This window comes from Diadema antillarum, unplaced genomic scaffold (assembly GCF_040938485.1).
Source record: "Diadema antillarum isolate AM-2024a unplaced genomic scaffold, OU_Dant_1.0 seq00000754_RagTag, whole genome shotgun sequence".
NCBI lineage: Eukaryota > Metazoa > Echinodermata > Echinoidea > Diadematoida > Diadematidae > Diadema > Diadema antillarum.
The window spans coordinates 575968-648056 of record NW_027271647.1 but is presented as its reverse complement, the minus strand read 5'-3'; the positions used below and the strand labels follow the sequence as shown (position 1 = coordinate 648056).

Below are 72089 nucleotides of genomic sequence, written 5' to 3'. Positions count from 1 at the left end.
GGGGTGTTGTAGCGTAACATACAAGTTGTCGTTTTCCCTTTGTGCACTCGAATATTCACATAGGATTACGGAGTCATAGAATGTTAATGCTTTCGCATTTTGATTTCTTAACATTTGGGTTTTAATGCTACAACGCTATCATCGCTTTTACTTTAAACAATAACTTCCATGAGAATAGACACATAAAACATAAACAGGTCCGGTGAATCGTTTCATGAAAAAATAGGGTATATTATAGGAGACGGTTCATATTAGCCTTCCGAACTTTAACCTTTTTTATTTGAAAGCATATCAAGACTTTACCAAGAGAATGGTGTGTCACAGAAATATTTTTGACATACTTTTGTCGACCTTAGTTGATCTCTGTCAAATTACGTATCTATATATTTTATATGAAGCAATAAAATTGGTAAAGCATTCCGAAAAAAACACACGAACGGGCGGTTTCGGCGGTTCAATTACTAATGGGTTTTAAAAAATGATGCTAGCATGCACGGGAGCAGCACAAGTCATATTTGTGAAAGTCCGCCTTCATCCTTTCTCAGCCTCCTGTATCTCCGTCAATTTCAATTGTGAGGGTTTTTTTTTATTATATCGTTATTCAGAACGTTCGTTAATCCAAGGATGCGTTATTTCGGATGATGTCCTTTATTCCGAATGTCCTACACGAAAATGAAATAAGATTTGTTATTACGAAGGTTTGCTATTCCAAAACAAACAAATAGCAAACAAACACACAAGTTAATCCGAAAATAGGATATAGGATACGTTATTCCGAAGGTTCGAATGTCCGAAAATAAGGTACTTTATTCGAAAATGAAAAAAAAAAAACCACGTACTAACGACCCTTCGAAACTGCGAACCTTCGCAACAACGAACCTTTGGAATAATGAACTTTAACGGTTATTCCCAAGGTTCGTCACTCCTGATGTCTGCTGTTCAGGAGGCTCAGTTTGTTGTCAAAAAAAAAAATGGATAGGGGTTCGTCTGTCAAAAAATGACAAAGAGTTTCATAATCGAGAAATTAATTGGGGCTCGTTAAACCGAAATCAAAACAGGCTTTGTTAATCCAAAAATGAAATAAGGGTCACTTAGAGCGACGCTCCATTTGAGATATATGCTCTTCAATGTACAATGTATTTTGATGTGTATATGTTTGTTTGTATGTTTTTGTTCTGGGCATAACACCCACATGTGACTGTTTTTACCTTTGAGTAACTCTTTCATCTTTCTAATAATATGGTCCATCCTGATAATGATGATGAAAAAGAGGATGAAGATGCAGCTGAGGAACTTTAACAGAACTGGAAGACAGGGGAAGAGGAAATGAGGAGGAGGAGAAGGAGGAGGAAAGAGAAACATACGAGGGAGGAGGATTAAAAGAAAATGCTTCTATTGATTTTATCAATAGTCCAATTAAGGAGACAGCGCAATAACTTCAGGGTGTTTTTTTTTTTCGACTAATTCATAGCTTACAAGCTAGAATCCAGACAAAATGAGGAAAATACCAACAAAACAAATTGTTTTTGTTTCGAAGCGAAAAACACATTTTAGAATGAGTTATCATTTTGAATCGACATTGATTTGTATTACGAGTATAACATGCTTTGCTGCTTATCACAGTATAATGATTTATATATATATATATATATAGAGAGAGAGAGTAGCAAAACATGTAAAAAAGCTCAACGTTTCTGCAATACGGCATAGCATCGTCTTGGTATAATTATGAGCATTGCTCATCTACTAGTATCAGTCAGAAGTTAAAAGTATGGTGAACGAGAAAAAAAAGGACGATATTCATAAACAAGGTGATTTATATATTTCTGGAAAGCTTAATGCCATTATCATTATACACATTTTCCACTTACAGATACCATTTGCACACCTTGGGGGCAGGGGACTAACACACTGTGTAAAGCACCTTGACAACGTTTACACTAAAGCTCGGGCCGCGTCGAGCCTGGCCCATGTTTGGTGTAACCGGTAACACGAGGCCGAGCGGCGTCCTAATTTAGGACCACTTCTGGAGGTAAAGTCTTAACTGCTGCGGCTATATAGGCCCAGAAATTCACGTTCAAACTTTTCTATCGGTATATCACAAACGCATCCGAATCTGAAATGAAGCGAGGATGATCAACCATCCCCATTAATGTATCCTTTGGCACTTTTAGGTGGAATAGTTTGAAGCTTTCCGAATTACCTGGCGTTTTTAAGTTTACGTTTACTGTTCTTTTTATCGCAGCGTATTTCCCTTTCACTATAAATGCTAGTTCAGTCCCTTCGAACTTTTGTATTGGTGTAAGCACAAACTTTCATCTTGTCGCTTCGAAGTTCAGAGCGAATCGTGCTAATCGTTTTGTTTACATGTAGCGCGCCACGACGGCGGTATCGAGAAAGTCCAACTTGGCCCTCTGCCCGTTTCTCCATGTAAACACATCGGCATTTTCTCCTGCGACAAGGATTGCTCCCATGGAATATCTGCACGCTTAGTCAAACATAAATTCTGCCCACATACGTAACCCTAAACCAAATCCTAATCTTCACATCAAATTAAAGGGGTGATAGAGTAATAGTTGAGACGAGGATTCAGCTTTAAACTTTCTTAGGTTTTCGAAGCTTATTTGATTAATATCGGTTTTGAAATGGCTTAGATGTCCAAAAGCAAAGTAAAACAAAAAGGTGGGTAGGTCCAACGGAATTCCAAAGTAATGTATGTTCTCTTAAAAATAGTGAAATTAGAAGCAACCACCTTGATATTATGATGTGGGCCTGCATTTGGATGGGAAAGTGTGATGATGACACCTCAACAGTTTCTCACTGACTCGCCTTCGCACTATTTTTCATTGAATTTCCTACAGAAAATTCTACGAAGATATTGACGGGTATTTCAAATACTGGTGTTGCAGTATCCTAGCAATGAATTTAAAGAGGGAAAGTGAGTGTATTTGCTATGTTATATGGATGAAAAACATCATTTTGTCATAATTGAATGCTCAAAGTGAAATGGTTTTGAGTTTATGACGTCATAATCCTGTCACCTAATTTGCATCAGAATCTGCGGTTGAGGCAAATATCACAATTCCGTAAAAATACATGAAACTTTAAAACTCCATGCATATCATTCTCATTTGGACTTCAACCTGATGAAACTTCTATATTCCGATAAACTCTGTCTGACTTAACTTCAGTAATTTTAGTACTATCGAGCTGACATTGACGTTGCACATTGTAAGTTGAAGGGGTGCTGTAGCGTGGGTTTTCCCTTTTTGTACTCAAATATTCATACCTAATGCTTTCGTATTTTGATTTCTAGATAGGAAGTTCACATTTTGGTTTACCGTTGTCATCGCTGCATTTTACTTTAAACAATAGCACATATAAAGACATATAAGATATAAACAAGTCCGATATGAATTGTTTTGTTAAAAGTAGGGTATAATTATTCGGTGACGATTAGCCTTCCGAACTTTAACAAAAAAAAAAAAAATGATGCTAGTATACACGGGAGCAGCACAAGTCAGATTTGTGAAAATCAGTTTTCGTCTTTTCCCTGCCTCCTGCGTCACCTTCAGTTTCAAATGTGACCTAATTATAGACGATTACAGCTCGTTATTCAGAACCCTCGGTTATTCATGTTATTCAGACATGTTGTTAATCCAAGGGTTCGTTATTCCGAGTGATGCTCGTTATTCCGAAGGTTCGTAAATCCGAAAATGAAATAAGATTCGTTACTACGAAGGTTCGTTATTCCGAAACAAACAAAAATAGCAAACAAGCACACAAGTGAAACGAAATATAGGGTTCGTTATTCCGAAGATGCGATTGTCCTAAAAAGAAATAAGGTACGTTGATTTGTTTATCAGAAAATAAAAAATAAAGTGAGCAACGATTTTTAACGATTATTCTCAAGGTTCGTCACTCCTGTCGTCTGCTGTACAGGACGTTCAATTGTCAAAAAAAAAAAGAGAAAAAGAAAAAGAAAACTCTAAGTTAGGAGAGAAGTCCTGTGGCGGATGCGATGTTGTGAAGGGACCCTACACTGTCCCTAAAGAAGCGGCGCACGATGTCAGAACTGCTTTGTGATGTTACAATAATTATTCTTTTGTTCGAAATTATTTCATTTGACAAAGTGACGGTAAGAAGCAGAGCGCAATGTCAAAATTGCTTTGTGACGTCACAATTATTGTTTTGATAGAAATTGTTACATTTCACAGAAACACTGCGCAATGTAAAAACTGCTTTGTGGCGTCACAATTGTTTTGATAGAAATTGTTACGTTGCAAGTGATTGTAAAGAGTGCGTTACGCCAAAATTGCTTTGTGACTTCACAATTGTTTTGTTAGAAATTGTTGCATTTCACAGAGTGACGGTGCGGAGCAGTGCGCAATGTCAGAACTGCTTTGTGACGTCACAATTGTTTTGATAGCAATTGTTACATTTGGCAAAGTGACTGTAAAATTTTTACAGTGACGGTGCGCAATGTCAGAACTGCTTTGTGACATCACTATTGTTTTGATAGAAATATTGTTACATTTAATGATGTGACTGCAAGAAGCAGCGCGCAATGTCAGAACTCCTTTGTGACGTCACAATTGTTTTGCAAGAAGTTGTTACATTTCACAGAGTGACAATACGAAGCAGTGCGCAATGCCAGAACTGCTTTGTGACGTCACAATTGTAAAGTGACTGTAAGAAGCAGTGCGCAATGTCAGAAATTCTTTGTGATGTCACAATTGTTTTGTTAGATATTGTTACATTTCACAGAGTGACGGTACGAAGCAATGCGCAATGTCAAACTGCTTTGTGATGTCACAAAGCAGTGCGCAATGTCAAACTGCTTTGTGATGTCACAATTGTTTTGATGGAAATTGTTACATTTGACAAATGACTGTAAGAAGGAGTGCGTGATGTCATAATTGCTTTGTGACGTCACAATTGTTTTGTTAGAAATTGTTGCATTTCACTGCCTTATGTCAAAATTGCTTTGTGACGTCACAATTGTTTCGATAGAAATAATTGTTACATTTGATAAAGTGACTGTACGAAGCAGTGCGCAATTCGTCAAAATTGCTTTGTGACGTCACAATTGTTTTGTTAGAAATCGTTACATTTTACAAAGTGACTGTAAGAAGCATTGCACAATGTCAAAATTGCTTTGTGGCGTCACAATTGGTTTGTCAGAAATTGTTACATTTCACAGAGTGACGGTACGACGCATGCGCGATGTAAGAATTGCTTTGTGATGCCGCAATTGTTTTGTATAAAATTGTTACATTTCACAGAGTGACAGTACAACGCTGCGCACAACTTCAGAATTGCTTAGTGCAAACATTCTGACAAAGCTGAAAATACATATAATCACGTGAAGCTCTTTCAACCAATGACTAGAGCATGATTGTTTTCTCCAAAATATGATGATAATTATATCTACAATAGTAATGATAGTAATATGAATAACGGTCTTCTTTATCCATGGTAGTGTAATAGCCTCTGCAGTGTTGCCACTGCTCTACCGGAGGGCCCTGCCATCATTATTACCCTAGCATTCGCAGGCACACATTTATGCACCTGGGTTAAGAGGGACATGGTCAGATGGTGGGTAAAAATCATCCTGTCCAAGGACGTGGGTAATTGATGGGATTCGAACTCGCAACCTGTAATTTAAAGTCAAGAGTCTTGTCACTATGCCACTATACGTAGTGTGCCTACTTGCTTTTCTTCATAGTACCCAATTTGCAACAAATTATTTCTTCAACGATGAAGTATCCGTGAAATGATAATTAAAAAGAAAATGAACAAAGTGAAAATTATATTTCATAATGATGACAAACTTGAAAAATACGATAATTCTGAATCTTAGTGCTGTAAGTCTGACCAGGAAATGATCAGGAGCCATAATCCGTTTGTTTATGGCATACCGGCATACGGTATAATGCAAACAGTGGCAGTCACATTCATCAATCAGTGCGCAATCAAGCCATAGTGCGATTTACACAGCAAACAATAGCTGATATGAGCATGCATGGTCCAAACACCAACTTGCAAGTTTGCTGTAGGGAACGCCGTAGAGATTTTGAAAACAGGACACCTCTTCAGTAAAATATATCTGAATGGGACACACGTACTACACCTATACACACGCACACATACACACACGCACACGCACACGCGCACACACACATTCACTTATCTAACTGCATGTTGCAAACCTACGAGTGAGCAGACAGGTCTCACCATAGCACATCATAGTCCATCCTGCTGTGTAGCTCTTTGAAGTCCTAGCTCTATTCCTATAGAATGACAAGATAGTAAAAATAGGCACCATGGATGGACGTATGGCACAACTCATGACTCCTCCATATCTTTGCAGTGCATTTACAAGCCTGCAATATATACCTCCTGCTGATGACAAGTATAGCTGTTAAAAAAGTGCATCCTTTAGAATCCGACGGTATTCCAGTGCTAAAGATCCATACAATTTTACAACACGGTAATAGCCACATAGCAGACTGGTCGCGGAATTTCGGTTTTCGCACACCACACCGCCTCGAGGTCTTAAGAAATACGATGACGCCGCAACGACGAAGTCGTATGAGAACATTTCTGAGGTAAAATGAGAACCCTCGAAGCTCTTGGGGTAGTGGACGCTTTTGGCGTAGTGGAAGTCTTGGGCAACTATACACCTCCAGAATTCGCCGAAGAAGAACCATGCACGGCGGAAAGCATGCTGATGGAGCTGCTGTTCTGTAGAATGAAGAGTATATAGAATACAAGACAAGCAAGTCATCTTCGGCAGCTTGGAGAGGCGCGTATTTTCGTGTGTCCCGTAACATCGAGGGATGGATTAGAAATGGTAGGAGCTGGACCCTGGTTTGAAGTGACACGTCTTTCTTTCTTTCTCTCTCCCTCTCGTTCTCACCTCCTTCAAAGTAGTAATAGCCTCCAGTTTTAATATAAACACTGTAATGTAGATCTCCTCTTGTAGTGTATGAAAATCCTGTACAAATCTAACACACACACACACACACACACATCCAAACCCTAGGCCCAAGACTCGGCCTGTCTCTGTTGCCATAGCGATGCATTTGCGTCAATCGAAGAGGTACGATGAGGCCAGGGACGCTTTTTCGTTTATAGCTTCTTCCTTTTTCCCCTCTCCCTCGTACCCCGGGAAAGACTCCAAAGGATGCTATTAAGGGACGGGGCAGTTTAATTTAGACTGCATATATGTAGAAGGCTCTACATCCCATGTACATTAAAAAGCTGGTGCAATTATTTCATTGTATAGGGGAATGATGGTGTACTATATACCTTATTCGATACTCTTGAAAGGCACATGTACGCAAACGCACACACACACACAACATATAAATGAAATATACCTCGCTACAGCTATGTGACATTTTTGTCACATAGCTGTAGCGATAGCTACAGCAATATCGTTACAGCATTGTCGTTACCACATTTACAGTACACAATACCAGAAGAATTCAAACATAATTGCATAAAAAGTACAGAATCATTGACAGCTAAGTCTCTAAGACCTGAGCTTGTTTTTGTCTCATCCTTCTGGAACACGACATATCCGGAGTGTCTCCTTTTACGGTCTTGCTCGAAATCTCAGACTGTAGCACGACATGATAGCATCTTCCGAAAGTCTCTGCTGGCATCTAAGGTTCTTGCTGGAATGGTCCCACTAACGCTTGCAAATTGATCCCAGGTATCGATACGTATTTGGTAAGAACAGGTGAATCGAATGGCTCGTAAACACGTTCACAACGTCTAGAGGATAATGCAAAAACATACATTGCCAATCGAATGGGTCGTTACGTGATGGCCTAAGGGAGAGGGTTGGGGGAGGAACCCGTCACTTTACGGAACCTCGATGTCTATGCGACATGAAGTTATTAGATTAGTCCATGCTGCATCCGCTTGATCCTACACTCTCCATCTTCCACTCCTAGCTATGGCTTTGAACCATCTTAAGCACTTCAGAAGATCATTTGCCCATAGTTGCCTTCACTATTGAGCCTGGACGGCTCTAGCTACCAGTTTGAGAGGTAGGAAAGCGGACCACATCTTTACGTGAAGGGATGCCTCGTATAGACTTACTGAAGTCGAGGAATCAGTTTTTGGAGAGGAAGACTTTTACTCAAGCATGTCAAGTGAAAATCCTAGAGACCCTCGAGTCGTACCCAAGTATCTGGTGTTACCCACCCCCAGCCTTGTGGAGTCAGCTAACCAGGCGGGATCATGCTACTAGCTCGACATCCACGAGTCATACAGTTCACGAGTTCGACACTGAAAAAAAGTTCCATGAGTCACACAGTCCACGAGTCATGAGCTCGAAGCAAGGCAGAAAATACACCAGCTCGACACGAGACAAATAAGATCCATACGATCCACACTATAGGCAAATAAGGCCCACGAGCTCAATACTAGGCAAAAAGAGCCCACGAGACTGACACTGCGTACATTAAGCTCCGTGATGTAATATCGGTTTGGGGGGCCTTATTTGCCTAGTGTCAAGCTGGTGGACCGTATAGCTCGTGGGCCTATTTTACATGATATCGAGCTCATGGGCCTTGTGCACTTAGTGTCTAGATCGTGGGCTGAATTACTCATGGACTGTATAACTCGTGAGCTGTATAACTCGGGGCTGCATGTATGACTCGTGGATGCCGAGCTCGTGACGTGCACCCAGCAAGGCTACGTTGAATTCCAGTGCTGTAGGCTCTTGCAGCTAAATTGGAATCGTGTGGGAAGCCTCATATGGGTCTGACCTCCTAAAATACGGAGGCATAGAATGTTTGATGGCATAATTGTAGCAACAGCAGGTTCTTCTCGTTCTTAGACTGAGCGAAGAAATCCAAAGTTGGAGACATGTCTCATAATTACGCTAGTAAATTTGATGCTCTGCAGTGTGACTACAGCATAATGCTAACGATGATAATGACGATGATGACGATGATGATGATGACGATGATGATAATGATGATAATGATATGGATCATGTCGAGATACACTCTAGCTATGAAGAGTTCAATCCACGTGTTCTTATTCACAGAGGACAGCCTCACCAGCGTCAGCACTGCTCCTGCTGTGAGAGAGCAAGACGTTCATCATTCAGGTGGAGAAATTAACTTCACCGATCCCCAAACCTTGCAGGTATATCCATTTTGCACGCATTGCTTTAGAAGAGCACAGGCCCATCCATGCAAATTACCAATATTATAGTTGAAGTTATCTCTCTATATATATACACACACACACGCACACTCACAAACAGACCCAGCCACAGCAAGCACACACACCCTTACACACAGACTATGTATATGTAGATTGGTAATGAGTTTGTCGTAAGACAAGTACATTAATTTGTTCTAATGATAATATATGTAATAATGATTACATGGTCTTCTTCATCCAGGGTGGCCTCTTCAGTGTTGCCATTGTTTTACCAGAGGACCCTATCATTAATGTTAGCCTAGCGTTACCAGGTACCCATTTGTGCGCCAGAGTCGAAAAGGATATGATGTGAAATCTTGTTCAAAGCCCTGATGGGATTCCAATTCGGAACCTTCAATTGGAAGTCAGCCAGAGCTTATATGCCACAGTGCTCCTGTTCCGTATCCATAGACCTAGATCGCTTGTATGTTCATTATTACACACTTTTATGTAACTGATATGGTAGACACGGACAGTGTATCATTGACTTTGGTATGACTCTTGAATAAGCGTGAGGGCAAAAATAGACTATGCCTACTCGTAAGCATGATATGTTTGAATACGTTCTGTAGTTTCCGTCACGCAAAAGGATTCCTTTTTTTTTTTCCTACGACAAGGGCGTTAAGTTAGCTCAGTCGGTAGCGCATGCCTCACGATCCAAAGGACCCGGGTTCGATTCCCGAGTCCCATTGAGCGATGTTGTGTGTAATCATCTAGTAAGAGGCAAAACACTCTGTCCCTCGGATAGAACATAAAATGGAGGTCCTGTGTGTGAGAGAGTCACAACTCGTGCAAGTATACGATATCGCTTCATTTATTAATTGCAGAGAGCAGGGTGTTTAACCCAGTGAAGTGGTTCCGCCTCATATCCAACTGACCCCATGGAAGACCAGCTATTGCAGCTGATGAATATGGGCTATCCAGCCATCTTCTCAGATGGCAATGAAACAAAAACAAACGAGGAAACAAACAAACAAACACACACACAAACTTTTTGAAGCCATACGGGTGAGTCGTGCAAACACCAAAATATTGAAGCCTTATCATTGCTACTTCAAAGTTGTATCGAAAAAAATCAAGAATCTAACAAAGGTGTCTCACGTCCCTGATTGCGTTTCAGTTGTGAGGCTTCCATGAACATTATAAAAACATCAAGAGGGAAAAGCTTAGAGTTGATTTTCCTGGATACCAAATATCAGTAACCTGTATTTGCGTGTTTATTGATATTGTTTATCTTATCTTAAATTCTTTCAAAACTTTTATTTCGACATTCGCGATCACGAGAATTCTTTAACAGATGAAAAGCCTGCAGTTGTAGTCATGGCAACGTTAATATGACCTCGACTATGACCCACTGTAAATCTTCGTTCGTGGTGGGCATTCATGCACATTATTCAAATCTCCTTCCATTCAATCAGAGCAAGATCTTTCCGGAGGCTCGCTCAACATGGCAACAAACAGTAATGACAAAGTTAGCAGGAATCGTAGTATATGTATTGTACTGACAGCCACATAAACTGAACCAGCTGTTGCTATAGGTCCGCACGGATAGACGAACTATTAATACAACTACGAATGAATATTCATTTGAACACATTAAACTCAATGCAAATAATCTTCTCAAACTTCATCAATATCCTTTCAAAATAATTTGACTGTCTTGAGGTTCTCTCAAAACACAATGTTCGCCTTTATACCGACAATAAAACCGTTGTCAGCAAATCTATTCTTTTGACTTCCTAATTGAGTACCCTGCTTTTCTTTTTTTAAAGCAATTTCAAAATTTCATTCAAACACTGTTAAGGATAGTTGTCAGTCATTTTGCTAATAGTCAGTGCTAACATTGAACAGAATACTATTGGGTATCTCAGGTTGTATATCATCATCGCCACTTTTGTTAATATCAATATGATTATCATTATTATCATAAATATAGCCACTTTATGTTGCATTATCATTATCATTGTTACTGTCATTTGTTTATAGCAATTTTAAGAAAATATATCACAAGTCACTATCAATCAGCGTCCACTGCTTTGGAAGTTTAGTGAGATCATGATTAAAACGAAGAAGTTTAAGTTTCAAGTTTCAAGTTGTTTTATTTCATCTCCAACAAAATGATTATACAATGAAATGTTTGGATGTACAAACAATGTCACGAAATCAGTACAACAATGTTATGAACATAATAACATGTAACAAATATAAATGAATGCTATATGTATCTTCATGGTAAACTCTGAAACAAAGACTGTTGGAAATGGAGGGGACTGCTAAAAAGCAGAGCTTGTGATATTCAGTTCCCTCATAAAAAAGGAAAAAAATCACATTGTAAAACTAAGTTAGCTCTCCTCCTGGCAGAGTTCCTTTATACACTGTTATATGTGTCAGGTGAGCAACCAGAAGTGCGATAGGAGGCGTGTCTGGTGACTAGAGACAATAACCATGGCGACCATCACCAAGAAACGCTCCTCATTCTATAGTATACTCTCTTTGGTATATGACAGTGATTTCGAAACTCGCGATCTCATAACAGGGCTGCCCCTCCTTATTCAATCATAATCGAGCTATACCAGAAAAAAAATATCGATGCTGTCGTGTTTTTGTTTTTGATCTTACCGTATCAATGGATTCTCTAAACAAGTACAAATTCCATCCATTTTGCGCTGTTCTTTCTTATCTATATGAAGAATTGTTCTTACTGCTGTTGGGTGGATTAAGATACACCATAAGAGTCATCCTCTTCACCTCTTCAAAGATGGCTTCCTCTTGTGGTCGAAGATTTTGTGGCTATTGATCTAAGACGGACAAAAAAGAAGAAACAAATATTTGGGATGATTTTGAACCAACTATGGCTTCCGCGTGGTAACACCTTCACTTACGTCAAGAAGACGTACGTCAATGGGTAAATTAATTCGGGGAACCTAAATAATATGGCTTCCCAGTTGTGCATATAAGCGTGACGAAGCCGTATGGGAAACATTATATTCATGTATATCATTGGTTTTTCCTGCCCAGTTTCACCAGAAATGTATTCAAATTCACGAAATGCATGAAATTGGAAACTTTGTAAACTTTGTAAACTTTCTACAGTTCTCACTGTTAGTTTTCACTCTTCGAGTATACAATTTTGTTTAATATCGTTCCTTTTAAATTGCATTGTCATTCAATCTAGACAGGTGTTAAAGAGAAATTCATTCAATTCAACGACGCGAAGATGTCATACAATATTTCGCGCCGGCAGGATAGACGTTCAATTTCGTCTCAAATACCAATTTCTGTTTCATTATTTTATACAGGCACACACTTTTGCATTTTGAACGTTCGACTTCATTTCCCATAAATAAGTTCTGTAGATGTATTTGTAATTCTTACAGCATGGATTTCTTCAGGTCATATTCACCATTTTCACTGTTTTTTTTTATTATCATTATAGTTGCCGTTTCACTTTCGAGGTTTCATTATCAGAGTTTATTTTAAACATTTTTATAAATTTCTCGTTCTACTTAAGCTTTCCTCTCAGTTTCCTTTCATTCCCTAACAGTATAAGGTCACAAAACGGTTGTAACTCATAATTCTATGCAAGTCCACATCCATTTTCACACTTTAGGCTCCACCCCTGGGTAGATTTTGAACTCTCCCCTTGTCCACGTTATACGTCACCGCAATCGCCCCAGTCGGAGACCTCTGTTCTTTATAAGTCTTGCTGGTTATCAAATGTTTCGGCCAACCTAGATTGGTCCGTATTATTTTGATATATTCGTGTACTTTTCTCGAGCTGTCGCCATAATCGTGTATGAATTGTAATGATGTATGAAAGTGGAGTTACATACGAACTGTTACTTCCATGGCGGTTTCTCATAAAGAGTATATACACGGATATCTCCTAAACTTACAGAGCTGGCTTAGCTGAAGAGTGATACATGATTCAAATGAAACTTTGACAATTGAATTTAAAGTACATGATTACATAATTTAAAAGAATAAAAAAGATAAATATGATGTAAAAAAAAAGCTGTAGGAATTACACACACCTACGAAAGTTGTTCATGTTAATCGAATTCGAACGTTCAATTTGAGTGTGAAGGGGTGTGCCTGTATAGGTGACGTTGTAATTGGTGTAGCTATGTGGAAGGAAATTGAACATCTTTCCAGCTGGAGCGATATTGAAAGACTTTGCATCATTAAATCAAATGAATTCCTTCTTTAATCGAATGATCTGCAATTCAAAAGGAATGCTATAAAGCGAAATTGAATGATTAAGACGGATCACAAACACAAGTCATGTAGTATCACCAAATAAAAAGTTATTAATTATTGTTTGGTTGGTTTTTTAAAGTCAGTCGTTTTCAGCAATATTCTCTTTACGCAAGCCTTCCAGTGTCCAGCATGTTTATGATTTACCGAGCTTCCTTCAACACGAGAGCGTAAGTTGTTATTTCGATGAAGTTACCACTGGTATATGTATGGCTTCTGAAGTCATATGACGTTTCATTAAGAGCTACTGGGTCTTAATTAATCGCTTACCCACGGAAACTGCAATGCGAAGCTCAGTAGTAAATCGCATTTCTTGGACAGCTCACTTTATTCGAGGAGAGTCCACGCACTCAGACACCCTCACAAGAAAGACAAAGTGCTCAGGTTTGAACATTTGACATGAATGCAGTTACACTAAGTACGAGAGCGATCACATGAATCGCGCTGACACATACAGAGCGAATTTTAAAGGATGAGACCGTCAGAACGGACGTTAAAGGACAAGTTCACCTTCAGAAACATAAGGATTGAGAGAATGTAGCAATATTAGTAGAACACATCAGTGAAAGTTTGAGGAAAATTGGACAATCGATGCAAAAGTTATGAATTTTTAAAATTTTTGTGTTGGAACCGCTGGATGAGGAGACTACTAAGGCTGGTGATGTCATATGAGTACAACAATATAAAGAAAATGTAAAGAAAATTCAACATATTTTCACTTTTTTTCGCATAATAAAAGAGCACTTCACTTGCCTCTTTCTAAAGTCAATGGGAATAATATTACCCATAACATATGTCAGTAACGAGTCAAGGGAATGTGTACTTTTTTCAAAAGATGAAATTTTGTGAAATTCTCCTTATATTTTTCTTATGTTGTTGTACGCATGTTACATCATACACGGCAGTAGTCCTCTCATCCAGCGGTGACTGCGCAAAAACTTCAAAAATTCATAACTTTTGAACGGATTGTCCGATTCTCCTCAAACTTTCAATGATGTGTTCTACTAATATTGCTACATTCTCTCAATCCTTATGTTAATGAAGGTGAACTTGTCCTTTAATGTCTTCATTAGGTGATCTCGATTTCTTTTGATGATTTCTTGCCATTGCAATATAAATCTGAATTGTATGCTGGCCAATATGATAGGACGAAGCAATATCTGGCAACCATTGAGAAGCAGACAAGAATATTCGAGTTAAACTCAATTACATCATAAGTATTATGATATGTTCTTATTTATCTGTTGAAGTCTTTTTTGTGTGTTATCACTCCTGTTTCAGATGGTCCAGTGGGCATTGTCAGGTATAGAGCCTACCTATTTTTACACCTGGGTGGAGAGTTATGTTACTTCGAAGGTTCGTTAATCGGAAAAAAAAGAAATAAAGTTCTTCATTCTGATGATTCGTTAATCTTAAAATTGAATAAAATGTTCTTTTTTGAAGGTTATCTAAACCGAAAATGAAACAATGTACATAATTCAGAAGGTTCGTCATAGTCCTCAACTTCTTTTCATTTATCAATAACGAACCTTATTGTATTTGCGAACCTTATATTGTATTTAACGAACCTTAATATATTTACGGAATAACGAACCTTATTGTATTTACCAAAAAAAGAACCTTATTTTATTTACCAAAAAACGAACCTTGTTGTATTTACGGAATAACGAATCTTCGGAAAAAAAAGAACACCACCAGCGAGACACAGCGCACGTGGCGGGATTCGTATGGGAACCTGTTTGAAAGACAGGAGTCCGGTTGAGCAGGATCACACTGGCGAGAAAGCTTTAATCTTTAGGGAAGTAGGCCTACCAAACAACATAGAACGACACGTAACTGTTTGGTCCATCGTGAATATCAATGAGGTCAGTTAGGCAACTCAGCGTTTCATAAGTGCAACCAACCAAAGAATCGTTGTGATATTTGTTGTGCAAGTCCATTATCACCGTTGCATGTTAACTACGTAAGACTTTATCCCTTGCTCTGGGCCCCCAAGATCTCACTCAAACCAGCATTACTTGTGCTCTTTAACCATGTCAACACGCAACTGTTCTCCATTTCGCTTTCCTGCCTCCGGTTGCCATTTTTTGTCGCCCCCATCCCCCCCGCCTGTCTTTCGTTCTTCTACTTAACCTGCGTCTTTGCCCCCTCCTTTTTTTGCTCCATTTCTTCTCTATACATTTACTAAATCCCTTACTTTTTTCTGTGTTATTTCTCTTATTTTTTTAAACTTCTTTATTTTCCATTTTTTATATTTATCTATTTATTATAATTATTTTTTTTACCGAAGAAGACATTAAGATTCTCCACGATTCTCTCTTCTTTGGACTGCTTTTAGCATAAGCCAAAGAGCAATTTACGTGAGCAAAGGAATCCCATTTTACATCCTGTTTACTAGACAGTTGTTTATTAACCATGTCAAATTACACTCCACACGACTTCTAAAATTTCAGACCAACAGCAAACAACACCAATAACACCAAAACAAGGAAAGTGACTGCTTAAGTGACGTCAGAAATCTATCTGTATGGCTTCTGACATGATAACAAAAATATAAAAGACGACTGTACGCTTTGCTTGAGAAGCCAAACAAAACACCAACAAGGATTCGTGCGGACACTTAACATGTGCTAACCTCGGGTTAATACGTCACGATTCACATTGGTTTAAATTGGTTTAAATTGAATATCATGTCTGGATTCAATACAATTGCCCGGTGTAAAATGGCCTCCCGCTAATTTCGTGCTTAATCAAGGGCGTGAGTTATACATCCCCGACTCATCTTATCTTCTGAAGCAAGTGAACACAACAGTTCTCCATAGCGTTGATCTGGCCACGCTGATTGGAAGCTTCGCTGACCAATCAGCTGGCACGATACACCACTGGTCTAGCCAATCAGGGCATTACGGTTTTCCCTGCGTGCCATGTTACCCTCTTCTGTACACAGTAATACTTTCGAAACTACAAAGTTTATTGCTTAGAACATCTATGTTAAAGGGATAAATATAGTTATATATATACTTTCGAAACTACAAAGTTTATTGCTTAGAACAGCTATGTTAAAGGGATAAATATAGTTTTTGGTTGAGATGGGGAATCAGATTTTAACTTCATGCAAGATAATCAGAAACCTATTAAGTGGAAAATCAAAGAACATACAGTTTTAATTCTAAGAGCAATAAAAAGTTTATTTGATGAAAATCAGTTTTGAAATGGCTGGGATTTCCAAAGCAAAGTAAAACAAAGTGGTCCTAATAAAAGATGGGTCTCACTTTTTAGTAGGATCCTTTTTTTGTTGTTGTTGAAAACTATACTATCCCTTTGAGAGAAATTAACAAGCAAGTGGCGAAAACTAAATTGTTCTAAAGAATTTACTTGAAGCTGACGTAGGTGCCACATGATCAATATTTGATTAAAAAGAAAAAAAAACACACACATACATAACGATATACACTGGCACTGTCTATCATTATTTTGTATGTGTGCACAATAGTCATGATTTACAATGCTCGTACGTGACGTGAAGATTCTGTGTACGTGCGTTTGAGTGTTTCTGATTGTTTTATTTTTTTCACGTTCTTTCTCTGGCTAGTAACTCCTTTCTCTTTCTTTTTCTCTTTCCCTGAGAGAGAGAGACATCATTGACTTTTCAGTGAGTTCCTCCCACTATTCACCTTGTCCTAATCTCAACGAGTTAATTTAGATTGTTGGACCAACAACGCGAATGGCTTTGAACCAACAACACCAAAACATTCCTGACGTGAAATAAACGTCATTAGTCTGTCTGTATGGCTTCTTAAATCAACAACAACAACAACAACAAAGAAAGAAAAAAAACTCGAATGCCAAACACAAAACAAACAAGGACATGCAAACACTTATCACGTGCTAACTTCTCATTAACACTTCATGATCTACAGTGGTATTGTTTATTAAGTGGATATCACTGATGATCATCTGGATTTACTACAATGGCCTTTTGCCTTGTGGATAAAGCGGTATATGCAGCCGTGACTTTTTTTTCTTCCAGCGTCTCCTAAAGCATGCAAACACACGTCCAGCTCTACGCAGAATTTATTTGACCTGCCAACGCTGATTGGATACTTCAGCGGCCAACCAGGGAGCGTGATACACGACTGGATTGGCCAATCAGAACATTGGAAATGGCAATATGGTTTCCTCTATACTTACCACGTACTTTTTACTGACCAGTTTGTATACACGCATGCTTTGAAACCCTCTGATCGTCTGTCGCACGCAACCAAGTTTCACTTAAAAACAAACAAAGAAACAAACTTTGGAAAAATGAACGAAAGTATTTTTTTCCTGATTTTTGATTGAATGCTTAACAATGTATCTGACAATCTTATGGACCCAACTCTTGTTACCCAAGAATATCCTTGAAGCGGTTTTGAAACGAAGGAAATTTCTATGTGAGTGACGCTGGGAGTGACGTCAGCAATCTGTCTGTATGGCTTCCGAAATTAACCAAAAAATAAGAGGAAAACAGGACTCTATACTTGACTCTTTTACTTGAGAAGCCAAACAAAAAACCAACAATTAGCGGTACACGAGAACATTACCACCCGCTAACCTCTCATTAACATGTAACGATTCACATTGGTATTGGTCTTAAAGTAGATATCACTAATGGTCATCTGGATTGACCACTACGACCTCCTGAATAATTTTGTGCATGAACCGGCACGAGGCCTAAATACCCATCAGAGTCCATGTCTTTTTCTCCCAGGCAAGAGAACACACCAGCTCTTCATAGAGTTCGGTCCGCCAAAGCTGATTGGGTACTTAATTGGCCAATCAGCCTCCAAGTAGAGACCTACCCGACTAGACTAGCCAATCAGAACATTGGAATTCGCAATGTGGTTTTCTCTGTTTGCCTCGTAGTTTCACTAACCAGTTTTTACGAACTTGCTTTTGAAACTCGATCAGATCGTACGTCTCGCGTTAACCAATTTCCGCTAAAGATAATCTATAGAGAAATAAACGGACTAGTGACGAAGATTTCAAAGTTATCTTGTCGTTATGGAACTCTTAGCAATCTATCTTACAATCTTAAAGAGAAACGTCTTGTTATTCAAGTGCATGATAGAAGCGGGCGCAGTTTTGTTATGACTGCCTCAAGAGTAACATATGAAAAATTACAACAGCAACAGCCACAACAACAACAAAACAACAACATCAGCAACAACAGCACCACCACCACCAACAACAACAACAAACGCACCTGACGATGTACAAAGTAAAATCAGCATAACATGCAGGACGTTTCCGTGTATACTATCTATCATATCTATATAAGTTCATGTATACAATATCATGTAACATGTTCATGCATGTGCTCCAATGCCTATGTACGTACGTTTGAGTGTTTTTGTGTTGTATTGTCTCATGTTTCTCACTGTTAACCTCCCATTTCTACCCCAGGTACCTAGTCTGCACATAATTATACTTATTGGTTTCCCTCTAAGTTCCTACGATCACTACTCCCCTTGACAAAATCTCCACACGCCTTCTAAATTTCGGACCAACAACGCATGCAAACTGCTTTGCAGCAATAACAACGACACATTACCTACGTGAATGACGTCAGCAATCTGTCTGTGGCTTCTCAAATCAACAACAACAACAACAAACAAATGAAAAGAAAATAAAGAGAAGCCAAACAAAAATCCAACAATTAAGGCTTCATGCGAACACTTATCACGCGCTAGCTCTCATTAACACGACAAATCCTCATTAGTATTGTTTCAGTATAGACATCACTGCTGATCAGTTACTTCAATGGTCTCCGACTTAATTTCATGCATGAACCGCCATTGTGCATCTACGACTTTCATTCCCATCGTCTTTTGTAAAGCAAGTGAACACACCGGGACCCCGTTTCATAAAAGAATGTTTTATACACTATGATATAAGAACTCGTGCTGAAATGGCAATTGTCATAATGACAACAAGAATCAGCTTCATGATTGGCCGTTGTTCTCGAAAGTTGCCATTCTAACAAGAGCTGGGATCTTTCATAACATGTTTTATGAAATGAGAACCTGCTCTCCATGGAGTTTGGATTACTCAGTCTGATTGGATACTTCATTAGCCAATCAGGGGGCAATGTACACGTCTGGACCATCCAAACAGGACTACAAAAGTGGCATTATGGTTTCAGCTGCCTGCAGCCTCCTGCCTAGTAATGTTAACTGACCAGTATGTACTCACGTGCTTTCGAAACCTTTCGAAACTTTTACTCCAAAAGAAGATCTTTAGAAAAAAAATTAACGAAGACTTTAAATATTCTGTTGAATCATTAACAATCTATTTCAAAATTTTATCGAGAAAAATCTTGGTACCCAGGCAGGACTATACTTGAAATGGGCGTGGCAAGTATTGTGACGACTACGTCATGAATAAGATTTGAAAATAGGAACACCATCATACCACCACTAACAACCAATGCATTGTTCAAGCATGATGTGCTACTTATCATTTTTATCACGGCTCTACTTGTCCAAATGAAATCATTATGACAAATCAAAAACATTCTCATCAAAATAATTATGAATGTATAATCTTTGTATATCTGTGTAATTCGACTTTCAGTCGCCCACTCAGATTTTTTTAAATAAAGACCTTTTAATCAATCAATCAATCAATCAATCAATCAATCAATCAATCAATCAATCAATCAATCAATCAATTAATCAATCAATCAATCAATCAATCAATCAATATTAATTAGAGTACTTAAAGGGAATACAATTGATTATGTGTGTATTATGTATATACATGAACATACATTTTCATCGTATCTTAAAGGACAAGTCCACCTTCATATACATGTGGATTGAGTGAATGCAGCAATATTAGTAGAACATATCGGTGAAAGTTTGAGGAAAACCCGACAATCCGTTCAAAAGTTATGAATCTTTAAAGTATCTGCGTAGTCACTACTGGATGAGAAGACTACTATAGTGTATGATGTCATATGCGTACAACCATATAAAGAAAATAAAAAGAGAATTTCACAAAACTTTTCTTTTTGAATTAAGTGAACATTTCTTCGACTTGTTACTGAAATATGTTAAGGGTAATATTATTCCCCCTGCCTTCTGAAAGAGAGAAGTCAAGTGTTCTTTTGTTATGCGAGAAAAGTGAGAATATGTTGAATTTTCTTTATTCTTTCTTTATATCGTTGTACTCATATGACATCACAAGCTATAGTAGTCTTCTCATCCAGCCTTGAGTGAGCAGAAACTTCAAAAATTCATAACTTTTAAATGGATTGTCCGATTTTCCTCAAACTCTCAATGATGTGCTCTACTAATATTGCTGCATTCACTCAACCCACATGTCTATGAAGGTGAACTTGTCCTTTAAGCTACAGGTGCATGCAGAAACCGTGACCAGTAAGCAGTTTGTTTGAGTGCGATAACAATGATATGTAATATTCTTATATACACATAATTCATAAAATTTCCTTTAAGAACTCAAATTAATATCTTAATGAGAACGTTGTTGCTTTGTCACAATGATATCATTTGTTCAAGTGGAAAAATAAAAACAACTGAAACTGATCACTGAAACTAAAACAATGATATAGTAGAACATAACGATCAAACTCACGTACACAATATAGGAGCACATGTATGAACAAAGAATTATGATAATGATAACTAAGATTCAAAATGCTTACTTTTGCATTATTTCGGGCTACTACATAACTTTTACCGGACCACCAAAATTTTAGAATTGAAGATTTAAGTGGCCCGAACGTGCCACCAGAAGAAAAGGTTAGTGTCGAGCCCTGGGCAATGTGATTTGTGATAAGAAAGTGATTCAGTATAAGCTATATTCCTGATTTGAGTGATATATCGCGAGAAGAACTATTGAGTAGTATTGAAGAGATGTATGGATAATAATGTTTGAAATAAACGCATACTTCAGCGTGACAGGGAGCTGCTTACGAGTATATTTATAAGTGAATATTGCGGTTTGCCATGTGTGTATATCTCTGATTTTAAAAGTTTTTAAGCCACGAAACAATAATTCAGTATGTGCTAAGAAACGAGAATCATCCAAAGAATAGTCTCACGACACGTTTCTGTATCAAGTGACAACAGAGAATCTATGTTGCTATCACCGTAGTTTCCCTCGTACATTTGGTGAAGTGAGATATCAATTATTATGAGTGCATTATGTTCTATCTATCTACCTCCTATTTCTCTCTCTTCCCTTTCTCCCAGGACCTATCCTTCACAACCTTGTTAGCTTCTGAGACTTTCTCCTACTTCTCACCTTGTCTTAATCTTCACACACAAACAAAATTTCAGACCAAAGTAAACGAAAACAACAACAAAACTTTAGAAATTGCTATGTGAATGACGTCAGCAAATATGTGTGGCTTCTGAAATCAAGAACATTTTATGTAAAAGCCGACTGGGGGCGTTACTTGAGAAGCCAAACAAAACCAACGTTGCTTCACATGCTAACCTCTCATTAACACGTTGATTCCCTTGTTTTTGTTTGTTTCTCGTGTAGATTTACGTCACTTTTATGTGGATTCACCACAGTGACACCCTTTCTATTTTTTTTCCTTGATTATTTGCAGGCATGACTTCTCTCCTATAGTAGCGTCTTTTAGAGCCAATGAACACACCACCTCTCCATGAAGCTTGGCTTGCAGCCGCTGATTGGATACTTCATTGACCAATCAGCCTGCAAGATACACGACTAGATCAGCCAATCAATAAAATGAAATTTACATTATGGTATACACTGAATGCCTGCATATCAAAGTAGATTTTACTGACCAGTCTGTACGCACATGTTTAGACCGTTTGTCCAGCGTGAACGAATTTTCACGTAAAAAAAGAAAGACTTTCGAGAAATTAACAGAGTTTTGAATTTTTGCTGAATGCTTCATCTCACAATCTTTATATAAAAAAGTCTTGTTATCGAAGAATACACGTGAAAAGGGCGCACATTGTGAATAAGATTGAAAAAAAAAAAACGCGAACAGCAATAACAAGAAGCGCCTACGACGATGTACACAGACATACAGACGAGATAGATGAATGGTGCTTCCGTGTATATATAGTATGTACAATCTTTGTGTGTACATAAATACTTTCTTCGTGCATGTGCTCCAATGTACGTGCGTTTGATATGTTTCTTATAGTCCATGGGCCAGGCCAGATATTGGTACCATCTGAGGTGGCAAAACCTTTTTGGTGTCAGGCTTAGTCATAGTAAATGAATTTTTAACCAATTTGGTCTCGTTGTTATATCCCTATACTTCTGAATCGAAACTAACCGCTATACAAAGAAGAGCACTGTCTTCTGTATGTTCCATAGAGCTGTAAAATGCAGCTCTATGGTATGTTCACAGGTGTTCTGTTGTAAACGCGGTGCGCTTTGTCTTTATTTAAGGCAGCGAAGGGAATATCCAAAGGTTATGGTGTCCACAGCGCTTAGTCTTTATTCTAGACGGCGAAGGGAATATCCAAAGCGTATGATACAGTGTGTATCCTTTTATCTAAAAACAACAACAACAAAAGCAATTCCTCGTGAATTTTACCGCATCTTTCAATTATTCATCATTTTCCGGCGAAAACGTTACGGTGAAAACGCTTATACCACACCAATGTCGCTTTATTTCCCTCCAACAATATAAGATAATGCAAAAACAATGTACCGGTACACTACGATACATTATAATGAATGATATTGTAAATGAACAGAGTGATTTTTGTTTAAATCTGATGTATTTGTTGATAGGGTAGTATAAAAACAGTATAGACAATCCCTTTTATGAGAAACTTTAGATATGATAACGGTACATTGGTCTAGATAAAGACTAAGCGCACCGCGTGACAGCTGTGGACATCATAACCCTTTGGATATTCCCTTCGCTACCTTGAATAAAGACTAAGCGCACCGCGTTTACAACAGAACACCTGTGGACATACAGAAGGCAGTGCTCTTCTTTGTATAGTGATTTAATTTCGATTCAGAAGTGTAGGGATATAAAAACGAGACCAAATTGGTTAAAAATTCATTTATTATGACTAAGCTACTCATTTGGAAATGCTATCATAGCTTGATAAGCATATCTATGCCCGACAAACAAACTGACACCAAAAAGGTTGTGCCACCTCAGATGGTACCAACAACCCATTTTTCCGGTCTTGGCCCATGGACTATTAGTTCTTCCTTGCCCATTTTCGATCTCAGTTTCTAGCTTCAGTTTGTGTTATTTATCCACTTGTGCAAACGAAATCATGAAAAAAAAAATCACCAACGTTCTCATCGGAATATTAACAAGAATACTTAAAGAGTATAGACTTAATGAAAGGAAATGTGATTTAATATGCGTATGAATACAAGAACATACAGGGATCGTGTAGTTTTGGTTGAGACCTAATTTCATGTTTCCAACATTTTTTTTTTTTTTTTTGCCCTGGTGAGATAATGAGAAACCTCTTATGAAATATGAAAGAGCATGTAATTCTATGAGGAATTCAACGTTTATTTGATGAAAATTGGTTTTGAAATGGCTGAGATATCCAAAAAAGAGCGATTCTAATAAAGTGTGGGACCAACACTTTATTACAATCGCTTTGTTTTACTTTGTTTTTGAATGTTTCAGTCATTCCAAACCCGATTTTCATCAAATAAACTTTAAATTCCTCTTAAAATGGTATGCTCTGTACTATATCATAAGTGTTTTCTTGGTATCTCGCAAAAAGTTAATAAGCCCAATTCTCATCTCCACCGATACTGTACCATCCCTTTAAGGTGCAGGGTGAGGAAACAGCCATCAGTAAACTTGACTTGGATAACTGACCCTGGGCAATGTGGGAGGACTATCCTTTAATTCTCTTTCTAGATAGTATAAGTACAGGTACATAGGTATACAATATTGGTACAGGTATGATTTGTGACATGAGAATGAATCAATAAGCTATATTGCTGATTTGAGTGATACATTGCGAGAAGAAATTTTTTATAAGACAAATATTGAAGAGAAGGACTGAGTGTCAGATCATCAGACAATGAGTTTCAAACGTCAGGTCTATGGTGTCCTACATTTTTCTCCCTGTGATAAGTCTAGGATTTTCTAACTGACAGTCACTTGCGTAACGTGTTGGATATAATTATAGATGGACACTCAAGTTTTAAATGAACGTATCTTTCAAAAAGTATTTTATACGTGAATATTGAGGCTTGCCATGTGTTTTTATTTGGGATTCTGAAAGTCTTTAAGTCATAAAACAAGCATTCAGTGTGTGCTAAGAAATGAGAACCATGCAAAGATAAGTCTTAGGACAGTTTCTATAATGACAATATAAAATTAATTTTGCTAATACCGCAGTTTCCCCATACAATGGTACAGTAGGTGATATTAGGTTATAATTATCATGAGTGCATTATGTATCTGTAAACCTCCTATCCCCCTCTCTCTCCCGAGGTACTTATTCTATACAAACTTGTTTATCTTTTTAAACAGGCCCTCCCACTTCATCACGTCTTGTTTTAATCTCCACACGCGGAAATAAAATTTCGGATCAAAAACATAAAACAACAACAGAAACAAGAGAACAAAACAAAAACAGGGGAGAATGCTACGTGAATGACGTCAGCAATTTATCTGCATGGTTTCTGAAATCAACAACATTTTATATTTAAAAAAATGAAGAAAAACTGGACGCTTTGCCTAAGAAGCCAAACAAGAACCAACAAGGTTTCATGGGCTTACCTCTGATTAACACGTCACGAGTCACCCTGCTTTTTTTTTCTTGTTTATCACGTATAGATATCACTCACTATCATGTGGATTCACTACAATGACATCCCTCCTAATTTCTTGCCTGATTACCTAAAGGCATTACTTCTCTCCAATGTGTTCTAAGGCCAGTGAACACACCTTTCCGTGAAGTTTGGCTTGCAGCCGCTGATTGGATACCTCATTGACCAATCAGCACGAAAGATACACGCCTAGGCCAGCCAATCAGGACAATGAAATTGGAATTATGGTTTCCGCTGCTTGCCTACTAGGCCCCTATTTGACCTGATCAGTTTTGAAAACTTTTCAGACCGTCTGGTCCACGTCAACCAATTTTCACTTACACAGTTCGTGACGTCAGGTATATAGTGCGATATAAAGAAAATATAAAGAGAATACCACAAAATGTCCTTAAAAAAAAGAAAGGTGCACATTCCCTTGACTTGTTATCGGCGTAGGTAGAGGGTGTTACGGATATTTTCCCCTATCTGAAAGAGGTAAGTCCAGTGTTCTTTAGTATACTAGAAAAGTGAAAATGTGTTTTTTTTTGTTTTCTTTGTATATCGTTCATATAAGACGTCACAATTTGTTGGAGTCTTCTTATCGAGCGATTGCTACGACAAAACTTAAACAAATAATAACTTTTGTCAGACTTTCCACAAACTTTGCTCATGAGTTCTACTAATATTGCTGCATTCCCATGTATATTTCAATTCTCCTTTAAACAATCTTTCGGGAAAGTAACGACGATTTTATATAATCTCAAATTTTTGTTGAATGTTCAACAATGTGTCCTATATTTTACCGAGAAAGTCTTCAATAAGGCTAAATACATTATCCATTGGGAACAGTACAACGCTTACAAATAATTCCGTCTGTCTCACAGTCGTTGGTCAACTAGGAATTGCTATTCTGTCAGAACGTGTAGAATGGCGATGAATGGAAGTGACTTTCAGGGAACATTACTTACAATAAATAGTTAAGATGGTTAACCCTTGGTTAAAAAGGCCAATCTATAATCTATATCAAAATAATGTGGATTAGTGAATCGGACCGCAGATCCTGGTTTAAGTCCACTAGCAGCTGCAATGGTTGTGCCCCAAAAGGCAAGGTACACTCGTCTACATTGTCCGGTCCGTTTGTGGGGACTTAAAACCATCATGGCTGGCTATCATACGCTGACCGAAAAAAAAAATGAAATTATATCTTTTTAACAAAAGAAAAATATACCCCCCCCCCAAAAAAAAAAAAAAAAAAACAACAACAACAACAACAACAAAAAAAAACAACAACAACAACAACCCAAAACCGAACAAACATCAAAGATGTTTATGGAATAGATGATTTTAACCAATCGACCAAGATTTCGAAGATGTCATACCAATTAGAACGTAGAGAGAAAATGTTATGTGATTGCGCATGATACCGTTACTCCATCATTCAAATTCGTTTTTGGAGCGTTCTTTCTTGGGCCAACCGATCAAAATTCGCGACTGAAGGGAGAAATTTTTCATATCATATATCTTATGACTATGATTAACAAGTACAACATCTAAACAAGAGTTTAGATGCAAACGGCGATATATCTATTTCTAACAACTTGAGATATTTGAGATTGAAGCTGCTGAAAAGCAAATTGAATAATCAGAATATATTACGTGATAATTTTAACATCTTCAAAATATTTCTTGTTATGTAACGAGTGCAATCTTATCAAAATGCTTTGATTTTACTCTATTCAATGATGACCTTACTTAAAAAGAAATGAAAAATTGCATATATCTGTTCTTGCACTCAAATTCTTCAAGTGCATTTTATTTCATTTTGCTGCTTATAGGATACTCTGTATACATGTTTTTCGAGCAGTCATACTTGCAAAGATATCAATAAACTGTCAATTTGCATCTCTAAATTTCGAGGAATATCCATCAAGTTTGGAAAATTGAGATACAATGTAGCGAGTTATACAGATATCTTTCGCATTACCGTTATAATTCCCGCGTTCAAACTCGTTCCGGAGCATTCACGTTTGCATTCGCATGACTGCGGGCTTTGTTATATCATGCATAATTGCCGTCACCAAGTATCTGCTTCGCTTTCATAATTTGTACCAGCCGCTCGGATGCGAATATATTTCTCGTTTTTCTTTTACTTGCCCACAGGTAAATATTTCTGTATATCGTATCAGCATAGTGTATTCTTCGATTTTTCATAATCTCCTTCTTATGTAACGCTTGAACTATCCGCGTGTCTCCTTGAGGATAACATGGCGCAAATGTGAATGATATCTGGATATGCATGTACCGATAGCGAACCGAACAGTGTTGCAATGGAGGAGGAATGGTGTGTCTATAGTCAAATCGCATACTTCTCAAGATGTCTTCAGAACAAAGGTCTTGTATCAGTCATAACTTCGTAGTGTAAACTTTGAATGACTAAAAATATGTTTCCACATCTGTAACTTTAATCATCCTGTTTTCAGTGGGTCAATGCGAATTAAATGAACTAATTACGAACTCGAATGCTCGCGTACAACTTAAAATGCTTAAGCAGACACTCTCCATAAATTCTACGACTTGGACGCTTTTGGCGACTATTCAGTTTGAATGATATCAAGCTTAAATTCCTTGACAGAAACGAAAAACGAAGTGCCCAGCTTGAACATGTTGAAAACGCTATCTTATTCCTACCAATTTGAATGACCAAGATATCAATTTTACGAAAACTTACCAAAATGACAGCGAAAACCCCTTTGAGAATTTTGTCTTTTTAGACATATTGTCATATTCCATTCCAGTCTACTTGTATAAATCTTTGTAAGGAAAGTTGTGAGTTTATCAAAATGTTCTTTGATTTTCAAACATTTCCTCTAATCTAATGTTTATTTTCACATCTATCTTATGGCGGTGGTAAACACACGAACATACTATTCAAATGATACGAAAGTGAATGAAATGAATACGAATTCAAATACCACGAGCTAATTCCAAAGCCTGCAAAAGCTACTTTACAAGAATTTTCCGAATTTTGACTGCCATCGACAGAGTTGGCAACTGAAATGTAAATTGAATTCAACATTGAATGAATAGGCTCATGTTATAGGACTAAAAACTTTTGCGAATCTGAATGACTGTCTTATCAGTTCAACGTCATGACCACCAAAACATGTTTCTATCAGTCTATCTATCTATCTATCTATCTATCTATCTATCTATCTGTCTATCTATCTATCTAAATCAATAATTACGCAGTAGGCCTATAGTATATCTTATTAAGCAATAGAACCATCATCGTTCCCTTCCAAAGCTGATTGGCAAATGGACTAAGCTGTGATGTGGATTTTGACTGTACCACGTCTGAAATAGATTACACGAATGATGGAATATTAAAAGCGTTCACCTTGAAGCATACGAATAGAAGTGCCGAATATGGCAAGATCTAAAACAGTAAGTCATTGTGATCAGAAATTATTATACATACTACCACTAGAATTATAGATAAGCGGCGAGAATAAATCTTTATTTCTCTCTTCGGAATTGGTATCATATTCTATATCAGCAGTAGATCGGAAACTATCTTACAAAAATAACGATCATACTAATGGGTCGGAAGCGTGCAGATACCGGAATTCAGGATAGAAGAATATTTGTAAAGTTTAAAAATGGAGCAATATTTCAGAGATTATTCGTGGGACAGTTTATAGCACCGAAGCTGTAAAACGTTAGGACTATATTTGGAATGTTCTCACGGGCACACAACTTCGCAGCAGGTTTTGTCAAATCCTGTCGTCGAAATAAAATCTCCAACCACGAAAAATCCTTAAAATATCCTTTGCTATAGCAACGAGATATTTCTGTGGATCTAATCGGGCAGTGACGTTTGTACGCGCGTGTGCGCACGGGAAAAAGAAGGTAGGATATCCAACTCAAGACCAGCTGCATTTGGGTGGGGTACGATTGCTTTGCCTTTTTATCCTCTCTCTCCCTCTCTTTCTGTCTTTCTTTCTCTCTCTCTCTGCGTAGACCCTGGGAGTTTACTTTCGTTGATTCTTGTATGCCTATAGTTGCCCCAATGCTGTGTAGCCACAGAATCCGAGCTCGGGTGGATAAGCTATATCAGGCTCTTGCGCATACGGGCCCACGAGCGGCAGAGCTTGTAATCTTGCCTTCCCCCCATCAATTACAGCCCCTTCCTTAGTGCGTCAATGCGAACCGCTCCTCCATATTCAGCACACGCAGATGATTATAAAACGGGATATTCGTGATACATCATACCCCTCTGCTTCCATGGCGACCGTGTCCTCTTGGGAACACGTGAGAGCTTTCCCCCCTCGCTCGGGCAAATCTCTCACCGCAAGAGAGGGAGAGAAGCTCGATCTCGGCGAGTATCGGCGAAAGCCGGCCAGGCGCTTACGACTCATTAATATGTGAATGTAGTTTGTGGCAGCGCGTGCGTTAGCATGGGGCTTATCACCGCGAAACGGGCCGTCCGATATTAGATTTGCTGACGTCAGTTGATGACGCGTTAGGCCCTAGGATACGGTAATATCGGGGTGAGGCTATCAACTACTGACGTAGTCACTGACGCACACATGGTCGCTTCGACATCAGCATTTGTCGCAAGTAGAGTCTGGCTCACGTCAGTACGCCGCATCGCGGACAACGCTTACACCCGTTTACGACCGTCTCCCGTAACCGTACGTTTGCTCTATATCCGGTCAGCTATCTTTTTACGGGGGGTAGATATATATGAAAAATTATTCGTAAACAAGCTTTTTGTTAAAATAAAGCAATATCACAAAGGGTCGCGGCTAGATCCCGCCCCCTTTACGACGCTATAGTAACTTTTTGATGTTGCCACCATTTACTCTCCAAACCGGCACAATGGTAGGACAGGGTTGTATTCAACGTGGTTCACCTGCACTTAAACGTGTGCCTTCGCTGCCCATCGGCACCAAAGGACTTAAATCAGTCATCAGCTCCTCCCGAAGAAGACCACAATGTGAAAAGGTAAGCTGAAAAAACACCCATGTCCTTTCTCTCTCCTGCATGGTGAATGGCGATATCTGAGTGTTTGACTGGCTTTACCTAACTACGGGCTCTAGCGTCCATTCTCGATCTCTGTACAGGTTTTGGTGTTTGTGTGTTTGTGTGTGATATTGTTGTTGTTATCATTCTTGTTGTGCTGCTGGTGTATAGCAGGACACGTTTACGTGTATGTAGTGTGTTGTTTTTTTCACGGACGCTGTTGTTTACGCGACATGTGGTAGTAAGGCCACATGGCTTCCTTTGTGAAGCGCGAAACGATATCTAGCGATCGCGAGCCAGACAAAAGGGCGCGAAAAAAGACGACTCGAGCTTCATTCAAATGGTACACTGTCAGGCGTTGAACCAGGCAGCACTGGGGCGATATTTCCTCAATACAAGCGCGATGCCTTTAAAAACCACGGTCAACCCAGATGCAGATGTTAATACGTCGATATACCCAGCTGAATGTATTCGATTTTTCACCTCCCTCTTATTGTACGTAAGAATCCTCAGTTTTCCGAGATTGAAGCTCCATGGGAGAGCTTAACAATATGAATCCAATGAGGTTTGTGGGACCACGAGCAAGAGAAGTCTGAAGTTATGAATATTAAGAGAGAAGGATTAATGTAAACTATCATATCAGGCCAAAGTTGACATATCAAACAAGATCACAATGAAGATACGCATTGGAACAAGACGTACTAGGTGAGGTACCTCCTTGCTTGGGCGATGTATCTTCTAGCATGTTAATCTTACGCTTCGTAGTACTTAAACCTCACACATTCAAACGGACACGACAATTTGACACTGAAACAAGGAATGAGCATGACTGGTGAACTGTGTTTGTAAACTTTAACTCTCTGTAAAGGTTTAAAAAGCAGTATTGTCTCTAAAACCTATCATTTCTTGACACACCCTGGTTCCCTGTAAAGATTAACTGTGTTTCGTGAAGCTCTGAGTAACGGTTTCTCAGGAGAGGGTCGGCCGAACACAAATTTTTGTACTTTGGTAAAGGTACCATGGGCGGATTCGCTTAGATGGTATTTGCATCAACATTGCTGGAATACCAGCCCAGTGCTTTGAGAACATCCAGACATTTTTCTCCTTCTGCTCTCTCTCCCTCTCTCTCTTCTCTTTCGTTCTCTCTTTCTTTTTCCCTCTCTCGCTCTCCCGTGCATTTTTTATTTCTGACCATCTGTCGAGATGTTCGTGGTCAAAGGAGAAAGACAAACATTACGAGTGAGTGAGATGTTCAGACTTAAAAAAAGAAAGCATCGTAAAAACAGCAACAAAGAACACCAAGGGGTTGCAACATGACGTAGGATACGTTATCATAAAACACACACACACTCACACAAACAATGAAAACAGGGCATGCGATCCCGCTACTTCACTGCATTATACATCTTAAGAAGATAGCACGCCGCCCGTGCGGTCAGTGACGTCACGGCCATTGTCCGCGTGCCCTCCAAATTCAAGTAGAGACAATAGCCTCATTGATGCAACGTGTTATAACCTCAGATGTATATATTTTCTATGTTTCTCTATCGCTGTCTTCACATTCTTCTCTCTTTCTCTCTCTCTTTCTGTCTCATTTTTCCTTTCACAGCGGCACTCCTGCAAATGCTTGCACTGCAGTGAAATAGTGTGATTATCCATAGTTGTTGGGAGCTTGACGAGTTTACTTTACATTGTATCTTTATCTTGTTCCCGTATTGCATCACAGACGCCGCTGAGTCAGCGTCTAATCGTGTGTACCAAAGGTAAGGACCATCATGCGTAGGGTATACTATTACAATACCAACGCATCAAATGTCGATTGTGCCAGTCACTCATTAATCAAGCAAAGCCATGCTATACTCAAGCTCACGAACACAGACACTGGCACATGACTAATCAGTAACAGTTTGCAGTCATGCGATACAATCATTTCGTACAAATTTCACACATTTTACTTCACTGCGTTTTATAACAAAATAAAATGGAGATCTTTGAATTACTGGAATTGCGAGGCGCTGCACGATTAGACAAAAACAGAACGACTATCGGCATCGATGGCCTTCGCACGTTAGTGTGTAAACAAGCAGTATCAGTAGGCCTACATGATGACGCAAGACTGTGACGTCGTACATTTCGTCATGGGAACACATGTGGGGCTTCTTGCATCTCGGTTAGATCTTAGAAACAGATCTTCAACGCTCACTTGCGCCCAGCTTTCGTTGCATCAGACTGGGTAGATTTTATTTTTCTCATGTGGTACCGGAGAAGTTGTTGTACTGTAACTGGGGAAACAAACCATACAGCTAGCTATGTCAATATGATGTCGTGTTAAAATCCAACTTAATTCTATCAACAACACCAAGAAAAATCAAAATCACATTAGGTTAGTGATATGCCATCTTCATCGTCGACATAACTTAAGCTGACTTTGAGTTCTATTCTCCATGGGGCAGTATAGAATGTAATTATTATGGCGCAGATTTAGCATCATTTACATACAATATTCCACGATATTATGAGAAAGTCAAAAAGTTAAAGAGAGCAAACAAATGCAGTGTTGTCGATTCTTTAAGGCCGTCAAAAAGGCTGATTAGTTGAAAATGAGGTCATTATGTAAAAAAAAAAAAACGAGCGTCCAGAGAGTGCATCCATACGAGGGCAAGCATGTCAAAGTGAGAACCTACCACGATGACGTCTGTTGATAGGTTTCCTTTACTAGGTCGGAAGGGAAGACATACAACCGTGAAGTTGGGATGTCATTCCAAGCAATACTTACGACCTAGATCTTGAGTTTGGTCAGACTCATAAAGAGAACTTTAAAAGTCACTCCATCTGAGAGGGTGTGGTCTGTTCAAGAGAGAGAAGAGATTTTGGTATAAAGGAAAGCGGGACCTTTCCCAGGCGTTTCACAGTGGCCTAGGACTGCCATACTCGTAACATCATCCCGTAGGTCGGTGGTGTAGACGGCATCATTAACGTCGGCAACTTGCTCTCATACAAAGTCAGTGATATTCTGTTAGATGGCGATCTAGAGATGGGGTTAACGTTACATTTATTTTGTAATGGATCCACTTTCGTTCTCTCTTTTCTTCTTCTTCTTCTTCCTTCTTGGCGCGGTTTCGTAACATATCTGTCTATATCACTCTAATGGTGATTAGTTGACCTTTTCTTGAGTCTCTGACATTTCGCCATTTTTATGTGGGAGCAAAGCTTTAATAGCTTATCTAAAGGCACTTTCGCTTGATCAAACAGACGAGGACCCAGAATGCCCTGGAGATTTTTTAGTCAATAGCCAAAGCTTGTAAAATGTGGTGTTTATTAATCTCGTATCGATTGTCTGATGAGAGTTGTTACAGTTCGGTTTAATGAACAGGGGCCAATGCAACGCCGATCGTCTGCGATTGAGGACTCGAGCACAATGCCGCATTGTACAGGGAGACATTTAGCGCGGCTCTCGTTTGAATTGTTAGCTCTTGCTCTTGCTGACACATTATCAACGTGGTCTAGCAGTCAGCGAGAGTTCACAGTATGTTGACATTCTGTCTAATGCCATGCACCGTTGTCTTCCACCTGCTAAATTCCTAAACGTCCCTGGCGGGAAGTTGCAATTAGACCGAGGTAAAGTGGGGAAGTCGTCATGGGGGAAAAAGTACGCTTAAAACAATTCGACAGAGACACAGGTCCACAGTGTCACTGATTGTAACTGAGAGGGAAGTCGGCTGATTGGCAACGTATCGGGAGGTGATGGGTACGAAAACACTGATGCTCTTTCGAAAATGTCACAAAAGATCGCACTGCTGGCTTCTGGCATTTACCCCGATCTCCACTCTTAGCAAACATTCCTCGCTGCGACGGCATTTTGGTGGTGACATTATAGACGCTATACCCAGCAGACTGGGACCCTGTCTTCGTGGAGTGGAAATGTCACGGTTAATGCATGTGGCCCCGTGTCATCGTTGGACTGGTATTAGCTGGAGGGAGAGGAGAAGGGGTTTGGGCGGCAGTCTGACGAGATAACCCCCTCTGCTCTAACCCTGGTGGCATTTTGGCGGAGCGTCGAGCAGCACTTTCAGATCGCGGCTTCGGGGCAAAGAAAATAGACAACTGCGTTGGTTTGGCCTGCCTCAGCCCTCAAAAGCAGACTTTTGGTGGATTCGGTCGAGAGGGATTTTTGGGGCCACGGAGAAGACATAAAGTACTTGCGGAGTGAAAACGGGCACAAGTTCGCCCGGTTTGTGTCGCCTTACATTCGCTGGAGCAGACAGACGCAAAAACGAAGCTTGCAGATGCTGTTGAGAACAATTTCATGCTAAGATGTGCTTTGGAATCGTGAAAATGCATTTTTGGGGGGTTGGAAGTGTGATGTAAGCAGACTGCCGAATTGTGAGTGTGCCAAACCACATGCGGATGGCAATCACGACATTCAGTGTGTTATGTTTGTGAGACCATCACAAACACGTGTCATACGTGCTGTAGAGAATGTGTGGTGATGTTGAAGGTGCTGGATCTTTTCAGAAACGTATTATTTGTATTATCGCCACATGATCACCTGATTTTTGTACATCAGATAAACCAAGTCAGCCTGAAGAATTGTCATCTTTCGTAAGGTTATTTATTTGTAATACTAACAACACCTATTTCTGTTCCCATTGCATGCACTAACAAAATCCATGCTGACGATACTGGTGTTCATTCAACATCTGCTATGAAACATGTTTTTCACCTGTACTGTTTCCTTTTTGACAGGTACACATGTGGAATATAATGACCCATATCGAAATGGAATACTTTGGAGCTTACGATGACCATGGATGACCTTTATTCAAAGGTGGTGCTGAACCAGAGTATGTTGAAAGCGGTGGAGGTTCCCGCATTTCTGTGAGCACAAATGTCTCGACGTGGTGCAAAGATAAGTGGGATGTGTGCTGGACTACAACTAAAAGGAGAAATACGTCAAGAAAAACCAGGATTTATGCAATTAAGCTCGGTTGGATGCACATTCTTCGCGGCTAATGAATGAACTTACACTGGATATGATGGATAATGGTGTTTGAGGAACAGATGATAACCCCTAACGTTAAGGATGAGACAACTGCATCAACTGTAAATAGCGCGACTGTGTTTGAACGTAAACATTGAGCACAGTGTCAGTTGAAGTGGCTTTCTGACTTCACACCCCTGGCTTAAAGAAATATGGAATATATATTGTATAGATCTATAGCCGCCTTTTCTCATATTCCTTTTCGCAAACCACAGTCATGGCCATGAAAGACACATTCAAGTATTTTCAAACCCTGGATGAGATGGAGAGGAAAAGAGAAAGAGGGTTTTTTCCCCCTTCATCATCTGTCGTTTGCCATGGTGGATAAATAAGACATACTGGAGCACACTGCCATGAATGAATGAAGCAATACGGAGTAGTCGTAGAATGACGTCATAAAAAAAGACAGACTTGCTGTAAGCCAACCCAGGCACATGGCTTGCAACCCTGGGCGCGTGATGTGGGCGTTCCTCTAGCAGCGACTATGGTAAGCCACAATACAATCAATTTTTCCTTTTCTATACCTTTATCCCTTATTTCATCGTCTTCGCGCATGTCGTAACATTCACGTTGTATGCCATCACACCATGCTCTGATCTCATGTGTAATGCTGTAAGCTGCCATATTTGTGAATTACGTGCCAGTGTATCTTATAGTGGTCGCTTTCAATTTTTTTTTTTCCTTGAGGGACTGAAGACGTAGAAATCAGTATTAGTATCAATCACATTCATTGTTAAAACTGCATGTTTCATCTGCACGTGTATGTGGATTGCGCACTATAGTTGCAGTTATGGCGTTTTCTTTTCTTCCTAATCAAAGGCATTAAAGGTCTTTTAAAAGAACCCATCTTAAAGTTCTGGTTGAGATAGGCTTCAGGTTTCCAGCTTTTTTGTGAGATAATGGGAAAACCTTTATAACACCTTTCATCACCTTTCATGAAATATGAAAGAGAATACAATTCTCAGGGGAATTCAAAATTTACTTGATAAAGATTGGTTTTGAAATGGCTGAGAAATCCAAAAAACAAAGAGGTCCTAATAAAAGGTGGGACTCACCTTTCATTAGAACTACTTTGATTTGCTTTGTGTTTGGATATCAGCCATTTTAGGGCCGATTTTTTTTTCCAATAAACTTTGAATTCTTCTTATAAAATTGTGTGCTTTTGATATTTCATAAGTGTTTTTTAATTGTCAAAGTAAAAATCTGAATCCCCCATCTCAACCAAAACTATACCATCCCTTTAATACTGCTCATAAAAATATTTAGGCACTCTGTCGGGGAAAGGGGATGAGAGATGTGCATCAACATGGTAAGTGGAGATTGTTATATAATAGCCACACCTAGCTAGCTGCTGAAGGATCTGGTAAACTTGAATGAAAACTTTCTGTGACATTTCAACATTGAATCAAATAAAAAAGCATACGGAGGAGAAAAGAGAGGTAGCAAAAGAGAGAAGATAGCTAGATAGATAAATAGATAGAAAGAGAGAGGGAGAGGGAGAGAGAGAGAGAGAGAGAGAACAGGCGCTTTTAGCAATTCTAGCTTTCAATTACTCGTAGACTGCATGAAACTTATCATTAGGGAAAAGAGATGTAAAAATATTGATTGAAACTGACCTTGAAAGTTCGAAGGTGTGCGATAATGGACTATGAACGAAAGTTCAGGTGACACTATAATTTCATGATACATATAAACAAACACACACACACGCACACACACACACACACACATATATATATATATATATATATATATATATATATATATATATGTGTGTGTGTGTGTGTGTGTGTGTGTACGAGAGGCTACTGCATGGGGGATAAGATGATGTATTAGACACAAGCAGTCTTTATAGGGGTTAACATGTTTCATCTCAAAATCCAAAATTCAAGCTCTCTATATTGCATGTGTTTCTTACTAAGTACCTATATACATACTGATTATGATATGATATAATTTAACATATATCTCTCCTTTTTTCAACTAATACTCCCAACAGCTCCGTCGGTGTTGTGTATATGTCAAGTGTTATGTGTAGGTTGAAGAATGTATATTTTGAAATTCGAGATCTACCTGTTGCTTCTGTATCGTATATTAAACGTATTATATGTATATATATATTTATGTGCGTGTGTGTGTACGTATATAGGCCCCTATCCATATATAAGATTACATATCATACTTTGCTATGTTAAACCAATCACATGTAATTACAGTAAAAGCCAAGAACAAAATAAGCAAACGACCAAACAAACAAAAAACCCAAACTATCTTGCTGGCATTACGAAAAGCACCCCAATTGTTATTTTCTCCCATTCTTTTTTCATTTTTGTCTTCTGCTCCCATACGCTAGTTGATAATAAAGGTAGTATCTCCAAAATAATGATGATGGAAAAATACATCTGTCACCAGAGTTTAGTGATTGGAAGGCAAGCTCTCGAATAAGGTTTCGAGGTGGGAGATATAAGCGGAGGAGGTACACCAGCTTCTGTGAAGACGATGGGTCTGAGGTCGGCGACATCGAAAATGATGCCGTCGAGGAGTCAAACCTGCACACCTCTCTAATATCACCTTTTGTCCCTCCCACCCCAAAGTTTCATCACTATGACATTTAGAAGATAACAAAGGAGAAAATCTCTGTCCATATAATGACCGTTAAGGGGTTGGCGAATTACCAAAGTTTATGCACTCGAAGTAGAGTGATATGGCATTACAATTCTCGAGGTTTTTTCTTTCTTTTTTCTTTCTTTTCACATCAGTATGAATTCTCGCTCGAACCGCTAATGTCAGTAGACCAACTTTGTGTGTCATTGTCCCCAATATATGAATTGAAGAATAGAAATGTGAAGGTTCGTTCACAAAACCAGCAAATGGCGTCGAAGTTTCTACCTAGTTCTGCTCTTGTTTTCTTACTCGTCATTCTTTTCGAAGTCTCGTGGACATTATTTACGTAATATCGGCGTGTGTTTTGCGCAATCAGGGACCTGTTTTGATCCCTTTCAAATGTTTTCTCTGTTCATTCTGCTCAGGCACTTGTTCTAACATCGCGTCTCGCTTTATTTTCACTGTAGAAAACGCAACACTCTGGGAGGGAGCTAGTTAATCTATAAAATTGTAATCAGAGACCATTTCATTATTGAGTAATGCGAGTGCTTGTGCGTGTGTTTGCGTCCGCACCGCCAGATGCATACGTACGTATCGAATTAGCATAACAACGTCTACGTCACTGCCCCCAATCATGTCTTCGCGCGCTATTAATAGAGCGCTGCACACGACACACCGCTCTGGCTTGCCGCTGGCGAGAGCTATCATCAGCTCTCACCCATACGACGCACGGAGATGGGTTATGACGTCATGGAATCGATACACACGCAGAGCATTAAGAAGCGCGCTCGCCACGACGATGATAAGAATACATCACAGGGGCATGCAGATGGGTGGTGCACGCCAGCCGCTTCACTCGTCTTTGTTTAGAAGTTCAAAAATAGTAGAATAGAAAGATTATGAATAGAAGTACAGGGCTTCAGTAGAAATGATAGCTGATTCACCAAGCCCTGGTCCCCGGGCGTTCACGGCGAAGAGATATGATGCGTTCTAAATGCTTGCTGCCCTAGATAATGTCAATGTCACTGTTTTGCTATGCGCTATTACATAATTTGACTTTGTTGAATGATTCTGAGAATTTCTGTGTAATGTCTTCGTGCTCACTGGCACGGATTAAATAGGCAACATTTACGAAAAAATACCTGCTAACTTCTTACGTTATCTGATAATATTTAAAAAGAAGACCGAATCAAAATGAGATCTGATCTTGCCCTTAATAAGGTGAATGAGATCTTACGTAATCCCTTTAATCATGTTCCCAACTCTCCTATGTTTTGTTTTGTATTTCTGTCGGCGCTGAATAACTTATGAATTGCAGGATACATTTCGGTTGACTTGGAGCAATTCTAAATGTTTCTTCTGAGAGAATAGATAGACGAAAACGAATCAGTAAGTCACTGGTGATGATAAAATAAGTTACACAGCAGGTTGATTCACCAAGGTATGTGCCCAACCTCTGTGATATTCAAACACCCCCAAAATCAATAGAGCAGAAAGAGAGGAGAATAAATACAGAAGGTTAAGAAAGTGAGGGAGGGTTATCTTTTACAATTCAACAAAAGATTAGAGTTGTAACCAATTGACTACTCATGGTCACCAGTCGAATACTATATACTATATGACCCCCTCATCCACAGGGGGAGAAAACGTGGCTGATCTACACGTGTAACTGGCCGAACTGACGCCAAAATGCTTTTATGTACCGACGCAGCCGTTAAACAGGAGAGGTTTGATATCATACCTGCATGTAGGTCACTTACGACATCTCGTGCCAAGGCGTTTTGGCGCGCTCAGCCCGGCCTTCATTATGACATCGAATGGGCAAATTATCAGCTTGACATTTCGTAGGACCGCAGATACAAGGTCGTTTCTACAGGTAGTAAAAATACATAAATTTATGAAGAATGATGTTCGTAAACAGCTTTTATTCTGAGTTGGGAGAAGATGACCTCTCTCCCTTTCTTTCTTTCTCTCTCTATCTCTCTCTCTCTCGCTCCTTCTGACTTTTAGAGACCACATGCCGCGAAATATTCGCTCGCGCTCGATGCCACGAGTGCACGAGAGAATACAGAGTTTAAAAAGGGAGCGAAAGAACCAAACATTACATAAAGCAACAGATGTATAAAGCGCAAGAAATACTATCCATACCTCTCAGAGAATATATCATCGTCAGCACTGAAGTATTACGGGCGATGATAAGTCAATGTCAAAAACCCTTTCGTCATATATCTTCGGGATTACGTGGAACAAACAAACCTCGGCGAATCTGTCAAAGATAATCCCATGCAGTGTGAATCACATGCGAGGTCTTCTTTTTCTTTATTGAGCAACGCGCACGTCTGACTCACTGTCGCTGTATGAGTTCGTCTAAGGTGGCAAAGACCAGCTTGGGAAAGAATAATCACGGAATTACATTCAAGGAAAGACTTGGTTTTTGCTAATTAACCCTCGCGTAGGGGAAGCACGGTTTGTCTAGATACGGTGCCCGGAACCGCTCTGAACTTACAGCTTGACTGAACTCGCAGCTTTTGTTTAGGGAAGCTCAGTGAAAAATGATACACGGACAACAAGATGGCCCCCCATTTAGTACTGCCGCTCGGCTTAAATTGAACAGTTCCATCCGTTTCCAAAATTGGTGCCAGGTCCTACTATTTTAGGACCAGGCTAGCCCGCGGTTGCCACCAAAGTCAACCTGGACAGTTACGATGGGGGCGATAGGTGGGCTAAGTTTGGAACAAAGCGGAACCCTGAGGTCTCATCACGTGACTTCGAGCAGTCTCGTGACGTCATCAAACTGTGTGACTGAGTAATTCACTAGACTTGAGGAAGTTTTGATGCAGGCAGTCATGAACCCACTCTATCGGCCAATCAGATCACGGGAAGCCTAAAACTCCTCTCGTCTCGCAGCGATTAGACACGTAATGGAGGGCACTATTTTAAAACCTTGTTTTTCTTTCCTTACCCCTCTCTCTACTAACACAGGGTAGCTGGCTTTCCACTCGTTCCCCCCTTTCTCACCGGATAAGAGATAGGAGGGGGGAAATCGTTAGGGCGATGACGTACTGGGGACTTGTTCTGAACTACTTCGAGACTTACAAAAACTTCCAGTGGGCTATGCGCGTGATATGCCTACCTTCTCCTCACCCATCGTCTCTCTCCGGAACAACATCAGCTCATAGAGGCGGGGATATACCCGTATAAATTTAGCGGTGCTCCTTATTCAGGTGCTAGAATACTTCGGGATTTTTCTCTCGCCTAACGCCTCTTAAAAAATTGAGGCCAGTAATTTGATGGACCTGTTTTATGAGATTTTCCTGCGAGAATATTGTCATGTATTGTCATCGGGCGGATAATGTGTATCACGCGCAAGCGGAACTTCCGTACATGACTTATTTGGCGTGGTCGACAGCTCTAGATAATTATGATTGGTATGACTGGTCGCTCTTCGACGAGTCATATTACGTAACAGGTGGGCAATATTGTTTGTTTATTCTTACACAATGCATGTCAGGTATATGTTTATTCGCTTCTGCTATTTCTGCTTTAGTTGTGAATGTACACAAAGCTGAACTTTACACTTTAGCTGCATTATAATATAATGTTTACGATTTCTGTTTGGAATCTATCGCGAACCCTCACGAACACTTTTTTAACAATTTGTTATGATCTACTATCGCGCATGCATAGAGAAAGCATTTTCACTTCTACATACCTTTTGTTTTGCTTTCGACAATTAGATAATTGCCTTTTTCATTCAATTTATATAGTGCAATTGCTTGGCAACCCTTTTCTCACTTGATTCACTTTGATCATCTTGAATGTTAGCTTTTCGGCGTATAGTTAGCCAAGAGACTTCATACGTATTGATTCGTCCCACGTATAGAATCACACACTACCCTATTTCAACCTTCTTACTATATTCATTAGAAATTATATCAGAATACCATCTAAAAAGTTCTTGAAGCTGTTGATATACGCATATTTAATTGATCGATCTGTCCGAAAATTTCTATTCTTCTGCTGCTTCTAAAATTGGGCTGGCGAATGTGTTGGACAGAAAGAAACTATATTATACATCAAAGTGCAGAGGTGATTCATTTTGACGAAGTAAAATGTTTTAGCTTAAGATGGAACTCAAACTGCCTGCGTGAGGCACACAATCCTAGGCAGTTCACGATAAACGGAATGTTACAATAGGATCTACGTTTGATAATCATGATTTCCTATTCGTTCAAACAAAGATAATTATGACTCTTCCTTCATTTTCCCGGCATGTAATATAGAACAAGTATTATTTCTTTCCATTTTGATTATGATAGTAAAAGTTGAATGTATAGGTAGGGTGGGTCTATACATTGTTATTGTACTTTGCAAGGCAATTAGTTGGCAATAATTTTGTCGAGAGGAATATTGAGTACGTAATACAAACATTTGTTTTCCGTAACAGGTTATGTGTTCTGATATTTTTCATTTCATGCTTAAAACAAAGCATGAATTATAGACATTCATTCATGTTTAAGCGCTAAATGTTTACAGTCACTTGCAGATCAAAATTATGAAATGAGATTGTTATCATACGAGATTGTGTTTTCTGTTCCACATAGTTTTCTTTATTTTTTTATATTTTTGATTTGCATGAATCAGCAAGTAGAAGCCCCCTCCCAACAGATTCTTCCTCATTTTGAAATACACTCACCACACACTTATAAAAGACAGACACGTATACACACATGCTTTACGCAGGCACGCACGCACACACACGCACACACACACACACACACCTACACACAAGCTTGCGTCAGGTCTGTTCCCACCCTTTAAACATCAACTGCAGGGTATGCAGAGGGCAAGCGATGCACTGAGATTTACATTACACGACCCGTGGCGCCGCATAATGCATGCATAGGCCGCCACGATGTGGTATGAAAACACGCACGTTCTATGAGTTGTGTGTGCGTCTCAGGGTTCGGCATGTTGAACGAAAGGCAGCTGCCGTGGCCCATGTATATAATGTGTGTGTGTGTGTGTGTGCGTGTGTGTGCGTGTGTGTATGGCTGTGTGCGTGCTTGTGTGTGTGTGCTTTTGTGTGTGTGTGTGTCTGTATGTGCGTGCGTGTGCATTGTCTGTGCCTTATGTGCGTGTGTGTGTGACCTGCGTAATGCTTGAATGCCTGTGTGTTACATCCAATATACCACGTGCCACGTACTATCTCTCTGGCGGCTTTCTCTCTCTCTCTCTTTCTCTTACTCTATCTCTCCCTCTCTCTATCTCTTGATATCTCGCATTGTTATTCTATTGCTGGTCTTGAAATCTGCAGAAGATATGGAAGTACTGTGGTCATCTCGAACCTGTAATATTATGACAGACCACCCCGATTTCACTATAGATATAAGTTTCATGCAGTGAATTAATGTGATCTTGCCAATGGTAGAGTCGCAGAGAATAAAACACCAGTCGTTGATAAACTGACGAGAACAAGCATGCAAAATAGCGACCTTTTTTTTGCCACTGAACTTCAAAGTTGCTCTGAGTGATGATTACTATATATATGTAGGATTATAGCAGTATCAATTTTAGAATAGAAATGAAAATGAACATTGCAGTGAAATATATTTTCTGATGGATTATTTGGAGAACCAGGTCACCAGGATTATTGCTTTATATTTGTAGAAAGTCCGTTTGGGACGGCGAGACATCGGTTTTAGCGTCGCTAATCGCATGCTAATAAAATCCAGTCCGCATATAGCTCAGTCGACGTTGAATAATTACTCAAATTTCTGGTTGGTCGCAAGCAGACCGTGTGACGTCACACGGCTGTCGTTCAGAGCCGATCCCGTCTGCTTGCCGTGCACGGGAGAAGCAATTAGATCGGTGCGCGCTGATTGGCTGGCGGCGATATTAAGGAATGCATGACGACAATTCTCGCTCGCGATGACGTTGTTCGGGGCGCCTTTTGGGGGGTCTTCGTATTTTTCTCGTCAACCACAGCGATGAATTGCCTTCTATACATATACACAGCGATGTATTGATATAGGCCCGGAGTTGCAGGCCGCTAAGCTTGGGAGAAGCGTCGTTGATTGCGAGCCCGCGTTTTCTGCTACCACGGCTGGCTGCAAGTGAGCCCCGCACCTTTAGCACTGCGATACTCTACTCGTATCAGCCTGTGTTGTGTGGTCTGGAGGGATCCTCGTAGCCCAGCCGCGCGGCTTTTCAGGGAGGTGAATCCACGTCCCTGTTTGCTAGCAGTTTGGTGGGTGGGCTGGATCAGCACTTCCAAGCCCTGCTCTTCCATTGGCTACTCGATTGTCCTCAAAATTTCAAACCTTGGAAGCGGGCCATTTGCCGCTCGTATATGGCGAGTTCCATGCACGTGCTACTTCCAACGTCACAGCTGAGTTTTGGGACATTCTTGAGCGACGAGTCCGAGGAACAGTGGGCAACAGTGGACCGAACCGGCACGAGGCGTTCGGGTGAGATTATTAACCCTTCCGCGAATTTTATGTCAGGTTGTTACAAAATGGGCCCAAACTAATTTGTCCCGTTAATTAATTACACGTATTGCTTTTGGACGCTGCAAAATATTGTTGTGTCTGTTGTGTATCCTCGGGCATGTGAGTTTAAATGTCCACATCTGTTGAGCATCCAGTTACTGCTTGTTATCAAAATGTCTCAACAAAATCCTTATCCATGATCAAGTTTGTTCGTGTATTTTGTCTTATTTTCAGCTACTTTCTACCTGTGCTTTTTTTCCCTCCCCCTTGTGTGCTGGTGTTGCCTTGCTTAAAAAAAAACAGAGTGATGCTATAGCCAAAGCTGAACATTACCAGGGTCCTATGTTGTCAGCATTTAAGCAAAGAATGGGATCTGGCACCAATTTGCATGGAGTTCTCCCGAAGGTCAGAGGATCACTGCACTAGGAGCAATTCTCAGTTGATGGCTCTTAACCTGCCCCCATCCAAACTCTCCCCCGCGGAAGTCTTCCTGCGAGACAGGGGGTTCCTGGAGGGATGATCGACATTTGTTTACTCCCTGACGACGGCATGGCCAGATTAGACTTTCCAAATTTTTTAATATATGTCCACTTTGTGGCAATCTTTGCTAGTCCATGCACAGCACGAGCTTCAAAAGACACCGCGTACTCAATAAAAATGCGTCTACGGTAGAGAGAAGGAGAGAGGGAAAGTGCAGTCACAGCTGCGGACATATTTAGCTCCCCCTCCTATACATGCGGGGCAACCCGGTCAGTGCATTGCTCATAATGCGGTGGAGCGCCCGGCAGAATATTGTGCGCTGTAGGAGAAAGTGATTGTATGCCGCTCTCTACTCTGTGTACCGGGGCCCCGCTATGAGTGTGTATGTGTGTTGTGTGTGTGTGTTGTGTATGTATGTATGTGTGTTGTGAGTGTGTGCGTGTGTGTGTGTGTGTACACATGTGTGACGATGCATTCGCATGTGTATGCGTGCGGGTGGGAGTGTGTGCCAACGTGTGTTTGTGTGTGTTGATGTATATTGAAGATGATGTTTATCGGAGGCCAATATTATAGATGGAAGTGGGCTCCCTAAGATTGGATCTGGTAGCCGGGGATGTGTAGGCGGGTATTTTCTCGGCGAGCCTCAATATGAAGGAATGCTGCCTTTTCTAGGGCACTTGGGATGTGCAGACATTGAACGTGTGTAATGCTTCAACGATTACATCTTTTACTTCACTCTATATTAACGACGAACGTTTAAGCATGGAGCTACAAAGAGAATAGTTTAAGTGTAAGTCGTGTCAGAGTAATTCTAGGTCGTGTTTGTTTATACGACGGTATTGAATCAGATTCTATTACAGGAAAAATTATTGTCGAACTCTTCTACTGTGAATGCTACTTTAATCTTCATTTACTCATGCAGTTTGTTTAACTTTCAGTTTGGTAACGAAGCTGATGCAATGAGTGTATTTTCTACCTTTTACGTGCAAAATTTGCTTCTGTTCGAGTGAACTTTTATTTTTTTAGATAATTATTTTAATAGTGCGCAAACAAAGATTAGGAGTGACGGCGAAAATATTACTCTCATCACCTAATGCGAAGGAGCCTGTCTCGACTCTTGGCACATGGAGAAAACGATTTCTTACACAGGGAATAATCTCAGCCCCGGAGCTGCCGGTGATGGATAGGCCAATATTTGAGCACTTTAATCTCATGTCACGTGATCCCCAACCATCCCGTGCGCTGTTTAGAATCTATAGAGGTAAAGGAGCGGGACGGCGCGCGTACGGGCGAGGATATATAAATCCGCGATGTTTTCATCGCCTGCGATGTGTCACATATATGAATCAACTGATATTTCCTTCGCAACTTTTTTTTTTTTCTGCTCAAGAATACTGTCATAGACGTGGAATATTGGCAGTGCTGATCGTTCGCAAGGGAAAGGAGATATAGGAGTGTGAGACGGGACCCTATCCTGGGACTGCCACCATAATGAGACGCCGTCGAGCGGGGGTTTAAGAGCGATGCATTAAGATCAGTAGGCAGCTGTTGTGACATATTTGTTTCTTTCATTGCCGGGTCGCGGGCTGCCACCCCAGCTCGTCAACACGTCTGCCGGCACTTGCCGGAACACAGCGTGATACACACGGTGATACCCAACTTTGGCAAACTGGAAGCAAGTATACATAATATCATCCAAATCTGAGATACAGACATTTCTTTTTATTGGGACGTAGCAAAACCGACTCAGATACCAGCTTTTGAAAAAGAAACACTGAAATCCCATTGCCCTGGAGCCTGTGGTTACGACAGAGAAATTTCGGCCGTTTTGTAGCAAGCAAGAAAACAAACAGACAAAAACAAAAACAAAAATCACCTGAATCACTTTCCTCCTTTTGACGAAGGAGGGCGGTTGCCTTCTAATCTCCAAACAGGAAAACTTAACTTTGCTGACGCTTGGCTTTATATTACCAGTTATACAGGTCAGGGTCTCCTTATATCAGTGCTGGTGTTCCAGAGCGAATCAAAACTTGGCATATCTCCCTCCTCAGAATTTAATTCAAAGTTAATTACTAGCACCAACAGTATGAAGTCGCTTTCCAGATTTGGCGAGACCCATATTTGCTCTCCCATGGCGCTCTTGTCTATTTCACTGTGAAATCTAACGCATGATTTAGCATGCTGAATCAAATTAGTCAGGATTGAGATTGGTACATGAAAAGATGTTTTTTTTTTCATTCAATGTCTCGCAGTAAATATTTCAGTAGGTCTTGTTTGCTTTGAGAAGCCATGCATTACAAATTAAAGAGCAGAAAATGCGTCAACTATACTTTGGAGTCAGCGCGCAGGACGGCGGAATATCCGGACATCGCTTCGTAGGATTTCTTGCAATTTTTCTCCCAGACTCCATCTCGTCTGCAACTTGCAAATTCTCTCGCTACCCGCGATTATCATGAAAATGTACTTTGTACAATTATACCGATGCCAAGAGTGTGGTAATCCGGGGGAAACCGACCATTTGCGTTGAGATCAGTCGTTCAGGTTCCTCGTTAACGTACATCCACGCTCTGCCACGGCAATTACGAAGTATAAATGAAACTGGTTAGCTACGCCAGTCCTCAGCCCCCTCTCAGGCCGTAAACTTGGCGTCGACATGATGGGGAGCTGTCTTTAACCCCTACTTTTCAGTGTTATACTTTGAAATGACAATTGATACTCGAACGCTGCGAAGCATGGTTATGATATAGTTTTGTTTGAAAAAAAAAACAACAAGATGATACGCATGCGCACACACACCAACACGCAAAGATTCACGAGGTAATCGTGTTAGGAAAAAAAAAAATATATATATATCCCCATCTGCCAAAAGTCTTTGCCTATTTGCTGGCATACACTTCCCGGAGATTCCCGCCGCTCACGAGGGTGCAGTGATTACGCATTTCGCGCAGAACATGATGCAATCTTTGATTAAGAATCTCCATATTTGTCTACTTTTTTTAAAAGAGAAAGCAATTACACAAAGCAACTAAAATCACAACTATTCGTTCACCCTGTACGAAGATGCAATCACCAGCCCAAAGAATGGGCTTGATGTGTCCCCACCCCCCCCCCCCCAATTTGGGTGTGTCAGGCTGAAATAAATGAAGAGTTTAGTATTGATGTGATGCAAGAGTCTGTAAGCTGTCTAAGAGTAATATCGCCCGATGGGGTGAAGCATGGATCGAGTCACTCCTTTATAATTACCCCTCTCCGCTAAAGTATTTTTTTATCAACTCATCTACAAATTTGTTTGACGTCACAATCATTGCAAGAATCATTCATTATGATATCACTATAGGGAAAATAAGTCTATGTGTTGATCTGAACTTTTAAAAGTATTATACCATTTTCGGCATCATTTAGTCACCAAACAAAAATGACGTCGATAATCAGCGCTTTTAAAACATCACTTCTTTGGTCATTATACCGCAACGAAGGATGCATGAAATCGCCCAGGTCAACTCAAAACGATGGGGAATGTGGGACAGTGAAAAGAGCAACCTGAAGATGGGGGGGGGGGGGGGGGGGGGGGGGGGGGCTGGAACTCCGCCAAACATTTGAATCTACTTTTACTTGAATTTAATAAAAGGCAAGGCATACTATACCACTACGGTATGCAATCCACACGCGTGATCTAGCCATGGCTGGATTTCAATTGCCATGTCGTGCAACCTTTAGTACCCTCTATTTGTCTTAGGTTCGCCGACATTCTTTGTGCATGGATGTATAGGAAGTATACTTTGATGACTTAATTTGATTTGATTGGTGCACTCTGTGTGTGTGTGTGTGTGTGTGTGTGTGTGTGTGTGTGTGTAGAGCCATCTTGCGACTTTGCAGTAATATAGATTGTATGTTCAAGCTCCCAACACGTGTAATGAATTCTTACCAATAATGTGAAGACAATACAGTCGGTGAAAATAACAAAGGAATCTGACGGTCGTCGTCGTCGTTGTTGTTGTTAAAGGCATTGATACTCCCGATCTGTTATTTCGTCATTTTCTCCAAATCTATAGCTGAAAGAGAGTAGCCCACTATCTACAACATAATTAGACCGAAGCTGAAAAGCTTCATAATGTATGTCTCAACTACGCCAACGCCTAATCTTTTTCAGACTTCATGCGATTACCATTACCAGAGATAAACACAATCATATCATTTCAGGTAGTACGCATTCTTTTGGGAAGAGGTTTTTGTAGTTGTTGTTGTTTTTCTTTTCCCACGATATCACGTGGAGTTTCGCTTTATCATGCAAAAAAAAAACAACAAAACAAAACAGCAACTGGTTTGCATTTGTGTCAAATTATTGTAGCCCGAAAGTAATAGCTGACAGCAAAGGATCGAAAGTCATTCACAAGTTTATTTTCCAACTTATTTTCCCCCTCCTCCCCCTCTCATTTTCGACTCCTATTCCCCCCTCTTTCTTTGTAAGAATTACAACAGTGCAAAAAAAAAAAATGCCCCAGTAATCTGTGGTAGATATAAACTTCTTGATATGACGACCAGTGCTATAGAGCCCAACTTTTGTGTAAGCTGCCTATATCTCTCTATCTATCTCTCCCTCTCTATAATCTGTATATCTCGCTCTTCTATCTCCACTCCTTCTCTCTCTCTCTCTCTCTTTCTTTCTTTCTTTTTCCCCTCTGCATTCATTTTCTTAAAGCATGATATGAAGGCTAGAAATGCATGAAGTCGTAAACAAAAATGTTGTTGACGTTCTGTAAAATGCCGGCAAATCTTAAAGGTCGTCAGTATAGGGCTTCAAAATATTGCTAGACGCTTGCCGATTACGTCTTATTTGTTCAGTCTTCAAGGTGTTAATGCGTCAAAGTGCGAACTTAGCCTCCCTTCCCAAGTTAATAACAGATCCGCTGTGTATACGAATATGGCTTCTCCATATTATACTTCAAACGCTGCAGTCAGCCGTGCACATTCACGGTCTTTGCGAAACGCACGCGAGTTGGGATTGCCGCTTACGAGGGTAACAAAATGGATATGGATACTTTGATTTTATCATGTCCAAAATGTAAACATGCAGCTGGCTTTTTTGTGTGTTTGTTTTTGGTAATAAAAGGGCGCATTAGAAAAACCTACCTTTCGAACTTGGTACCCATGCGTTAGAGCTGCTATGGCTATATGTCATATTGTCAAACTTACGTTGACTTTGTTCTCAACCTCTCGGAAAATCAGTTGTACAATCATGTGATCACATCTAGATATCTAATTATCTAATTATTCAATTATCTAATTATTATTCTATTTTGTTTCTCTCATACTCCAGCTTGGTTGTTTCAGATGAAAACGAAATAAACATGAAAATGTGAAGTTGACTTAACAAAACAAATAGGTGAATGCATTCCGGCTGCCATGCGCTTGTCACGATTTTGGGGTTTAACGAACACGGGTTACGGAACATGTAATGAAGAAGTATAAAAGTATATATATAGATAAAAACATATGAATGATATAAATATATGTGTATAGGCAACTTTCTATCACAATGTTAGCTTATTCAACAATTTTTTGTCTCCACCGCAACCTCGAAGATGTCGACATTAACTCTTTGGATGTAACGCGCTGAAATCTATTTTGAGTCGCAGCGGGATCTCCCATATCCAGGTCGGTACGGATCAAAGTCTATACGTATATATACGCCCTGTCTTTACACGCATATGTTATTACATCTTTATCACTCTCATCCCTTCAAAATCAAAATTCTCATCCTTCTATTCTGTTATATTACGAGTGGCACAGGCACCTTCTGTCGTAATGTTCTGCTATGTTCAGACGGGGACCGTGCACCTTTAATAGCCGAACATTATTGAGGGAAGCGTGGTAATAGAAACGCTCTCAGAAAGTAATAGAATATGTTTCGAGGCATTAGGTCATAACTTTTGAACGGATCGTCCGATTTTCCACAAAATTCACCTGCATTTACTCAATTCACAAACATAGTTGGGTTTTATTCCCCTTTAGAGGTTAGAGATATGCCGTTATTTTCTTTTAGCATCTGGAAGACAACATATAGGTAAACATTTTGAGGGGGAAAAGAATACAAACCGTCAGTGGACATTCCCACGTCTTGTTTGTCTATTCATATGCAATGAAAAGAATTTAAGGTGATATTGCCACGCTGACAGAGCTAAGGTCACATGACAATAGTCAAGAATCATTAGACATTGTAAGGCTTCGTGAAAGAAGAAGTCATCAAAGAAACGGTGTTTCACAAGTAGACAAGAGACCCAAATTACGAGACGCCTGTATGTTTACAAACAACGTATTCAGTATCTCAAGCTTCAATACTCATTTTCATACATTATAATCATAATAATAGTATCTTACCGACACAGTGCTGTAGCTGTATGGCATAAGGTGCATTTACAAGCCCGCAAAATATAAACAGTTGGATTTTTTTTTTAATTTTCTCACACGACTCAGCTGAGTTCATCGTATGGCTTCATTGCTGTCTGTCTTGAGAGTTTCCCAGTCAAAACTGATGGCAAGAAGCCATAGTGTGTAACTGCAAGTTGTCAAAATCATTTTACCTGCAAGTATAGCATTTTCTGGTGCAAGTGCCAGCGGTGATACCCCGAACTGCATGGATAGATTCATTATGCAATATGAACATCAACTGCATGTCATGCGCTCTATCTCAACTCTAAATCTAAATGATAGGATGAACATTCCGAGGTATTATAGAACATAACCCATTCCTTGTCTAAATGACTGTTGATGAACATCGAAATTTCGTTTAACCAGTTACTGAAGAAAAATGTAACTACTGAGACTGATTTTGGAAGGAGGAAGAACGCCAAATCCTTGTAATTACCTCGTCTTGTGAATCACTGGAAAAAAAACACAGACAAAGACAGAGTACCTGAAAGCCCTGGTCATCATGACAGTTGAAAGTACTTCTATAGCACGCATATCATTTTAGGTATAATACTGTCTCCACCTACCGTAGTTTACTCACTTTCCTGCATTTTCCATAGGGTGATACTGTACTATAATCGGTCCTGCAGGACAGCTTCGCACTTTCGTGGATTTCCGTAATCTGAAGTGCCGTTATGAACAAAGGTGTAGAATGCGTATGATTTTATGGCGCCATGTTGCTTCAGTTGCTGTCAAGTTTCCCAGACCTATGGGTATAACCACGCAGTAGCCTTATTTGCTTGTTTCGCGAGAGTGGAAACAAGTGGCAGCGATGGCAGACTTTACGTCTTTGATAACCTTTTGCACAACCTCTCACGTTAGTGCTAACAAAAGACCAATGGCACATACTCTTTTAGTCATACCTGAAGCCGTACAAATTTATGTGCGATCCTTCGTGTCAATCGTACACCCTCCCTCTTATTTATTCCTAATTAGCCTCTTCTCACATCGAGACATATCGTGGTCGATGTTTGTTGTGGTGAGCTTTGAGTATAAAAAGGGATTCTCCTCCTCAGATTTCCTCATTCTGGTGGAATCTTGCCGCCTGAACTGGGAAGGAAATCTCGACTTTCTTTTTCGTCTGTCTCACAAGCGATGTTTGGTTTCATGCATCACCCAGCCTGTGGCAGCAGTACCAGTGTGAACAAGTATGTTTGGCCGGTCATTGGTATGTTCCTTGGTAGCTTTTTTTGTACTAACTACCCTAAATATCGCTTGACTAGTGAAACGCCTCATTCTAGACATTTCTTTAGGCTGACCAGTGTGCAAGAGGTATCTGACTCACGGTCACTGCGAAATGCACTCCAACCAAACGCTTTCCTTTTTCATTTCTTTTTTTAAATTTTGCTATAGGAGGGAGAGATTTATACCGGAGCTCTCTACCATTCCCCCACTGTGTTATCTGGTGCCTCATGGTATACAGTGTACATAACTTTGGTTAGACGTTGACCTTTCTCTCTCTCTGCCGTACTTGTATGTAGCACTGATCCGATATCTTAGTCTTTCTAATGACGATTCTTTTTCTTAGTTAAATGTCCTGTTCAAAATGTTCAAGATGTCAAATTTGATGCATATGTATAGGTCTGTGTTACCAGAAAACATCCCACCATATAACATTTTTGTGAGAAAGCCTAAAATATTAGGAAATATCAGTATTTTTCTGAATAAAACGTAACTGTAGACGGTTTAGTCTGGAAACATTTTTATTGTAACTATTGTTCAATTTTGTATATTTAAGAATACTTAAACATCGATTTTACTGATTCAAATTTTTGCAATGGTTGTTTCTATCCCTAACTCACATTTTAGAACTATTTTAAAGCACTAATACTGGGCTTTTGTTTCATCTGCAAATGGCAAATTATGCCTTTAAAGCTGATACACAACTTTAAAAAAATCCCCATCAGATGGCATATGCAGAGTACGAATTGATTCATTTGTCAACAAATTGCATACCAATTATTATGATGTCTGAGTATTATAGATAATGCATGAAGCTCCGATGCCCACTATCGCACCTCGAATCTCATACGTTCAAGCTGTTTTTATCAGTTAGTAAATACTTCTGGCAAAAACGCAAAATAGGGTCATTGATGGCTAGGGTAAATGATATTGAGAGCAAAGAAAATAACGAACTACCATCAGTTATTGATAAGGATATACTTTTTGCATTCGATTTTACTGAATGCATGGTTTGCTCGTTTGTAAGCCCATCGTAGAATGTAGCTAGCTTCAGGCTCTGTGCAGGGGATGTTAATGATCGAATGTAGAAGGGATTTATCACATGGTTATCTAATCCGGACGGAATCCTTATCAGAATATAAAGTTAAGAACCTTTACTTTCCTAATGTAACAATTGAGGGGGTCGGTGCAATATAGTGCTAACCCACACAATAGTCATTTTGAGATAATCGCTGCTGAATGTTTGGAAAGTCCATACCTTGTACATTGATAAAACATGAATGCATGCATTTTTTACCATCTTATTGGTTGAATTCAAATATGATATTTTCACGGAGGTTAGAGTGAGGGATAATGATTATGAAAATGCATGTAACTCAATTTTAACAAAAATGTGGGTTAGCACTATGGATTGCACCGACCCCCTCACAAATCACTACGTGGTTTCGTGATTCGTTTGATTTTCCTTGTTTAGCCGGCTTGAGACAAGTATATTATCTTGCTTACTTGAATTTACTTTTGCTTTAGATTGATTAAAACGTGACAATGCCTTCATTTTCTAGCCGTCACAATTGAAATATATCACTCTTTACTTTGTGACATCATAAGAACTGTAAATTCCTTCGCTTGAAGTCACGAAACTTCTGGAAGTTTCGTATGAAGAACTGAAAGAGGGTACAAGTGCAGGCTTCATTCCTTACTGATTACGTCACGCAAAACATTAAGAGGAGAAAGTCTGTATTTACATTCTCGAAATGCCAAAATGTCATGCAAAACATAAAGGATATGGTTCACCCACGCCTTGGGTATCGTACGTTGTATAGCAAGCAAATGGCATAGGTGACCCAAGAAAACGTACATCGTAAATAGAACAAATCTAATGCCAATGTTATGTTGATATTCACTTATTCATTGTTGTTGTTGTCGTTCCTGGGAGTACATCTACTCGGAGATCGTGCATTACTTATCTTATTTTTTTTTTAAATGCTATCAACTCTTCGTGTCCTTAATTCATAATGTTGGACATTGTCGTTTATGGGTACTACTGACATGTCAGGCAAGAATTCTTCTATAAAGTGGATGTGATATAGAAAATATGTCGTACCTACAGACTTTGATGTTTTCTATATTCTAGTAGTTTGTATAGCAACCGATTCTAAATCTAATTACATTACTTTTTTGATGGCTATGGAGTGTTATGAGCTTTTGAAATCCAAGTGCTTGATGTTTTTGGTTAAAGCTGGCTCCCATACACATACAGCTGGAGACAGTTTTCACATGACGCAGTACATACGTTTTTCCTAAAATCCCCCTCCCCAATCTGCCATCCAAGTATCATTAGTTTCTTTGGTTGGGCAGTTGCACTTTGGCTGCAAATATGTAGATTCGCACCTGAAATAAACATAGTATAACCATTTGATCATACCGTAATGCTGCTAGTATGTGGCATCCCGATCTTGTGCTTTAAACCGTACAAATTTTCATCGAAACTAGTTTGTTTATAGGGACATTTCTTGTCAATCCTTTTTTTTTAAATCTCTTTTCCTTTCCTTCTAATAGTAGTCCATATCATAGCAGTCTAACTTCTCATACAGAGGGAGAGGGAAAACTAAGCTTCGTGCTCATATTGTTATATCACCAACATTGTGAGCTGGATGCGTTTAGCAGCTGGTAATTGCAATTACATCTCGTGTCATACATAATATACACCGGAGCATCTACTACGGACTAGGGATGAGGGGGGAAAACACACAACAGTGCTACGTGGTCATTCCACGGAGCGGATCATCGCGCTGATAATGAGGTCGTCTCCTTTAACGTTGTCTGGTTTCACGGAGCAATTAATTATGTGGTATATCTATTTTTTTACACTGCAGAAGTGTAGAAGATATCACCGTGTTTACAAACACGCCACCATCGAATCTGGTCAACAAGTAATTTTGCAGTCGTTTTTTGTTGATTAGAGCGATTGGATTTTTATTCGGTGTATGTATGTTACCTGAAAGAGCATCTATGTCCATTCATGGATAAATAAGACAGACGTGAGTTTGTTTCTTTGTTAGCCCCAAGGGTTTGAACTTCTTTTATAATATTATAGTCTATACTGTTCCAAGGAGAGGGACTTTGTTTAAAGCACCAAAGGTTAGTCTACATTGTTGCTTTTTAATGACGACAGCACACAGTTATGGTTTGAAATACCCCTCAGAAATGTCATTAGTCTGGGCATTGTCTATCATGCATTGCGTAAATACCATGTGCATGATGAAGGCAAGGGAATTTGGTGTTCACGTTCGAATTTCTTAAGACTGGGTAAAGCGCATTATGTGGCGCACAACTACGGTTGTGTTATGTATACCTTTCGTTCCCGCGCTCGCGCTGATTTTATTTCTCCCTCTCTCTCTCCCCCTCTCATTGCCTTTCTCGCTTTTTTTCACGATCTCCGTAGAGCTGGCAGTGAGATATATTTAGCGCGGCTATTTGTGGAGACGCGCTGCAGCAGCGTCGATTCTGACGTCATACGAGGGTAACCCTCGAACCCTTGTGACGTCAACGCGAACGACTTACACGCGCAAGCCTATGCGATGCGTTGTCCCAGGTCCGCGCTAAGCTCGGCGTACACAGGCTCGCTGCTGATGTCATAACGGCGGCAGTCTACGTGAGGCAGCTTCAAAGCTCGGGGTTTATACTTTTGTAGAGGGACGGAGTTGCTGTCACTCTCGCCTATTCGGCCAGCCGGTAACATCTCGTACTTCAGTCCCTGTCCGTTTAGGATTGAGGAGGGAGTTCGAATGTGTCGGTTTACCAGCAAGAATTATTCATAATTTTCTGCCGCATCTGGCGTGATTAGTCCGTTTTCATTTGCATCCGCCGTGGTGTTTTGGAGATCTGCTTCTTCGAGTACCGTCCTTCGCGAGAAGTTCTTCCTCGAAAAAGTCCAGACGCCCTGGTTCAAGGTGTATATACCTTCTTTTCCCTCTATCTCGGATCCCGATCTGTTTACTTCCTGAGTATACAGGTAAGGAAGTGCTGTGTTATAGCAAGAAATTTCTCTCGTCTTTCAGAATTGTCCTGGTGGAAAATACTCTTGTTTGCCTGTGTGAGGACGACTGGTTTTTAATTCCAGAGGCTTGTAAATCATACTTGAATGTGAATTTCTTTGTGGAAATCCCTCTGTCTCATTATTTCTGGTGCGATATTAGTCTGGCATGTAAAAGGTGATGACCATTCTTCTCTTGTCTAGAGTTATTTACATGGATCAACGATTCAACTGTTTGTACTTCACAAAATCAAATAAGTACTCATTTTTATCTCAACTATAAATAATGATGTTCATTGCTATATGTCTGGTTAGGAAACGGGTTACATGTAATTTGTATGTCAAAGATGGTACTTTTCTCTTATGCAATGGCATATTTTACGAAACACTTTAACGTATTTCTTATGTTTTTAAGGTGTGGTCAAACACATCATGCTTATGTTTCAAAAGTGTTTAGATGAATATTGTTGTCTCACGTTGTGATAATTTCTCAACATTATTATATCTGGCAATGTTTAATGCCAGAATTGATTGATTATACCAAGTTAGTGTTCTGAATTTCGCGTCACAATATTCATTGACTAAAGAAATCACAACAACATGTAAGCCACTTTGATCAATCTCTGTTGAAGGAAAATAGGATTTTTACGGCAATTTCGTAGACCGTTTCTTGGCTCAATTTCTATAGATGCTTAAGGAATTGGTGAGTCTAAGACCGAGCTCTCTGAAAACATACTAATTGTTCATCATAACACATTTCTTTGGTATTTGATATTTTATGCTGAGACTTTGGTCTACATGAAATATATGATTCACATCGTTATGTAGGTATACTGTCATAAAACCATGTTTATGCACATAAACTACAGGATAATGAATAGATACTAACATGAGTATTACAGGTACACTAAGATACGACAGAATATCAATTGCAAACATGTAAACATAACCATATGTGCTTTTTTTACACGCTGACACACACACACACACACACCCACACAAACCTACACACACTCATACACACAAACACACACACATACACACATACACACGCATACACACATAGGCAAATGCATGAGAGGGAATTGGGGATATCGCGTTGTACAACACCGTGTTAAAGTTGGTGTATAGGGCCCCCCATCCAAAGCTTGCTGCGCATACTTGGAATATTTCTCCCGGCTAATTGAACGTGGCGTGCGGTGGCCGTCGGCGCATAGGCTTGCTTTATTGGTAGGTCCGCCACACGGACACTGTTTACTATAATGCAATTAATCATTTACATGAGACACTGATGTGCCATGTATGCGATGATTTTTCATATTGCAGCGAAACTCGCTCCCCTGTCTGATCTCCGGCCATGTTGATCAGAACACCTACCCACTCTGTACATGTTCTTATATCCAATACTCGCGATGGTGATTGAGATCTTTCATGAATGAAACCTAATCTCACAGTGTATGCGTGTGTGTATACATGTGTAATGATATACGTTATGTGTCTGTTTGTAGTTGCGTTCAAGTATACGAATATTCATATTTACGAATCTGTCATGCAATTTGCAAACTACAGGGAATATGAGTTAAGAAAATACTGTTATTATGCAGCAAGCATGCGTCATCATTCAACTTATGTATGTTATGATGATGTACACTCTTTAAAGACATGAATCATAGCTTATATTCCAGTATCGCGTAGGAATTAATGTCTTCAACAGAACATAATTCATTAGTATTAAGACAACGTTTGTTCATAAATCGTTGCTTTTATTACTGCATATATATTGCGTATAGACCCGCGTTTACAACCGCGCTCTCCAAAGAGGAGAAACACGCCCAAAACATCACGTATGATATATGGGGAATGCTAATATTGTACGGACTTGGACTGAAGCTGAACTGCACTTGAACAATCTAATTATGAGCTTAGTCCCTCGCCCAGTCATATCGCAAAATGGTTCGGGGATTAAGCCTTGGTAGATAGGATTCCATCGAATTATTCCTGCAGATAATGGAGGGAGAAAAATAGAAAATAGTCTCTCTGATGGTGTGATATGTCGTAGAACATAGGAGAATGGAAAAGAGAGCAGCTAACTTAGTGTATGTGTTTTTTTTTTTTTATGCAGCCGGTTAAAGCAGGTCACTATAGATGCAAAGTTATGGATCGACGTTTATGAATATTCGTGCAAACACTTAACCCACCTTTATTTCCCCAAATCCTTTACCTGTTTAGGAACGCCATTAGATTAGCACACAACACGGGGTCGCACCGTGTTGGTTTGCGTAGGCAACAGTGTATGCATTGCATACATCATATTGGTCGCCCCTTCAATGTAAGCCCGTTTAGAGTGTTTGATCATTTTTCTTCACTTCATAAAAAAAAAGAGTGAAAAAAAAAAATCCGCTGGCGACCTGTGCATAAATATGTCCATCTCTTGTCCCAATGTGATTTGCCGCCCGAAATCTCGGCGATTTCAAGGGTTTGTCAAACGCAAGAGCCAACGCAACGTTTACATCCAACATCAACCCATCCATCATCGCGGGAGAGCGAGAGAGAACAAGAGGAGAAAGAGATATAATATATGAAAGAAAAGTGTGATAGAACCACAATTTGTATGTGTGTGTCTGTGTGTGTGAGTGAGAGAGAGAAATAATGAGAGAGAGGGATAGAGGGAAGTGTCGCCACTTGGAGCAAAGTTTATGAATGTGTGCACTCTTGCCAATTCACAACCCGATCTACCTACGCACTCTAAAGCTATGGATGTTGTTGAGAGAAAAAATATATATATTTCTCCTCTTTCATTCATGCCCAATTTCTTCTGGATGCCTCTATTATAATCGGGAGGTATCTATGGAAGACGCGCTGTTACAGGGCAGACATCTTCTTTTGGCGCGTAGTGAATTGGCGAGCGATTATGTGTTTCAGCTATCGCCTGATTGGGCTTATTGATCAGAATCATGAATGTATATTCCAAATTTGACATCCATATACGTCTGTGATACAATCCCAGTAACTGTATGGTCTGTACTATTTTTGCCGTGCGCCCTGTCATAGATACATGCATAAATGTGGCAAATAGAGCAAGCGCCGTCCACTGAACTGACGTGATGTCTGATTAAAATTGGATTTCGTATTTTGATCGGCGAAGAAGAAATAACATACACACCTGTGTCATAACAAAACGAATAAAAGACAATAGAGACTTGATATGTGCTGACGAGTTAGACTTGCGTCAGTCGTTTTGTTTTCAGCTCTCTCAATTACCGCTAAGAATACACGCCTGTGAATGAAAACACTTGAATAGCGTATAGCTGCTTTGTATGTCTCGCGTCAACTATAGCTCGCTGCGCCCACGTCACTACTGAATGCTAAATCAGTTTTTCGGATCTCGGCGCGTTTTTTCCTCTGCTATTTACGTCTTTCGAACGAACGCATTTAGCAGTCTCTTTCTACGAATGCACCTGATATAGCCACTTCTTCATTCATCTCTCGCTGCGTTTTCGTCGGCGTTGCAACAGCTCTCACCCTCTCTTCCCCCTCTCTCTCCATCTCCCTCTTTATCTTTTCTCTCTCCTCTATCTCTCTTCTACCATCTTGGCATAACCAGTCTGATTGTCTTCTCCACTGACTTGGAAACTAGATGCCAGTTCATTCCCAGTGCATCTATGGCAGGCCGCCTGGTAAAAGCCGCCGCGAACCATACTTTCCTATGAAAGTTTGTTGTGAATATTGGAGACTGCGAAGTTGTTTTGGGATTTCATGATTGCACAATAAAATAGTGCTGAAAGAACACTTCACAAAATAACGAAAAATGAAAAGACACTCTCAGAGAAAATCGAATGAACCTCGGAAAAAAAAAACATTTCACAAACTTCCATTGACCTGTTTTAGAAAGTCATTCTTTTTCTTGTCCTGTGTTTTCATGAAAGTTGGAGAAATCAATTATTAGATTATCAAGATAATAATATGACTGGATGCTTCATTTGGATAGATCCATTGTATGGTATATCACACAGCCCTTGTAATCCGAATGGAATGCGCATTCCGAGAAAGGACTAAGCATTTAAATCTCGTTCTGTAAGGTTTCAAGTAATTTTTCAACGGAAAGGAAACATAAATAAATGATTTAAAATACATATTGATATTGCCACCTCTCTGATCACAATGATTGTCGCATGGGTTTTTTTTTTCTTTTTTTCTTTATGACTTGCCCGTTCAATTTCAGCTCATGACATTGTGTACTCCTTTTGAATAAAACGGGGTGATCAGAGATTGAGTACGTGGACATGTGCTTTAATGTACACCCACCTCTGTGCATACAAACATCATGCAGGTTATTAACGGAACCAGACGTTCTCGAAGTGCATGCCGGGAACTTCACGCGGATTCGGTGCTTATAAAGATTGTCGTCTCAGCCCGCGCGGACGCCAAGTGATAGTCCCGCGCGCACCGAATCCCACCACTTCGGCTCAAATCGCCGCTGCAACTCAGAGGGCCAGCTGTGGCTCCGAGCACTACTCCGTCAGGGATTTCTTCTCGGCTTGCCCCTCAAACCCCCGATCCCCAAACGGCTTCACGCGGGGGCGCCATCAAGGGAACGTACGGTTACCCGAGATTGACCATGATGTTAGTGGGTGCACCCACCGCCTTTGGGGCCGGCTATCCCCATTCCACTGGCTACCAGTACCAGACGTACAACTTTGACTTCAGTGATTACGACGCCTACTCAGGTGCCTAACTTACTTCACCATCAGTACTCTCTGTTAGGTGTTTTACCAAACCTGTTTAGTGCTCCCTCCTTGGTCTTCACCAAATCAATGCTCCAAGTCCAGTAGTCCATTTTGAACACTATTGTCGGTTTCCGTACGTGTGTGCGTGTGTATGTGTGTGTGTGTATGTGTGTATGTTTGCAAGCCATAGGTGGTAATATACTGCGCTCCAATATCTCACCAAGGTGGCTATTCGTTTCATCACACTAGCAGTACACAATCACTTGCTCATCACTTTCCTCTTTTGTGCAATGGTTTCTTTTAATTCGCTGTTTTCATCCATGGATCATCTTTGCGCGGGGTGGATGGGGGGGGGGGGGTTAATGTCGTTTTTACGGGTGGAGAGGGGGTACATTTACGCTTACAATCAATTAGTGGCGTGGTCTTTTTGCGAAATTATCAAGATTCTATCAAGGGCTTCGATATGCCAGTTTGCAGTAGGGGTGAGTTTGGGACTTCTTGTAGTGATTAAGGTGGTTGCCCTCCCACGATCGTTCCCCCTTTCCCCATGCTTGTCAACTAATGTTCCCATGATTAAATATTGTGACCCAAGCCACGCTATAAACAAACAACAAAAACCCATCCTTTTCTTTACATCTTTAGCTCACGCTTTTGTTATGCTCTGTGAATGATTCGCATGCAGAATGTATAAGCTTCGCCTATAGTGGTCATGTTGTGCATGTTACTTGAAAAGTGTTTCAGTTTTTCTTTCATGATCTCTTTCTGTTTGTGCAAAGTAGTCTGTGTCTGAGAGAAAGAAGGGAAATAAGCAATGCCGTGCAGTTTTCACGACTCATTCATCCATTGTCGTTACGTTTTTGTATGCAGATGTCTTTGACTTGATATTAGGATTTCGGGCTTGAAACCCTTGTACAATGCACACATTGTAACTTCAAACAAGACATTGGTAAACCGATATAGCAATGTTATCATAAAATGTTTGATGGCAGCCGCTTTGTGATGTATATGTCATATTCACTTTTCTCATCAAAATTTTATTCTCTCTTTCTGTCAGGCTACGTTGAGCCGAACGCGGGTTCGTCCCAGTACAGTGTACTGGAAACCAAGTTGCTTGAGAGCCTCCCAAGTTCGCAGCAGCCAGAGGGCAGCCCTGTAAGTCCGCCAATCAGCGCCGACTCGACCCTTGCCTCGCAACAGCAGCAGCATCACCACCAGTCGCCGCCCCACCACCAGGCGACGCAGCCGCTACCTCCTCCACCGGTGCAGCACCCGCAGCCGCAGACCTCCCCTCCTCTGCCGCAGACCTCGCAGCAACAAGCACAGAGAGTTGCAGCAGCGGCGGCGGCAGCAGCGGCGCAGAACCACCAGCAGCACACCCCTCACCAGTCCCCACAGAGACAGTCCCCCGTTACCCCAATGCCGGCCAGTATGCCAACATATACCCCAAAGCAGGACGCATCATCACCGCCGTGTATTGTACAAACGCCTGAATCCTTTTCTCCAAACTACACCAGTACGCCCTCGTGCACTACCACCAGCAGCAGACTACCCAATTTCCAGGACTGTTTCGGGCCTCCAGGTTTGAGGCCCAGCTACGAAGACCCCTCGCCAGACTTTCCGCCATTCAGCTCTATGACTGAGTTTCTCCCCAGCGCGACGCAGACCGAATCGTACGACCGTGAGGCTTACCAGCTCCCAACAATCCCCTCCATGTCGGATCACATACCATACCAACACACCTACAGCCCAACTATATCTTGCCCTACGTCCGTCACCACATCCCACAGCACCTACTCTCCCGTAGCTCAGCCGAACGATTATTACGAGAGCCCTTTCCCCCACGATGTCTCTCCTATCCATGCCGTAGACTCGAGCGTCCCTCCCCACTTTGTGTGGGGTCACACACAGGACAGTCAACTTCCCACGTGTACGGAGTCGTCGATCCTGGAGGGCAAGCACCACCACTACCCAATGCCACCGAATCCGCCCATTGGGTCGCACCACACCATCATGGCAGTCGCGAGAAAGTCCAGTCCCATCATGTCCCTGTCGCCGGAAGGACCCATGATCACCCCGCCCAGGACGCCCTCACAAGAAGGGATGTGCGCGGTGTGCGGAGACAGCGCGGCGTGTCAACATTATGGCGTCCGAACGTGCGAGGGATGCAAGGGCTTCTTCAAGGTATGTTCCATCCTGTCTTGACTGAAAACACGCTATTACGAAAGTTTTTCTGACATAAATAAACCCATACATGACATCATGAATATGTTTGCAAATTTATTGGAAATCGTTGATTTAAATTGCATCCCTGGTAAATGTCAGGAGAATATTTAGAATATATGTCATAAGAAACATCAACAATGTTTCGAGATACAGGCTGCAATTGAAGGTGTCAGAAACCTGTAATTTATCGTCTGTAAACGCTGCTTGAACTCTCTTAATACGTGAGCAATTAGAGCGAACAGCCAAACAGGAGATCCCATAATATAGGATTATCCAGCAAACGGGGAGGAAGACTGGTATGTCGTCATTCTCTACCCGAAACACCCAAGAGCATGAATATATGGTCCTGTAGAGGAAATAACAAGTCTAGGAATCCCCAGCGGAGATTCGTAACGCTCCTTCGCGGTTTTTTCCACGACGTGTATCTGGTTACTGACGTCATGATTCGCGGCAGTGGCTCAATTGAACGGTTCCGGAGAGGCAAGTCGTGCCTGCCCTGGCACCGTGCCACCTTGGCAGGGCCGACCGTCTTCTGAGCCGACAGTTATGCCGCCGGGAGAGGGGATCGGAAGGGTAAGAACAGGAAGTGGCAATCTCGGCGCTCCTGACGGATGACACAACGTTGCCAGGGCAACAGAGCTACAGACCCAAACCAAAACACTCGCCCCGACGCTTCAGGACAGTGCTCAAGATTACAGCCACTAAATTTAGGATGTCAGTACGTTGACGTCCCAAGCAAATTCCAGATACGACATTTGTATACAATGTTTGGCTCTTTAGTTCTGGCTAATCTTAGACTCTTTGAACAGCCTGTCTCCGCTTGTACAGAAAATAATGTATAATTTGTCTGACACCAAAACCAGCCTAATATGGGGAAAAAAGGAAGAAGTGAGATGTATCACAAAACTTTGAAAGAAGTTTCAAGTTCTTTACGTTACATTTGAATATATATATGTATAGCCTTTTATAATATTCTAATGGTTTTTTTTTTTTGTCTGTGTGTGTATCTTTGCGTCCGTTCTTGCAGAGGACAGTACAGAAAAATGCCAAGTACGTGTGTCTGGCCAACAAGAATTGCACGGTCGACAAGAGGAGGCGAAATCGTTGCCAGTACTGTCGGTTTCAGAAATGTCTAGCGGTGGGCATGGTCAAAGAAGGTGAGTTACGTAGAACATTAAGGTGGTGAATACTCCACATTAATTTTGTCTCTCATCTTTCTCGTGGAAAGAGTTGGAAGTGTAATAACCTATCTGGACTTGAAACCAAGGTATCAGGCTGATATCGTGTTCTTTCGTATACAGGCATACAAGTATTTCAGCAGTTTTGGCTGCAACGATGAATTATAAAGAAGAAAGAAAGCAAAAACATGTAAAAAAAATGACCACCAACGAAACTTTTTGTCAATGTTATTTAGTCATAATATTCAGGTAACATTTTATATAGTTATGTTCCCGCGCTGTACTTGACATTAGCAAAATACTACTGCACAAGAATGAAAATACCTAAAAGACAAATGCCAGTGTCGTGCGAATGAAAGTCTTTGATTGTTCATTTCCTTTTGCCCAATAGTTGTTCGAACCGATAACCTGCGCGGGCGCCGGGGACGATTGCCAACGAAGCAGCGAAACGCGCAGGACCTCTCCCCACCATCACCGCCGGTCAGTCTCATCACTGCCCTGGTCAGAGCCCATGTGGATGCCTCACCAGCAAAGGCTAATCGAGATTACAGCTCGGTAAGTCTATTCACTTTTTTCTTCCTTACTTCGTAGCAGTAAGGGGGGGGGGGGCACTCTCAGTACCCACTACCCCAAAATTTCAAAATGTACTCCTCTTTGTATTCCATAGTCTCGTTTTAAGTCACGATGAGGTAAAAAGCTTTGAAGCCGTCTCTTTAATCGAACTATAATTACGACCACCGTGCAACAATTCTAATAATATCTGTATTTAGAGGTTTGACGTCATCGGGCGGCAAACATCATTGATGCCCCAAAATATGGTATTTGGCACAAGAAAATGTCATCCTGTTGAATGTCAAAAGTGCCATCGAGAGTACATGTTGTGCCGTGGGGAGAGACATGTTTACACACGAGCTAGTCGTGCTCCAAAGAGACACGCTTCCGTTCCAGCAGAAAGTATTCTTAGCATCATGAGGAATGTCCTCATGTGAACAAGTCACGTTCTGCCTTCCAAAGAAAAAAAAATCAGTGATGCTCACCGCCTCCCTCTGAGACTATCAAAGAACCATTAATATTTGAATAATTTTCATGTATGAGCGGCATTGCGGTCGCCTTGCCTAGACTGGGACCGGAAGAGAAAGAAAACACCATAGATGGGGCGGCCGAACAACCCTGTTACGTTCACTTCCAATTATTAAGCCGCGAGGCACCCTCACACGCACTGATGAAGTGATAAATCTCTTGCCTTGATGTGACGTCAATGTCCGCCGGTGTGACGTCAATCGTTTCACTTGGAGGGAGAGAGGAAACGAAAATAAACACAGATGCCGCATCGCTCCCTTGCCAAACGAGAGGGAGGGGGGGGGGGGGGGCGAATTTGCCATGACGTCACACCGCAATCAATTTCGCTTGGCAAAGCCTCTGAAGGGAGGAACGGCTGCTCTCAGGAAAGTCGGCCAAGCGAATGACGAGCGGGTATCGAGACATTTTTGGGTCGTAGATAAAAGATTAATCAAGTGTTCCGTGTCCGCCGCACTTGGGACGTTGTGGAATTACACAAGCCTTCCTCTCCCGCCGCATCTCACCGAGCCTCTCCTCCCGTAAATCTCTCTCCTCCGCAGTTCCGACTACCGGGTGACGTCATTACACCGCCACCGGACAACGAGCAGCTGCAACTCTTCTACGACAACTTCTGCTCCTCGATTGACGTCATCAGGTCATGGGCGGAGCGTATACCCGGCTTCAGCGACCTATGCAAAGAGGATCAAGACTTGCTGTTTCAGTCGTCCTGTCTGGAGCTCTTCGTACTTAAGATGGCGTACAGGTAAATACGACTTAACGCTTCTCCGGTGCACACTTTGGGACTCAACTAAATTTATCAACAGCTTATCTGGAAAGCAATTATCAATGAAACATATTTTCAATTAAAGCATAGTTTTATGCAATGATTACTTATGCTGTTTTGCACCAACGAACCATTCAGAGTAACGTCGAATACTTAATTGATATTTATTGTCCCAATATTAGATTATTCTTCTTAACCCACTCGCTAACCAGCAGTCTTTATTTTTTTCAAACAGTCCTACTTGTACTAGGGAATTTTAAATTCTAATATTGTATTTTCTAGAGTATTGGTAGACAATGTTCAGTGCTCTTGTCATCAGTGGCGGCTTAAAAATGATCAACACTGACCTACTTGCCCCCTCCTTCTACAATCTATTTCGCACAGGCTGAATCCTGAAGACCCGTACGTCGTCTTCTGCAACGGCAACGTGCTACACAATCAGCAGTGCGAACGCGGATTCGGCGAGTGGCTAGATGACATCCGGGCATTTTCAAAAGTACTGTCGTCACTGGAGATCGACATCTCATCTTTCGCCTGCCTATCGTCACTTGTCCTTGTCACAGGTAAGAAGGTGGGGACAGAAGAGGGGCGGGGCAAAGGTCACTTTATCGAATATTTCCTTCCTCCTCCTTACTAAGGGCTGCTGCTGCTGCTGAAACAACAACAACAACAACAACAACAACAACAACAACAACAACAACAACAACCGCAACACGGCCTAACTGGTCCTAGGTGGTTGATATACCAAAGCCACATTTTCCACTAGAGAGTATCTTCTCTTTATTTCGGTGTAACCAGTATCGTGAGCTAAAGTCTAGTAAAACACCATAACCATCGCCATACCACCACCAACAGTAAAAACAAGCATCAGCTATTGTAAGCACATATTTCTCTTAGCTTTGTTGACAGTCCGATCTCTGAAGCCAACTGTCTGCTTACTGAATATCAAGGGGAAGCCATTTTCTTGAGCGAACAGTCTTGAAGAAGGGGATTCTTGTTTTCTTTTCTTGGAAGTTGGATCATGTCCACTGTTTGTCATCTCCGTCGCTTGATGATTGATAGAGTGACAGAAGTAGCTATAGCGAAGCCATGTACAGACTTCTCCCGAGAATAGAATTCGGAGACTTGTTCGGCATTCAGCTATTTTGCATTTTATGTGGCAAAACAACGTACAAAGCTTGATTGCCATAACTGTTATGTTTTTGACGTTTCTGCCAGGGACTTATGTTTGTCAACGTAGAGAAAAAGAGAAAGAGTCTTACGAATGAGTGAAAGAGATAAAATTCGAACATGGAAGATTTCGGCTTGTTAACTGCAGATGATGCCGAAAACCCTTACAGAAATATTATTTTACTTATGGATTTTCCTTTTGAATTATTCATCGTGAGAACGACTAGGAAGTGTTGAATAAGCATGGTTTTTCGTGACAGGGGAGAGGGGTTCTGCGTTTTAATTGAAGTAAACTAATAGGTACGATTGTGTTTGAACTTTCAACAACATGTTTTTATTTTCCATAAGCAAAAAAAAAAAAAAAAAAAGAAAAGTATCGCTTTACCTTCATCCGTCTGTTTTGGGTTTTTGATTGTTTCTTCAGAACGCCATGGCCTCAAGGAACCGGAGAAAGTCAGCCAGCTGCAAAACAGAATCATCAGCTGCCTGAATGACCACGTGACCTACAACACCAGTGCGCAGACGCGCGCCAACTTCCTCTCGCGTATGCTTATGCAGTTACCGGAACTCCGCGTCCTCAGCAAAAAGGGTCGCCAGCGGTTGTGCGCCCTCAAGGTTGAGGGAGCCGCACCCGTGCCGGGAACCATTGAGAAAACCTACGAGCCGAACTTGCCTTACTAAAACTTCGGGGTATCAAATGAGTGAAAACAGAGCACTTTATATATCGTATTAGATTACAAAATGATAGTGTTATTGCTTCTAAACACATGATTATACAAACCTGTGATTGTCACATGTCATTACTTTTTTTTCTAATCGAAATTGATACTTTTTTAAGTTTTTTCATTCAATATTGTTAAATTTTTAGTACCAACGTGGAAAAAAAATGGTGTCCTCAAATCATATAACCATAGATTGTCTGTTCTGATTGGCGAGGAACAACCAGGCTTTATGCAAATCGTTATAATATGCTAACTGCCATGCACAGTCTGGTGATCTCGTATCAGTGTTGTGTGTACCAATTCTTTTTTTTTTTCTGGTGTGTGTGTGTGAGATGGTGTGTCTGTGCGTGTGCAAACGTATATTTTGTGAAAAGGAGTATACAAAGTGTGTGTCTCGGCGTGTGCGTGTGTGTATAGTTTGGCGTCATACCGTAGTATTCTTTTTTTTCTCTTTTTTAATAGAAGTTTTCTCTGTTATTTCTGGATGAATGATGCAGCATTGCAATGAGTGGCTCTATTCTGAGTACACCGGATAATTAAACCTTATTGACAGGGAGAAAAAAAGAAATCGGGTATTCGCAATATGAAATTGAAGCGCGGATGAAAAGCAGATGGGCAGAAATGGTCACGAAATGTATTCAGGGCGCTAAAATCTCATGGAAAAATCTGAAACGTTTTCAGTGCAATCTTAAAGCGAATTATAGAAGTTGAAGAATTTCCGTACAGGTGAAAGGGTTTTGCGGCGTGTGACGTTGAGGGCGGCATATTGGAGAATACAGTATGCCCGACATGATTATTGGCACGAAAGCATTCCGTCTCCCGCGATTCGAACTAACAGCGGGGAGAAGAGCTGAAGTTTTGGATGTGATTGAAATTGAAATGCAGGTTACAAAGAGGTCTTTCAGAAAGGAATATAAGAGTTTATATGACAGTATAGTATTGTAGCACGTGGTGCATAGAATATATCAAAACGTCTAATATGGTGATTTTATATTAAAAAAGCATCGCTGCATTACAGTGCTAACTTAATTCGAGTAGAATGATACATTTTCTTATTGTCTATCGTAAAAATCGACAGTCAGCTTTTTTCTGAAACTGATAGTACATTGTCCTGGTCGACGTTAAGGCTCAGAAAAGTAGATAGCAGCTGATTCGTCTGCTTTGCTTACAGAGTTAAAATCACTTATAAGATTGATGACGAATGATCTTTTATTTTAAGTGTTGCCGATTTGCAGCTGTTTGTATTGTACACTTTATAGATCGCACGACAGGAAATGCGTCTTAAAATACTCTGAGCTGTTGGGTAAAAAAAGGAGAGATCCAGTAGTCCGTTATCATGTCTGCACGTTTTTTCTGCAAGAGATCTGATTATGTTGTATGTAGTTTTGTACATGTCGATTTTGTTGCTGATAAAAAAACGATGTGATTGACTAAGACTGACACCAAAGGATTTAAGTTTTTAGAAACATTTAGATGTGCCAGATATTTGAATAGTTCTTATAATTCATGTGATCACTGTATGATATTTGCAAGAGCATCTCTACCGGGAACCGAGTTGTACATATGGGAATACATGAGGTCATATAGACATACGGGACTGAGCTGTGAGAATGTAGATAATTTTATAGAAGGTATTCTCAGTAAAAATATTGCAGTACACACAAAAAACAACGTTCTTTATGCTACAAACACTGAAATGTGCGTATTATTATATCTATAAGAAATGGTACATTAATATACATTGTATACCTGAAAAAAAACTTTGTTACCGTTTTGTTTACGAAAAATCTTTGTTCACCGAAATCTGATAATGATAATTTTGACAAGAAAATTGTAAACATTGCACGAATATACAAATCTGAATTGTTGGCGGAAAAATACTGCCAAGCTTTTGTCATTAAATTCTTACTGGTTCTGTAGGATAGTGATTTTATACAATTTTGCTATGAAGAGAAAGAGAGAGAGAAAAAAGTTGCAGTCTTTTTACATTGTCGCTTAAGTGAACACGTATGGTGGATGTTACAAAAAATTATATAATCATGATACATTATTTAGATAAGAATTTGTATGAGTGTTTTGATAATTCGACTAGTTGTCAATTGTTTGTAAACACTTGGACGTGAGAATTTTCCCAGCGAAGGAAAAAAAATGGGTAAAAAAAGACAAAGTCGTAAAAATGACACCTCTAACGGTTGGCATTCTTGCATGATTGAACATTCGCTGCTGGAATTAAAAAAAAAGAATGATACGTGATATCGTTTCGCGCGTTTATACATTCTAGGTATAGATTCTAATCACTCTAGCCATCGTGTCTTTGCCACATACTATCATGTCTTACATTCATGTTTGCACGTGTTTATACCGGTAGAACCTGCATTTAGATTATATGATTGCGTAATACTGGTCATACTCGTCCTACGGCAGCTTTATCATTTTCTAAAGCTACTCTCATTCGTTTGAGAGTGAGCACAAACACACACACACAAAAAGAATACTGTGAAAACTGCCAAATTTGTATTCGCGTTGAAAAAGGTCACTCTGAAAACAGTTGAAGAAGAAGGAGAAGAAAAAGAAAAAAACAAAATCCGAACAGTGACATCGGTATATATTTTTGTATTATGGTGAATTTGTCCAAAAAATTTGCTGTGCAAATTTGCGCAAAATGTTGCACCTTCAATTTTCACACATCTTAGAACTGGGTAGCGTTTTGATGTGATTCTTTTTTTTTTCTTCTTTTATCGACACTTGTTCTTTTTTTCTTCACGTTTTTGTTTGAGCAGTATAAATGCACAATGAAATACTGCATCACAGATTACACAATCGTCACTGGATGTCTGTGGTGAATCGAACAGCTAGATTATTTTGATGGTTAATTGTTGCGCTGGGGGAAAAATCTAAAGTGAATTATTTTCCTAAGTTTGACTTTGATATTTTTCTACACACTTTAAATGTTTCCGCTATGTGATCGTGTTCGATTTGTCAAATTGTGATAGTTGCTTCTCCTTTCGGAGACTATTTGTATGTTTATTACTAATTCTGAAAGTGAATCGTCATATGAAAAAAAAAATCTATAGTGCAATTGTCGACCCAGTTTTGTATTGAAAAATGTGTGCAAAAAGCACGATTATATGGAGTCTTATAGTTAAAAATGAAAAAAAAAAAAGCAGAATGAATTTATTATTTTTCTACGTATTAGTGTGCCGGTATTGTGTACTTATAGCGTTCATTCAGGAACGGATATCACAGTTATATTTATTTATTGCTCATATTATAAACGCGGCAAGCCCCTTAATAATATAACTTTATGTTTTTTTTTCCCATTTTTTTTTGTTAATTGATCGCCCACAGTATTCTACTCTTCAAAACGTAAACAGAATGTACTTAAAACAACACTGTCTGCCGGCTCCTCTCTCGTCGAAATGGGGATGCTTTGAGAAGTCGAGAATGCTGATGCTGTCTTCATAGATAATTATATAAATGTGTTTTAAATGTAACGAATACCTTGTCTGATAACTTAAAATCACTGAATGGAGGCAGGAATCAAGACGTGGTTTCTTTTACTTTGCTCGGTAGAGGACAATGTGTTTTATGCTAACCTTTTTTTCATTT

General features: G+C 40.2%; 1 protein-coding gene across 1 annotated transcript; it reads left to right on the top strand.

Moving 5' to 3' along the window:
* The first annotated feature begins 42642 nt into the window (after positions 1–42642).
* On the top strand, positions 42643–70517 carry LOC139738559 (nuclear receptor subfamily 4 group A member 2-like). The gene is made up of 7 exons (XM_071649180.1): positions 42643–44430; positions 62399–63525; positions 64595–64724; positions 65137–65300; positions 66365–66567; positions 66973–67151; positions 68183–70517. Exons 1-7 carry the CDS (start codon positions 44313–44315, stop codon positions 68437–68439), a joined length of 2178 nt encoding a protein of 725 aa, XP_071505281.1. The 5' UTR covers positions 42643–44312; the 3' UTR covers positions 68440–70517.
* Positions 70518–72089: the final 1572 nt, after the last annotated feature.

Coding starts and splice junctions, on each gene's coding strand:
- LOC139738559 (XM_071649180.1), top strand. CDS start 44,313: ATGGCGAGTTCCATGCACGTGCTACTTCCAACGTCACAGCTGAGTTTT. Junction 44,431..62,398: donor AACCGGCACGAGGCGTTCGG/GTGAGATTATTA, acceptor TCTTTCTGTCAG/GCTACGTTGAGCCGAACGCG. Junction 65,301..66,364: donor CTAATCGAGATTACAGCTCG/GTAAGTCTATTC, acceptor TCTCCTCCGCAG/TTCCGACTACCGGGTGACGT.